Here is a 71,347-nt window from a genome sequence, read left to right as displayed (position 1 = left end):
CACCGGCAAATTTCACTATACCAACAAGAAACGGGTACAATTGTTCTTCTCAAGTTTAAGTCCTCAACTGAGGTATCCACACAATAATAGAGAGAAAAACTAAGAGATAACATATTAGAAATAAATATCCCTTTCAAACTTCCAATTTCATTCAAACCCGAGCAAACCCTAGATTTGAGAAAACGAGAAATTCCCTTCTTACAAACAAGGAGAAAGTTGATCAAGACAGTGAAACCGAAGAGACTAGCCTGCTCTTCGTTTTCTTCTTCTTCTCCACCTCTTTCTCTCTCCTTCTTCTTCTCTCTCTCTTTTCTTCTTTCCGCCTCTTCTCTGTCTATTTCTCCCTTTCTTTCTTTCTCTCTGTGTCTCACGCGAAGCAGCCAACTGCACAGCCACCTTTCTTTTTCTTTTTTGTTTCTTACATTTGCCTATTGGGCTGGACCCAACAACGGCCCAACAACAAGTTGATACAGTCATGTTAGCTATAATTTCAAACTAGACAAAATATTTGAATTTATGCTCTTAGCTATTATCCTACACATCTCCTTTTCTTACTCCCGAAATATTATCTATTAATTTGAACTTCTCAGTTTTTGCTCTAGTTAGAATCACTGCAACATAATTTTTCGCATTTACCAACTAAGTGGTGTCAGTACCAGGCTTTTCTTCAGTTCTATAACCATGACTGCAGCTCCCACAAAAATGTCGCTATCATGAGTTTCTCGATGTCTCCCGACATACTCTCCCAAATCGTCTTGTGACCTCTATTGTTTTTTTTTTTTTTTTTTGAGAAACCCTGATAGAGATTATCAGATTGCTTGTGACCTTTGTTAGCGCCTCCATTGATGGGTCCCTGTTAACATGACATTATATGCACAGCTAATCAAGTCAATACCTTATACCTCATGCTTTGATACCATGTTAACGAAGAAATACTCTATGCTTGGTCAACTTGATAAAGGGCTGATTCTTTTATAACTAGTTGCTCTTAAGATCAAATTTCACCTATCAATCTCCTTTCTTAAGGTACCTCTTCAAGAGCAGAAATTGTAATGGGTGAGTAGTTAAGCTGGTGTGCCCCGTGAATGGATACCACAATGTCAGAAGTCTCTATTTCTACTGCTTTTATTGATTTGGAGAACATGTATTAGAATTTTAGAAAACAATCTATGAAAATAATAACTTGAGATATATAGAATAATAGCTAAGAGCATAAATCCTCAAGTAACCCTCGTCTGTTACATGTAACATCTAATCTCACAAAAAGAGATGCGCAGGAGTATCGTAATACATAACTGTATCGACTTGTGTCTCTGTTACTTCCTCCTTTAATGGCTGCTAGTGGATTAACAAATCATAATATTGGGCGCCTCCTCCATTGACAAAACCGGCTTGGGCTATATCTAGAGATTAGAGACTTTTCATTTTGAAGAGAGGGTATAATTGTCAATTTGATTTTTAAAATAATTAAAGAAGAGGTTAAATAAATAAATGGGGATAGAAGAAAAATTGTAAATTTTGATGGGATATTGAATATTATGATATTCTCATGAGTATATTAGCTATTTTAGAAATTTGTATGAGCACACTGGAAATTTTCCCTTTAAATTATGCAGAAATGAATTCTGGATGTAAAACTTGATAGCTCCTATCAAGATTAAAAAAAAAAACCAAAAAACAAAAATCATCAATATTTTTATCTTGTACAAGAAAAGATAGCTCCTATCAAGGTCTCGTTATATGAAGCAACAATATATAAAGTATAAAGATTATCCAAAACACAGAAAACTAGAAGCAACCATATTGGAGTTTTGATACAAACCAAATTTTCTATTTTCAAATGAACAAGTCTAATTTGTTCAATGCAAAAATAGAAATAAGTTCCGCCTAAAAGATAGTACAAAAAAGTACCAAACAAATTCAAATAAAATCCAGTTCTCAAAAGTAATTTAAAATGTCCTATAGCTTCAACTTCTGCCTTGCTTTCATCGTCTACATAGATGTATCTTTCACCATTACTTGATTTTCAATAACTTCGACAATTCTGCATAAACACATAAATATAAGTAGTTGCACTTGAATCTATTCACTATGTGTCTATTAAAACTGAAACTAAACTAAAACTGCATTAACTTCTAGACAAATAAAAAAAAATTAGTACCTTTCTTAACACGCCATACGTGATAATTGACACAATCATTCTTTGCATGCCCTTCAGATAATAAATCGAAATCAAAATTATATCAAATAACTTTCTTCTCTCTTTAAATTCTCGGCTCTCATTCTTTGTAGTTTTTTCTTCATTTTATTGTTCTTTTCCCGAGTCGGTAACAAGATGAGAGAAATAAAAATGGGTGAAGGTAATCAGTGCATGGGGACCACGTGGCAAGTCAGCCACGTTGGTTTTCATCAATATATATATATTTTTTCATTTTTACTATTTGAACCTTCAACTTTCTAATATTATAAATAGGTCCAAAATAATTAAAATGTAACTTTCTAATACCGGAGTGTTACATAAACTTTAGTTTCTTTTTTTCGTGTGTTTGTGTGTGTGTGTGTGTGTGTGTGTGTGTGTGTGTGGAGGGCGGTGGTTCTGATGTCGTTTGCAAAGGACCCGAGAAATGTAAGTTGGTGATGGACAATGTATTGCTCAGGATTTAAATGTAGTTATTTTCGTGTTTATCTTGGAAAGTTGTCTATTCAAATTAAATCACATATCAAATCCAATCTGCATGGAATATAACATTTGATTCCCTTGCTTCAAGCCAACGTTTTCATAGGTTTGAGTTAATATCATTTTGAAATGACAAGTGAGGAACATGTGTTCAAACTTGGAAATGGACTGCATTATTATAAAAAAAAAATTCATTATATGATGCATATGCTCCCCCTTATAAATAGCCTTGATTCTTGCCATCTTTCATCTCATCAAAATACACCTCCCTTTTCTCTTAACCTTTAAACCTCCTCCTCTGACAATGGCCTCTCTTACTAAAACATTTGCCTCTTTAGCTCTCTTCTCTCTTCTCCTAGTATGTACTAATGCACAACTCTCCACTGGTTATTACTCCTACACATGTCCCAATTTGTTTAAGACGGTAAAAGGTGTCGTGGCGTCGGCAATATCGAAAGAGTCGCGAATGGGTGCCTCCCTGTTACGACTCTTCTTTCACGACTGTTTTGTTAATGTACATATAATCTCTATTAAATACTTCATCTGATATTACATATACATTAATACATACACACTTTTTTTTTTTCATTTTTAAAAGAAGTGGTATATACTGATACTGCCTGTTTCATTAAAAGAGATGAATGTATACATGTTGTATATAGGTTTTGCCTTTCATTATTTAACCTTCTGACAGAAACAGTAATATATTTAGTGTGCACATTTTCAGGGTTGTGACGGGTCAATACTGTTGGATGACACACCGACTTTTACTGGCGAGAAGACTGCCATGCCAAACAACAACTCAGTAAGAGGATTTGAAGTAATTGATCAGATAAAATCTGCAGTCGAGAAGGCGTGCCCTGGTGTCGTTTCATGTGCTGATATTCTGGCAATTACCGCAAGAGATAGTGTGGTTACTGTAAGTTTAATCTACTAATTAAGCTCCTTCAACAATTCCAAAATTAATTTTATGATTATCTGAGAAAAATGACGGGTTATCATTGCTATGTGAAATGAAGTAATAATATAAATTGAAATTTTGATTTAATTTCTTTCATTTGATAGCTGGGAGGACCAAATTGGGATGTAAAACTAGGAAGGAGAGACGCGAAAACCGCAAGCCTTACGAAGGCAAACAATGACATTCCTCCTCCAACATCTAGCCTCAGCAATATCATCTCTAAATTTGCTGCTCATGGTCTCTCTTCCAAAGAAATGGTTGCTCTTTCTGGTAATTACTGATTTACTTCAATATCTGTTGTGATATTTCTTTATTGAATGTTGCCCTTGTCAACTTTCCTTGTCAACTTTTTGTATGCATGGTAAATACATGAAGTTGAACTTTGATTTCATATGAACAGTTTAATTTTAATAGCATGGCTAAAAATGCAGCTTAATTTATGCTGACTAATGCACCAATTAGGTCTGAAATATATAACAAAAAGACAACTGAATTCGGATCAGGTAAGGTACCCGATATGATCAAATTAGATCCGGACCATTTAATTTAAATTTGCACGAATCTACAGCACCTTATATTTCAAATAGGTCTGAAATATTTTTGGCTCGACTTTGACTATTCTGATCCGATTAGGTACAGCAGGGGATATGGACTCTAGATAACTAATTCAAGTTGAGTTTCAAAAAAATATTGTAGTCTTTTAATGATATACACATACAGGTGCTCACACCATCGGTCAGGCGAGATGCACAAACTTCCGGGCCCACATATACAACGACACAAACATAGACGCCAGCTTCGCCAGGACGGCTCTGCAGCCCGTTTGCCCCAAACAGAATGGCTCAGGTGACAACAATCTCACCCCGCTTGATTTGCACACTCCGAACACCTTCGACAATTGCTATTACAAGAACCTTATCAGCAAGAAAGGCCTTCTTCACTCTGACCAGGAGCTGTTCAATGGCGGGTCCACCGATTCGCAAGTTAAATCGTACAGCAGCAGCATGACGATTTTCTTCTCGGATTTCACGGCAGCGATGATTAAGATGGGGGATATCAGTCCCTTGACCGGATCCAATGGGGAGATCAGGAAGAACTGCAGGAGTGTTAATTAGTTAAATAAATAGTTGAATAATTAATTAATAATTAGTATGTAACCTGATTTTATCAGGTCACATATATGTGTGCTTTTTATATACCTTTAGTTGTTGTGAAGAGAGGAAGAATATCTTTTGCGGTACTGATCACATCAAATAAAGTTAAGCTCGCGTCAAATTTTTTTCTGACTTATTTGAAATAGTATAAGTCTTCTTTAAAATTCGTGCTAATTTAAATTAAATGGTTCGGATTTAAAATTCTTATTCGGACTGCTTTAGAGCAGCGCTGCTGCTACCAAAAGGAGAAACATAATTTTGTTTACAAACCACTCCATAATTTATGCGTTTCAAAAGTTCATACAACGATTCTGTATCTGCGTTCCTCTGATGAAGGGGACAAGGAGAGATCAGAGATCCCCAAAACGAATAAGAAGAAAACGGGGTCAATTTGGACTCGGTCAAAGGGGTAGAGGAGGGAGACGAGTCTAGGAGGGCAGGTCGGTCAGGCACCGGTCAGGAAAAGTTTAAAGAATATAACGCTGTCGCTGGGTCGGAAAGTATCCTCTGCGGAGTTTTTCCATGCAGAGCTGTGCGACGTTTTTAATCTGATCCGTTCGTTTCGAATCGGACGGACCAGATCAGATCTTGTTCGAATTTTAAAAAACTCAAAATTTGATGAACTCTTAATCCAATCCGTCCGATCCGAAACAAACAGACCAGATTAAAAGCATTGCACAGCTCCGCACGGAAAAACTCCGCAGATGATAGCGTTTCGTCGCTGGGTCCGTTACTTGAACACTACCCGCGACTGTTAATAATAGTGTCGCTGCGTAATGGACCGGCTCATGAGTAATGGAGAGCGCAACCAGAAAAACTGGAGAGCAACGAGGAGAATGCTGAATCAACGAAGGACATCTCAGATTTATTTCACTGAGTTGACGCTGAGGTGTCGTATCGTCATTGAATAGTAAGATTTAGTAAACCATTTTAAGTAATTCCTGTTTTGTTAGGATCGCCTATACAAGACAATAAGATTTTGTGTGTTTTCACTTTCACCTCTCAAATTAGCTCTTACGCCATTGTACCATTTTTAGGTCCTTACTTGAAATCAACTCAAACTTTTGAGTTGTTTGTTCAATTCTTGTGTTTCTGAGCTTCGTCAGGTCTTGTAAATTATTAACAGTATCAATACATATTGAAACAAAATTAGAAGGGAAGAAGCACAGAAACAAAAACGAAGAGGCATTCTCCCTGTTGGCCAGTTTAATTATCATATGGGCTTTTAAATGGCCCAATTTATTTATGGGCCTGGTACATAATTTATCGGCCTTTTCAGAAAAAGGAAAAAAAAGTCCCTCTCTCTCTCTCTCTCTCTCTCTCTTTCTCTTCTTTGCGTCTCTCTCTCTGAGATGGAAGGAACAAGGAGAGAGGCTGGGGGCAGTTTAGAAGCTTCCCTTCTCCAAATAATCCATGAACACCAAAACAGAGCGCTGCTAATCCGAGATCAGACGGGTATCTTAATTCTGACTTACTCTCCAATCATTCAATTTAATTTCACTTCTATCTATTCTGTCTAGTTGTCTATACCTAAATTAATTACAACTGCCATGTTAATCCTAGATGTTTTTTTGAGCTAATTTACTACGCAATATGTTGCAAATTCAGTTAGTTTGAGATTCATTTTAGTTTAAAGAGAGAATATGTGATAATTGAATTGATAGGTTGAATTATAATTTTCCAAGGGACCCCATCTCAGGCTATGCCAGTGATATATGATTTGGTAAGTGAGCAGTCTGGCAGTGTTACGGATTAGATTGATCTTATTTGGTTTTGCATTTAGTTATAATAATTTAACCATCTTTTTTTTAGTACCAAGCATTGATGCCATTCTGATACCGAACCGGTCTCTTATGTTATTTCTAAGGTACTAGTGTGCTGTATAATTGCGGTAATACCAGTATACCTTAATTATGTTTTTTGCAGTACTATGGTAATGGTTAAGTACTGGTATAAATATGTACTCGGTACCGGTACTGGACTATATAGTGATATGCAATTGTTATATTTCTCTACTAACAGATAGAGCAAAGAAGAACGCAATAAAATCTTCGCAAAATTTGTCAAATCTGTTGGTAGATACAGTGAATGGAGGGGTTGAAGAGGCATTTTTAAATGAGAAAAGGATTGAAATTGAGATACGAGCCTTGCTTGGTACCATATCACGGTACAAGAAGCATACCGATCAATGGCTGGCAACCACTCATGAATTAAATACAGTGCTAAAGGTTTTATTCTTATTTTGTTTGTGGAAGAATTTCATTTATTAAAAAGAAATTATGATTTAGTTCATAAGAAATCCAATTTTTTGTGGTTTTACTTGTGGAATCATACACAAATACACAAGAAAGCCTGTTTTTTTTGTGACTATAAAAGTTATCAACAAAGCATTAGCATCCATAAAGGTATATTGAATAAGAGAAATCATCAGTAATTTTATTTTGTACGAGATAAATTGGTTCAAAACAGATATATTTTTAAGCACAATTTGGTGCTGCTTAGCATTATCAGTAAAGAGGATTTAATTGAAAAAAAATAAATTTAAATATGCATGTCTTTGAATATTCTGGTGGATTTATGGAAGTTCAGTGTAGGACAAATATTTTTTGTTTGATGAGTCGAGGAAAGATCTGCAAAGCATTTTAATTTGTGTATTATTTTTACTAGGAAATTGGTGATTTTGAGAATTGGATGAAGGTCATGGATTTTGATTGCAAGAGCGTCAATGCTGCTATACGAAACATTCATCAAGTTTGAGAAATAGTATGATTCTGTTATGTATGATTTATTTTCTCATGAAATGCAAGTATGTTCTGGGTAGGGACAAATTCTATTAGCTATGCTTTTTAAGCTAAAATTCAAGGCTAATTACTCGAAGTTTAGTAATGTAGTATTTTACTTTTTTCCATACATGGCCAAATTGCCCTCAGTCATGGTGATATAAAAAAAATATGGAGGTAACTTGGTCATTTTGACAGACTCAATAGATCGCATAAAACTCATGCTGTATCAGTGCCATGCCACCAATTTGTTTTGCGCTTAACAGTTATAAATTTGATTCCAAATAACAAGTTTAAATATATATATTACGTTATAAGGAATGCAATCCATGTTGAAAATTACAGTAGTTGGTTGCTTGGTAAATGTTCAAGGGGGTAAAAATTGAAAAATCAATACACCAAATCAACTACAAATTTTAGGAGTTGATTTTGGGCTTCCTATTTTGTAGTAAATGAATTCCAATTATTATGAAATTTGGATAATTTCAATTTTATCATTGGGAATACCTTACTAGACTTAAAAAAGCACCTTATTGGTGCAGATGTATTTCTCTTTGTTTGGTAAATTTGTTGTTATACATGACCTTCCATGTCATATTTGGCACACGAGTGGAGCTAGACTTTCAAACAATGAGAGTCGAAGACATATATGGTCATTTATATAAAAAAATTCGAACTATGAGAATCAATTATATAAAAAATTTATACGAAGAATAAGGGTCAATGTTAACGTTCTATGATATTTTGTGCTAAATTATATAGAAAAAATAAATATAAATTTAAAAATTTAAAAATTAAATGAGGTCAATTGACCCCTATTGGATCACCTTTGGCAGCTACAGAAGAGAGATGCACATGCTTGATAATGCCTTTTAAAGAAGAGAGAATTATGCATTATATAAATTTGATGATACCTGTTAAATGAGCCTCTGGATTCGTTTGGCATAAAGAAGATCGAGATTAATGTTGACAGAATTTTATATTAAGTCGTGTGATCAACATTCTCAATATTTATTACAGATAAAATTATATCCTTTATGCAAGCAAAATGTGCTAACACCTTCAAGTAAATCTTCACAAGTGTCAAACTTAAAATTGAGCAACCAAAGTTTTCGGTTTTTTTTTTTTTTTTTTTTTACGAGAGAGAAAGAAAGATGGAGGTCTAAGCCCTTTCAAATTAGATATGAACATTGTTTCTCGTTTTTCGTTTCCTTCTTCCAATTTAAACAAAAAAAAATTGATGTTCTCCATGGAAGTTCAGCAGTGATATAAAAATTTACAGCAACGCAAAAGTTGTAATTAAACAACAACACATTAAGGACCTGTTCGGATGTAATCCCGAAAATACTGTTCACGTGGGAAAAAAAAAAATTCACTCAGATTGAATTTTTTTTTTTCCCACGTGAACAGTAAATTTCAGTTCAAACTTTTTCTATTCCCGTTCCTATTCTCATTCCCACTGTGCAGCCGAATAGGGCCTAAAGTCATAATTTTCTTCAAATATAAAAGGGGGAATTTCACGTATACCCTTCAAAAACTGCTAAATTACTTTTTTTCCTTCCAAATTCAATAATAAACGTATCTATTAATATAAAATTGTGATTAAATTTCATGAATATCCTATAAATTATAATTAATCAAATACTCCCTTCCCCTTCTTATCGATCCCGCCTTTCTTTGGTGCCAAAACGGTATCCTAACCCGTCCCTTCCACTTCTCTGCGTCAAAAGCTTTTCTTCATCTCTCTCGACTTCTTTCGTGCCAAAAACTGTTCACTCATTTTCTTCATCTCTCTTCATAGCTCCCAGGTTCCAATTACTCGTTGGCTTGTTGGAGATGGCGTCCGAAAAGGAAGATGGGAACTCGAATCGAAGGAGGAAGAACACTTCAGACCACAATCGAGTAAGCTCCTTGGTCTTATTTTTTTTGTGATGCTTTCAACTGATTTTCTCCCCTTCCAGATTTTCAGAAACAATTACAACAATAAGTTTGTAAAATTAACAAATTAAGACACCGTATTATAAACTAAGAACTAGAATAGGACTACTTTATCTTCAATCAAGCTTTCTTGGTATTGTACCAGTACCTGGTACAGGTACACGCTGATATATTCCAACGAGATGACAATGTTGCTCTATTAATTTTGCAATTTTTTCTTTTATCTAATTCATTTTGTTGTCCGTTGTCATCTATTACAAGGTTGAATTTTCTTTATAATATATAAGAAAGAATTTGGAAATTGGAAAAAAAAAATGAAAAAAACAACAACGAACAATAGTATCAGTACACTTCTACCAGCATCTAACTTCATTTCGAAATTCAATTTCTCAGAATTCAGCACTGGTTTTTGTGGTTTGTGGTTAATTTACGAGCCAGCCCTCTAATTCTTCTATAATTCCCTTGCAATCAGTTTTGCTTGAACATGCAATCAGCTTTGCTTTAACGTGCATAACTATCCAGCATACTTAGTATTGTAGCTAATGTTCTTTTGTTGTACCAGTTAAACAATTATAATTTGTATGAAATATCATGTTCTTTTGTCCAGCATACTTCTATAATGTCCCTTGCAATCCGTACTTCATAATCAAGAAATTCAAAGCCGCTTACGCTATGGATGTTGCTCCAATGGGTGCATGTAGGAACAAAGGAGATGATATATCCACCTACCATCAGGTGTCCATTTGAACATCCTAAAAAGAACATAATAGTGCCTTCAGACAAGCCAAAGAGAAGACACAAGTGGCAATGCTGTGGTATGTACAGGCACCATAAAAAAAACTTGTAAGAATCTGGCACTTGTAGTGAATACATCTCAATTCTCTAATCCATCTGAAGTCGACACTTCTCAAAATGCATTTCAAGCATCCACTAGTGAAAGGTAATTGATCAGCTTATTTGTAGATGCCCTTAAAAAATTTATCATCTTTAAAAAAAATGTGAAGGAAAGAATATACTAACATATCAAATGTTGACAATCTTGTATCTTTTAAATTAGGGGATGAGGAAAGAATCAAAATACATATCGGGGTAAGAAGTCGAAGTCGTGCAATACCATGCATACCAAGCTCTAATGTAAGATAATGTTTGATTTATCTTATAGCTGTGATATGATATTATTTTTGTCAATGGTTGGTCTGTTTTATTTGGTGAAAGTATTCATGATAACTATTTTTTGTTATACGACAATGAAATAATGTTTAATTTGACAAATGATTGTATGCATAATTCTTAATTATTTGAAGCGAAATGACATGAATGTTAGCAAAAACAAAGACTCAGTGTATTCTCCATTTTCTTCAAATGCTCGTATAGTAGATCCATTCTTTTTTTTATAAAACAAAACAGTACTAGTACATGAAGTTATAGGGGAAAAAAACGTAATAGGTACTGGTACCACTGGTACAGTAAATCTAAGAGGAAAAGAAAATGAAACAGTGTAGTGCCCAAAGTGAAATTACATTGTTAATGCTAGAAGAGAACGGAAAAGAAAAAAGAGGAAAAAAAGCTTATAGTTTATGTGATTTTATGATACTATTTGGGGGCCAAAATAATATGAAACGGAAGTTAAAAGTTGATTTACGTGGTTAATTTTATCCTTTAAAATATTAAACATGATTAATTTGAGGTTTTTGGTCAGTTTTTTTGTTAGTACTGATTTTTTTTTTTTGTCAGTTTTTTTGTTAGCACTGATTTTTTTTTATTTTTTTATTTCAAGCATCTTCAGAAAAGCCGCTACATATGTATTTGATTGTCTAAAATTAGTATAATTTATATATATCGTTTTTAAGTGTGTGGATATATGAAAGATCTGAAGTAGAGAAAAAAATCTAAAATGAAAAAAAAAAAATTACATGATCAAATTTACACTCTCGTTTTTAAAAGAACAAAAATAGTTGTGTGAAACGTATAATATTGGCGTGTAGAGAGTAGATTTACGTCCTGCGTATATAATCAAATTATGCTCTTTTTCATTCCAGAAAAATCTCAGCAAAAGTGCGAGTCTTAATTCTAATAATTTTAGAGATTGATATATACCTAAAAAAGATTGGTTATGTCAGTATATCTCTCATTTCATGTTATTGCAAGAAATTTTGAAGGTCTATTAATAAGATGCTAGAGATGTGTTGTCATTTCTTACTTGTAACTCTAATTAGCGTTCTATTAATTTGATAATGGTAGACATACATAACACCAATTATGTGCAGTAATGATCCAATTCATTTCAAATTCTATTTTTCTTGCTTTTTGTCATTTTATTTCTAGTGACAAAGGCAAATGCTGAGTAGTCACAGATTTGATGTAGAAATTAAAAGTTTTGTTTAATATTAAATAATTAAATAGTTTAATATCTGACTTTTACATAAAAAAAATATCTAATACCTTAGACTCTTAAAGTCTTGGCTGGGTCTTGTTCTCATCCCAGTCAGGGAACCAGTGCTCACCAAACAGTCTAAAAAAGAAGCCCAATCAATCTACAACACTAGATATTAGAAAACTGATTAATCCCAAAACAAGTTGGGCCTGATGGGCCTTAATTGGAACTGCGAAGAAATAAGTTGGTCAACTAAACAGCTGTTTTATAGCAATACCTGGCAGATGCAAAAAAAAAAAAAAAAAAAATAGAAACTTGTATCAATTATGGGAATGATTAATAAATTAACCCTAATAAATAATAATAATTTTTTTCCTTCCCTCCTAAATTCATTTCTATTTTTGTCTTTATATGAAAAAGGAAAACCATCATTTTGACCTCTAATTTGGTCGTTCCTTCCTTTTTGTCTAAAATGGGGACTGAGGTTAAATAGGATAAAATATTGGGTAGATTACAACACATCCAACATCTAGTTTCAAAGGAACAAAAAGAAAAAAAAAATTGCATAAGCAATAACAGAAATCATTTTTTTTAAAGTATAAGCATAATTAAACAGAAATCATGATACTGGCAAATTTATTGTCCTAAATCAAGACAATACAAACAATTGAACTTACATTACTGATGTTACCATTCAGATATATCATGTTGTAGAAAAATACTATCAAGAGATCAAACAAATCTACACAGCTCAATGACTAGCTAGAACACAAATTTGAAGCATAGCACACACATATAACTATATAGGCAGATATGATATCTTTGACGATCGTGCACCGGTCTTTCTAAGCCCGAGGGGGCGGAGGCACGAAGCGATGAAATTAAATATCCCTCTCTTCTTCTTTCCATCCTTCCTTCTTGCCTTGCTATGACCGGCTAGGTACGATGGGGGAGGTGTTATAGGTGGAATCGACATCCCAAAGTCGGCAACCTTAGGTGTACCAGGTTCTGACTCCCAAACAAACGGTACCGAAGTCGGCGCAGCTCCATAAATCCTGAAGGAAGGTGTGGATAGAGATATCTCCTTAGAGAGTAGCCTTGCAAAGAACTTGTTTTCTTTTTTGATGTGTAGAGGGCTTCTGGTTGGATCTTGAGTGTTGTTGTCTTGCATCTTCATGTGTGTGTGTGTGTGTGTGTGTGTGTGTGTGAGAGAGAGAGAGAGAGAGAGAGAGGGGTGGGTAAGTTGGTCTAAGAGGACGGATGGATCTCCTTTAAGAGTGGCATGATGCACATGCATGTTGCATGGTGAGTTGACATTGGGATTGATGCAGCTTTAATTCTTTTTTCTGAAAGGAAGTGGAATGTGGGGTATGGAATTTATAAGAGGGGGTTTAGATGTTTCGTGGTGATTATTTTATATAATTATACTATTTATGGATGTTAACTTATTATATAGTGTGGCGTTTCGTGCAGTGTATATTAGGTTTGGAATTAAAGGACTTCCTATATAGGAGGTAATTAATTATAGATTTAAATCAATATAATCATATCGCAGCGCGCTAGATGGATATTATAGTATCGTGACCATGTGTTGCAACGGAACATACTATAAGATAAAAAAAATTCTTGGTGATATTTCTACTTTTGTTTTTTTTTTCTTTCTTTCTATTTTGTTGATTTGTGCTTCCAAAATTTTCAATTGATTTCCATTGTGATATGTATAGATCTGTATAAAAACAAAATTGATAATAATTTTTAGATTTCTCACGATAATAGCTATAGAAAGATAGAAGGGAAATAAGGAACAAAATAAGAAATGAAAGAAATAAGGAAACATAATTATATCGCTAAATTGAATGTGGAAAAATAAGGAATGAATGAAATAAGGAAACATATTATATCGCTAATTAAATTTCAGATTTTATTTAATTTTAATTGTAATGTATTGTGTGGCGGTACGTGTGGCGAGTATGTTTCTAGTTAAATTTAGACTTCTACACATTATTCAGATGCATTTAATAAAAAAAAAAACATATTATGTAATTGGAGGGCTGAGATTAAATTCAAAATTTCATCTTTCAATTGTGACTGTTGGAAGATCGGACGCCCAACATGCTTAATAATAGAATGGAGATACAAGATAAATGACCCACAAATTATATTGGGATTAAAAGTTGTCAAAATTAAATAAAATTTGAAATCTATTATTTAAGAGAGATTAAATCCTCACGAGTTGCTATAATTTTTTTGCACGTTATCTAAGAAATAGATCTCACTACTTCATTTCATATAGTAAAATATTTTTTCAACGAGTGAGGTTAATTATGGTAATATGCATATATATAAGATCGATTTTTACTACAAATTTATATCTTTATTTTTAAAATTCAAACGGTCGACCCGAACCATTAGATATGATTTTCATATTAAAAATATATTTGGAGATAAAATGTTACATTTTTAAAAAATAAAAATACTATTTTTTAGATAAGTACAAATTCAATGTTTTCAACCTATCAAAGAAAATTCTAAAAAAAGTAAAATTTGGTTACTAAATACATATTTATATGGAGATTTATATTTAACAGTTTGAATCAATTGTTTGAATTTTAAAAATGAAGATATTAATTGATCCATCCATAGCACTAGCTAATCCGTAATCTGCATATTATAAGCATAGCCTCACTCTTTTTCAACATAATTATTTATATTTTGGATTCGAAATATTACTGTTGTTTTAATTTGTAAAAAAAAAAATTTATGTCAATGTAATTAGCTATGTAGTATAAAATATTTAGAGTAAGGCTTGGGTGCTATGGATAACATAGAGGGTTACGGTGGTACGGTTCAATATTTGAGTTTTCAAAATTCTAACAGTCAATCCGAACTGTTCATCTTGTTCTCCATATTAATATGTGTTTGGAGACCAAATTTTACATTTTTTTTTTAATTTTACTATTTTTTTAGATAGGTAGAAAATCAAATATCTGAATGTTACATCTCTAAAAAATATATATATATATATATATATATATATATATAGATCATGCTAAGGAAAGCATAAAGGAACTAAGATACTCGAATAAGCATATCGATTGTCGAATAAAGGTTAAATCAAGTATATATGTTAATATAGGTGTAGGCTCGGTTGAGCAAGATTTTGCGAGACATTTTGAGATGTCTGAATAATAACTAAGCGATACGCTCGTCTTAAACAGGTGCGGGATTCTTGGACTTGTTTGATACTTTATTTTCATGAATTAAACTGTGTATTCGTTTGTCATGTTGAATATCTGATTGATTGCATCATTGAATTGTGTAAAGCATTTGCATAGCCCAATCAAATTAAACTCGAATTGATGTGACTTGAGTGATTTGCATGCTGGTATGGTTGTAGGTTGTGTCGATCTATTATGATCTGATTTTTGATTGAAAGTCACCACAATTTGATATGTATGTGAATGGATTTACGAAGTTAAGCACTTGGATCCAATGAATTTGCAAAGTTGGGCTGTATGCTGGCTTTGATTCCCAAGATCCTAATGGCATTAGGTGAACGGCCCTCAATGTTTCCCAGTACCGATTGGGACGAGGGAGGGTGATTATGTTATGATGTGTGAATTGGAATCGTGGGTGACTAGTGTGTAACGTCTGTGGCTCGGTGGCATTCTCCTACGTGTTAATACATTTGGACGGTCAATTGAATATTACGAATATTGGAAACGATTCTAAAGAGAATTTTCTTTATGTGACTTGAACCAGACCTTAATAACTGTTAAACCAAGCAATTGCATATGGGTGTCAGATAAAGGGTCCAGCTCGGTGGTATGTCTGTAGGTGTCAGTAACCCTACAGACGAGGGTTTGATAAAGGGTCCAGCTCGAAAGAACATCTGTAGTTGCTACAAGCCCTAATGAGTCGAGTTAAGCCAAAATATGTGTTGTTTTTGAAATTCATCTTGAAAATTCCGTTAACTGTGATTCATCTGATTAATTGTTGTCGAGCATATGCATTCCTTTTTATTATGAATATGAATTGATTTGAATTGTTGTTGTATGGTTTCATTTTTTAATATGGAGTCTGATTGCAAGTCCAATAATCTAACTGTGGCAAATTTCGCACTGAGAGTTTATTCTCACCCCCTCCCTTTGGGTCATTTTCAGGTTTATTACACGAATACAGAGAGACGGTTCTGAATTGCATCTGACAGCATAACCACATGAAATTGGAGATTTGGGTGGTTGAAACTGACAGGATGCGGGAGACAATTCTAAATTATAGTTTGTCGTATTCTGTCAGATAAATCTTGTAAGGAATAAAGGGATGTGGTTATTATGTAATGGTGTTATTGGTAATGCATATAAAAGATCCACTGCCTTGCGTATATATATGTCTTAATAAATATATGCGGCAGGCTGTCATACCCTGGATTTGGGGTGTGGCATTGAATGGTGCATAATTTTTTAAATCAAGTGATTTTCTACCTAGCTAAAAAAATAGTACAAATTTTTCAAAAAATTTAAAATTTGGTCTCCAAACACATATTAATATGGAGAACAAGATGAATGGTTCGGATCGACCGTTAGGATTTTGAAAACTCAAATATTGAGCCGTAGCACCGTAACCCTCTATGCTATTCATAGTACCCAAGCCTTACTCAAATATTTAATCTCTTAATTTATTACTTCTTTGTCTTATAACAGATTACTAGCATGGTCACTATATTTAATTAGTAACCACTGATTTAAACATGCATGTGTCATGTGATTCTTCATAATATAGTAACCTTCCATTAATGTTGACCACAAATATACATACATAATAATATTATCAATCTTCAAAGCCAGCTGACAGGTACATGCTTATCTGTTATGTTTATATTAAGTTTATCTATTATACTTATTATGGTCTCACAGAGAGAAAGAACCAAATTATTTTTTTTTTACTTTAATTTATAAGAAATCATTTCACAAACCGGTATGATGAACTTTTCTTGAGAAGCTGATATTGAATCTCACATTTATGATAGCAATATATAATGAGTGCAAATTGATCTTGAACTTTTTTTTTCTTGATCTTTCATTTTAAACTAGTATTGTGTTCGTACATTGTAACGGAAATATATTATAAACAAAAATTAATACAAAATAACATGTTTTCATAAAAAAAAATTAAACTAAATAACAAATAATATTCCTTAAACAACATATTAAATGACATCTACATGTAAATAACGCTCAACATATTAAATGACACACACACACACACACACACACACACACACACACATATATATAGTGTAGCTAAATTGTTGTCGGCAGCATTTCAGCCAAGTGTTGCCGGGGCTATATTTTATTATGTGATATTCAAATAACAAATCCAAACCATTAGATGTTCAATCTATATTAAAATCTACTTGGAGACCAAATTTTATATTTTTTGAAATTTTTTTACTATTTATTAAGCTGGTTTGAAAACTGCTGTTTTCAATACTACAGAAATTTACTGAAAACAGCGGTTTTCAAACTAGCTTAATAAATAGTAAAAAAATTCCAAAAAATATAAAATTTGGTCTCCAAATAGATTTTAATATAGATTGAACATCTAACGGCTTGAATTTTTTTTTGAACATCACATAATAAAATATAGCCCCGACAACACTTGGCTGAAATGTTGCCGGCAGCAATTTAGCCACTCTATATATATATATATATAGAGAGAGAGAGAGAGAGGGGGGGCGGGGTTGGCTATTCTACTTCCATAAGCATATGTGGGCATATGCTTATAACTCTTTTTGCATTTTCAATGTCCAAATGGTCGATCTAAAGCGCTTAATATATTCTCCATGTTAATATGTGCTAGGAGACCAAATTTTATATTTTTTGAAATTTTTTTACTATTTTTTCAGAATTTTTCAAAACAGCCATAAAAACATTAAAAAATAATATAAAAAAAAAAAATGAAAAACCCTGTTTTGAAAAATTCTGAAAAAATAGTACAAAAATTCAAAAAAATATATAATTTGGTCTCCAAACACATATTAACATGGAGAACATGTTTAGCGCTTCAGATCAACCATTTGGACATTGAAAATGCAAAAACGAGTTATAAGCATATGCTAATATATGTTTATGGAAGTAGAGTAGCCAACCTTTATATATATATAGAATTATAAGTTAAAGCATCAGAAATTACAAGTCAGGGCATTGAAAAGTATAAGTCAAAGGTTTTTTTTTTTATTGAGTACCCAATTAGTTAATGAGTTTAAAGCCGATTCGATATTTTTTTGGCTCCCCTGACAAAAATCCTGAATCCGTTCCTGAAATTGACAAGGACATATACAAAGAAAAGTTTTGTAGGCTTTCCTATACAAGTTTTGTTTAATAGTTGATTTTATAAAATATTTCCAAGTCAAGCATGTCACATAGAATGCCTCATATAATTATATAAGATAGAGAGCCACAGAAAAATGGCTCCATAGTGTCAAATTCAATCCTATTGTTGCCTTCTAATTAAACTGGAGGTCTTCAATTAATTAGTACGTACCAACGCCTTTCACATCAGATTTAAGCATACCTAAATATAGGTTTCAGAATGAATAATTTAAGTTGAAGGAGACCATATATTATGGGTTGCCAACTGGACCAATGATGGTTTGAGCTTAGAGATAAACTAATGTTAGAATTAAGTGATAATTATGACAACCATAATAACTGATAACAGGTTCTTAGAAGAGAAAACAAAATGAAATTATTAATATATTAATTCTTTATAGTTTAGATATGTCAATATTATTAAAAAAAATAAAAGGTTCTCATTAGTTTAACTAATGTCAGAACTAAGTGACACCTTAACTGTTCAGTTTATAACAAATATGGTTAGATTTAACTTTAAATTACAAAATTGACACCTTAACTGTTTCCTACCCTCTAAGAAATCCACCACGTCTATATATATATATATATTTTTTTTAAAAAAAAAATCAGATCTGAACTGTTCTTCGTGCAAAGATTAGATCCAGTCAAAATATATATGTGCTGGCGTGCATGCTCTCCTACTCTAATTGTTTTTCAAGTAAGTATGCTAGTGCAATATCTTAAAATAAATTATCAGTTAGGTAGACCATGATTGGAGCCTAACATTAATTACATCTTTATTTGCAAATTAAGTGACCTTGATTTCTTCAACTGTGAGCTACTTAATTAGGACATGCATGCTTCAGTGCAGAGGCCGAACCAGAATTAAACATGATGGGTACAACTTTAAAAATAGAGTATAATTGTATAATTGTTTTAAATATAAATATTTTTTTGTAATTTATTTTAAAAAACGTGAAAAAAGAAGAATAGTTTGGGAAAAAAAATTAGGTCAAGGATAGGCAAGTGCCTCCTTCTGGCCTCATGCGGCTCTGCGACTGCTTTAGACATTGTTAGAAGCAAGGTTCTAAATAGTGATTATCACATCATTGTGGAAAGGCTAAAAAAAGAAAAGCTATCGCGAATAGCATAGCTATAGCGAAAGCTATCCTACATAGCATTTTTTGTTTAAAAAAATTATGTTTTATATTTCTACTAATTATCAACATTATTAAAGTCTCATAGAGCGATAAGTAACAAAAAGTTGATTAAGGAATTAAAATATTCATATTGAACCAGTACAAATTTTAAATTGCTATTTAAATATCTCTAATAATATCATAAACTATATTTTCCATTTAAAATAACATAAATATCATGGCATAGACTATATATATTTTTTCTATTAAAAAAACATAAGCATCATGATATAAACTATCTATCATTTTCTATTTAAAAGCAAAAACAATTTGGATCTTGAAAAAAAATTATCCTTAAAATATATTTCAGTTTAAACCTTTAAATAAAAGCCAAGGTAGCATAGCGTGCACTATAGTACGTAGCGTGTAGCGCAAATAGCGGACCGCTATTACCGCTATAGTGGTCATAGCTGAAATAACACACTTATATCCCATAACTTAGCGTTTAACGTTCAAAAACGCTATAGCACCGCTATTTAGAACACTGGTTAGAAGAGAAAATTGAGTGGAGAAAAAGCATGGCAGCATCTGACTAGACCTGGTTACTTGCTTTAGAACTGTAAGTTTTGAAGAAGATTGAGGAAAAAGAAGAAAGAGAACATGAGTTTTGCATACCAATTTAGCAATTTTTGTGACTCATCATTTGGATTCAGATAAGATGACTCATTGCCTTGCCTGTTCTCCACCCTTTTCTTTCATTTGATTTCTGTAATGAAGTAGTTATGGAGCACACTCTTAAATTTCTGAGTAAAATTTAATTAGAAAATAACAAATAAATTTTAATATTAATTACCAATTTGAATATTAATCATTCATATTGTAATTACAAAATTGTACTCCAACTACTGATGAAATAACAGAGATATAAGTTCCAAAGTACAGTTTATTTAATTATTTAATTATGTATAGACATGCATTGTCATGTCACATTCATGAACCATATAATTTAATTAAGTAGTCTTCCATTTGGGTAGGAGATATCAGATATGCCATGTCCTGACAATTATCACATCTTCGTTTCTCACAATTAATTTACATCGCTGTCATCGTTATAATGGCAAGATTGTGACATTTATTGCATAAAATGCATTATCATTTAGAAAAATTAGATAAATCATGAGATACTTAATTGTATGTAATAATAGCAATACATGCCAATATCACAATAAATGTTGCAAATATATTATCCTGCTCGTAAAAAATAAAATAAAATGAAATGAAAAATACATAAATCCAGCCCTATATATATATATGAATTTACGAAGAATACATTATCCTGCTCGTAAAAAATAAAATAAAATAAAATGAAAAATACATAAATCCAGCCCTATAAATACATAAATCCAGCCATACATAGAAATTTATATAATAATATCTTCATCACTATCATCATCATTAACATATATATAATTCAGTTTAGTAATATTATATTTTTTTTTATTTGAATAGGTCTTGACTAAATTTGGGGTAATGATTTTAACAGATCAGTATTGGCTTCATGCAGCGCACGGACTATAGTAACAAAACATCGCTGTATATAGTTAATGCGCTGCATGAAGCCAAAATCACTCTGTTAAAATATTTACCCCTAAATTTGCTGGACCCGAAATATTAACAACGAAAGGATAACAGAACAGAAAATTTAATGCAAAAGATAGCTTTTTAACCAGTTCAGACCGAATTAAGCAATAAATGTACTTTATAATTTAACTTAACAATGTTATGATTCAATTTAATAATTTTAAAATTGAATTTATTTAAATATTTATCACGGAATAGTTCGCTTCAATGATAATGACGATATATTAATAACAACAAAAATAACACCTCAACCTTTCCAATATTATTGCCCCAAATTCAAATTAATGTTATGCTTGTTCCGATGGGTCTAATTATGTCCTTTGAACCATATATATTCATCACTCTATTTTCTGAAACTTAAATATACCTCAAGAAACAATAATAGCAAAAATTAAATTGAATATATATGTCATTTTTATTTTAATGACAAAAGATAATATTTTTCGTATATAAGATCATGAGTTTGAAATTTGAATAAAGAATTTTTTATAAATATTATATAATTAGATGACTTGATTTCCATCCTCTTTCTCGAGAAATAAAAAGAAATAATTATCTGCTTGTGCTAACAATATATATAGTGCAGCGCTCAAAATATTTTGCTGGATATATATCCCCTACTATTTAATTCCCTAATTCTTTCCCTCTTTTATTTCATTTATAAATCTATAATGGTTTTGATTATTTTACCTATCAAGATTAGAAGAAAATAATACTAATTAATGAAATCATGCTCATGTGCATCTTCTTCTTCTTCTCTCTCTTTTTTTTTTTTTTTTCTTTTAAAAAAGGTAGGCATATTGACACCACACACATTTATATTAACACAACATCTTTATAAAAATTTAATATATGAATAATTTTAACTCTCATTAAATGTCTTCCTAACTACTATATTTTTTCATAATGTAATTAATATAGTGATCATTAAGTTATTTGGTTTTTATAATTGCTAGTTTCTTTCCTTTTTTTTTTTTTTTTTTTTATATTTTGCATTTCATGACTTCATGTAAAATCAAAAGCTACAAAATTTCGTTGATCTTACTTATTTTAATGGAAATATAGTTGTATAATTTACACAAGGGAACATTCAATTTTATTAAGGTTTTAAGTAGTCAAGTCCAAGTACATATTTAACTCTCTCTTTTTGTAATTTTTTTTTATATTAAGATACACCCGATTTTTTTATTTATATCCAAAATAAAATATAAATTTAAAAAACTAACCAACTAGCTAATGAAATTGCAAAACTATCCAAACCGGTTAACCATTAACCGGACTCAAATCAAATTTCCGGTTATTGGTTTCCCGGATCCATTGAAATAGTCCGGTTAACCATTAACCGGAAATTTGATTTGAGTCCGGTTAATGGTTAACCGGATTTGTGAATTTACCTCTCTTTTTTTTTCTTTTTTTTTTTTTTTTGAAAACAGAAATTTTTTATTTTATTTTATTTTTGTATTAAAATATTAGAAATGTTGAATATATTTCTTTGAAAATAAATGGAATACAATATAATTTGATTTATTAGAAAGACTGCAACTAATAACCCGGATCAATATTTTTCAGGCCGGATTTTTCGCGGCTGTACGAAAAATTAATATATTTCTTTATGTGCTATTGGAAAAAAATAAAAATACTTAGATTCTGAGTTATTGATCCCGGTTCAAAAGTCACTTCTATGCAATCTAGAAAATATTGTGATCCTTCTAGGACATTTAATTTATAAAAAGTTGTATCTATTTTGAGAATTCTTTTTAAAAACAATTATTAAATAAATTAAAGTTTTTGTTTTTTTTTCAAAAATAGAAACAACTTTTCATAAATTAAATGTCCTAGAAGGATCACAATATTTTCTAGATTGCATAGAAGTGACTTTTGAACCGGGATCAATAACTCAGAATCTAAGCATTTTTATTTTTTTCCAATAGCACATAAAGAAATATATTAATTTTTCGTACAGCCGCGAAAAATCCGGCCTGAAAAATATTGATCCGGGTTATTAGTTGCAGTCTTTCTAATAAATCAAATTATATTGTATTCCATTTATTTTCAAAGAAATATATTCAACATTTCTAATATTTTAATACAAAAATAAAATAAAATAAAAAATTTCTGTTTTCAAAAAAAAAGAAAAAAAAAAGAAAAAAAAAAAAGGTAAATTCACAAATCCGGTTAACCAATAACCGGACTCAAATCAAATTTCCGGTTAATGGTTAACCGGACTATTTCAATAGATCCGGGAAACCAATAACCGGAAATTTGATTTGAGTCCGGTTAATGGTTAACCGGTTTGGATAGTTTTGCAATTTTATTAGCTAGTTGGTTAGTTTTTTAAATTTATATTTTATTTTGGATATAAATAAAAAAATCGGAAGATACACTCGCTTTAATACGTGATTTTTTTTTACTTTTATATATTTTTTTCTCTGAGTTTTGATACTTATAATCTATTAGTCTATTTTAATTAAAATTGTTAGGAATTTTTTATTGATGTTTTGTAATTAATTATTTTTATATAAGTAATCATGTCATTTTATTAGTGTTATTGCGTAAAAAAAGAAGATAAAATGTTAATAGACAAAATAATTTTTTTATAGTAGATTGTTAAAAAATTTTTTGTAAAGTTGTATATAATAAATCGATATATACAATGCTGATAGATTTTAATAATATAATAAAATCAATTCACTGTTGTAATTCCCTTAAAAAATCTTAAAGATTTGATGAAAATAAATAATGAATACTTATTTTACGATAACATAAAGTTTATAAACATGTTTTATAGTAACTTTTAAAGAACATATTTTAAAATAATATATGACGGAAAAACATATTTTAAACAAAATAACATACTTTATAAAACATAACTTTAAGGAAATACAATTATGTGCTAATATATGAGAGAGAATTAGTTTTTAAAGGAAACACTTAATGAAGGGTAAAATTGTCTATATAGTAAAATATTTTGATAATGTTGTGTTAATATAAAATTGAGTTATTTTAATATCATCACCCGAATTTCAGGAGCATGCTTATGACAACCCTGAAATTAATAACAAGGGTTTTCTGGTGTACAATCATTTTCTTTCAGCTATGTTGTATTTTAATTTTATTTGATCAGCACTCCCCAACAGTCACACAATTAACAATGAATTGTTTTTCTATTAAATAAGATACAAGTATATATTACTAGATCATAATTTTTTAATGTGATGTGTATCTTTAATTCTTTAATTAATTTGTATGTGATCTTCTTCATAAATTCTTTATGTAATATACTGATAGTCAACTGAATAATGACTGAACATCTTACCTAACTATAGTCATAGATCTAGCTGTACCATTTTTTTAATTAGAAATAATTACAACCTAACAACAGCACTTATGTTTTCTTCTAATCACTTTTATCTGGCTGGCGTACGTAGTAATAATTAATTAATAAAGGTGATTTAACATACTTGGTGAAATGATTAAAAGCAATTGATACTTGATAGGCTTAATCGATCTATGCATGCATCACTTGCGTAACAATGTTACTAATACATGTGTTAAAGATACTACAGAATCTGTGTAACGTGGCAAAAAAAAATATGATTAATTTCATGTGACAAGTTAAAATCAAGCTGAAAGGCATAATCACAGTAAACAACAAAGTACACAAGGCAACACCAGAAATCCAGAACCCAAATATTAAATATCAAGCTTGTTTTTCCAATTCAATTCAACAACACAATCAAATTAGAAATTCAGTTTACAATTCAGGTTTACAATTCAGGTTTACAATTCAACAACACCTGAATCAATAATATCAATCAAATTCAAGTTTACAATTCAGGTATCAATTCAGTTCCTATCATGATCTGACAATAAAGAGGAGCAAAGCTGAAAAGCTTCACTTAAAAGTAGAAATTGAATGAGAACACAATCAATTCCTTTCCTACAAGTCTAGAACAATGTATCAAATGTGGTTGGTATGAATTGAATGAACACAACAACAAAATAGAATGAAAAGAGGAGACTTAATCAGTGAGACAAAGCCAAAATAACCACTATAATGCTGGTACAAACATGTTTCAGGGTTTAGAGGTGATTTGCAACTCAAATTAATATAATTGTTCAAACATCAACAATATCAGCTTAATTAAGAAGATCGATGTCAGTATCAGTAAGAGAATAAACCCTATATATTTGCATTTCACAGAAGTGATAATAAGGCAAAAGGGTTTCTCAACAACAAGCAATGAAAATAGCAATCCAAGAAATCAACAACATCAAGTCTCTATCAGCCAACGACTACTTCAATTCACAGAAAGAAATCTCCCGAGGAATAATCAATACCCGAAATTTTATATTTTCCTGTGTTTTAGATTTTTCTTAATTATTTTTAGAAGAAAATAATTTATTTTTGAAAATATTTGATAACATTCTTACTTTAGAAAATATTTATAATATTCATTAGCCATGTCCATATGAATGTCATGCCTTCTTTTAATGAAAATGTGCTTCACCGTGTCTGTTTTGTGTAGTATCCGACACTCTGAATCCATTTTTGTGTTACAAAAATCACAGGGGGTAAAAGGTGAGCTTTAAAAAAGTCAAGGGCCAATCTTAAAAGGGATAATATATAATGGAATTATTAAATCAACTCCTGTACAAACTCTCTGAATTAGTATAAGAAGCAATCACTAATTCATTAAATGATATCAGTTTTGTGTTGTGTGCCACTGAATAGCGCTAATTAATAAAGTGGATAGAAAAATTAGGAGTTATCAAGAAATGTAAACAATTTATTGGATTCTAATTATGATCTAGATTGAAATGTAAGTTTTTCAACATCCTCATTCATGTCAGAATGAAAGTTCATAAAAAAAAAAAGTTCGTTATGAACTCAATTAAGATCACAATTTGTCATGTCAACTTCAATTAGAAGTTGGAGAAGTTGGTCTTAAATAAATATATAACATTAAGAGTATTATTAAGTTTTAAGTTTATTATAGTGTTACTCATCTTTCTTTTGTTTAAATAAAAACAGTAAGAATATAAAATTGAAAAGAGGAGCTCACATTCGCCGGTAGTAAATCGCCTAACGTTCATTCAGTATGTTTTTTTTACAGGATCCACCATTTTCATGCATTCAAATTTGTGCAACAGATTTCTCTTTTCAGTACTTCTGAATTTGTGCTAGCATCTTGAATGAGCATTCTCATTTTCCAATTGGAAATATATTTTGTCAAAATTAAAAGTTTTGTTTGACCATTAGTGTACCTCAGGGGTGTCACCGTAAAAAATTGACCTTAAAGTATAAATAATAATTATATATTTATAACAATTCACCAAAATTAACATAAAGTCGATATGTCCGAGTGGTTAAGGAGACAGACTTGAAATCTGTTGGGCTTCGCCCGCGCAGGTTCGAACCCTGCTGTCGACGATATTTTTTTTCCTTGTTGATACCAGATTGATGTATGATAATTCATATGCGAATTCACTTTTTTCAAAAAAAAAAAAAAGTAGACTATTAAACTGTGTACAACTTAGGAACGTATATCATTTTATATTATCTTTTTTTTTCAAAAGATGAGAAACTTTATATGTTTCTCTCATACTCTCTCTTCATCCAACACTTTCCAACTCCCAGTCTCTCACAGAATATTGCCCCCAAAATCAAAATGTCCAAATTCAATTATCTTGCTTTAATGAATTTTTTTAAGAAGCAAACTCTCATCTCAGAAGAGCACCGAAAGAGAGGTATTTTATTCATTCTCCATCTTGAACTTTCTTTAGAGTGGTTAAGATTCTAATTGAAATTTCACATCACAGTAAGAATTTCTAAGAATCATATTACTCCTACACATTGTATCAAATCAAAAAGTACTAGTTCAAAACTGAAATTTTAAATTTTATTTTTAACGTGCAATGAAATTTGACACTTATGTCCCCAAATTGGTCCCAATTTTTCAACAACACCTGCAACTAAAGTATTGTTGTCGTTTGTATATAGATTATTTTCCACAATGAAATTCATTAAAAATAATTTGCGGAATAAAATGTGTGATCAATGGATGAATGATTGCTTAATAGCATATGTTGAGAAAGAATTGTTTGAGGAGGTCAGTGATAGTATCATCTTAATTTGTTTTTAGAAAATGAGAACTCGAATAATACGATTGAGTGATAATAAATGTGAAATTTGCGGTGATGAAAAGTGTTAGGTCAATTTTTGTTGTTTATCAATAGTTAATGTTTTATTTTTTTCTGTTGGAGATGAGACATTTTTGGATTATCAAAACTTTTATACTTCAAGGATGTAAATGTTGAAATTATTACTTTACTAAAAAAATATGTTGTTGATGTTTTTGATCCCCATTATCTAAAATTCTGCCTCCACCCCTGTATGATATGGTACTATGCATAGGGTGGATTGATCTGTACTACATATCATTTTTGTTTTCAAAATTCTAACCGTCGATCTGGACAATTCAATATGTTTTTATATGAATATGTACTTGTAAACTAAATTTTAGATTTTTTTGCACTATTTTTTTAGATGGGTAGAAAATCACATTTTTTTGGATGGTTCAAAAATTTCAGATCAAGTGATTTCCTACCCATCTCAAAAAATAGTTAAAAAGTTCTAAAAAAATAGTAAAATTTAGTTTACAAGCATATATTCATATAGAGATTATGTTAAACGGTTTGAATTAATCGTTAGAACTTTAAAATTAAAAATTTGAGTCTACAACGCGAACCAATATGCGCTATGCATAATACCATAGCCTCTATATGTATTGTACTTGTCTTTTTATGAAGTGACTAATAACAAACAAAAGAACCAACCAGTACTAAACTTTATTTTAAAAAGAGGAGGGTTCAAATGCCTCCATTTTTTGTGCCTCCACCATGCCTCTATTTTTTAAAACTTTAATAACTCAAAATTTAAAACTTAAAAGTCAAAATAAAAGCATTGGATATGATCTACATCATTTTATTTATGCACGTGTAAAAAATTATGATATTTCAATTTTATTTTAATTGTCATCAAGAGCTTGTAAAAAATGCATTAATATGGATGATTTCTAGACGTTAATTTTTGAACTTATTAATTCACATAAAAGCAAAATTAAAATGTGATAATTTTTTATGAGCACATAGAGAAAATAACATAGATCACATCTAACGGTTTTATTTTGACTTTTAAGTTTTAATTTTTGAGTTATTAAAGTTTTAAAAAATAGAGACATGGTGGAGACACAAAAAATGGAGGCATTTGAACCCTCCTCTTTTAAAAAAAAAAAGAACTTATTTCACAATCGAATTGTGTTGATGTTTTGCCCATGCTAAACCTTTCATGTCAAAAAAGGTTATCGATTTAGTCAATTCTATTGTTTGATAAGCCACAATACAATAATCATATCAATTTGAAACAGTTTTTATATTTGCATGTTGTTGTTTACTTTAGCGTGATTTAGAAAATGAAAGAGCCGCAAATAATTGTGTTGATGTTGTGTCAATCAGTCAATGCTAACCTTTCATGTCATGAATGGTTATCAATTTAGTCAATTCTATTGTTTGATAACTCACATTAATCAAATTAATTTATAATTTTATTACTTTTGTTGTCTAGCGTGATTTAGGAAAAGAAAGAGTCACAAATGTGTGGTAAACATTGACAATATTGTTTTAGTTTCATGCAAAGCAGAAGTTATATGCATTTCTTCTTTTATTTTGACTTTATTAATCATAGATTGCACAAAATTAAAGCAGTGTTGTTAATGTCTTTACCTACATGTGTTTTTAAATAAAAAAATAAACATGCTTTTAAGCAAGAAATTAATTGCTTCCTCTGTATATGGGCCTTTTTTGTCACAAGTATTTGTCGAATTTTAAATCTGAATTTATAAGGGAACCGAATCCTCTGCTCACAAGGGGGCAGGGAAATCCTTCCCATAATTGAGTATAGCCAATCTATAATTGATACATGACATCCACCTTTCAACTCATTGATGAGGATCTTTTAATTTACTTAATTGATTATGGAAGATATTATTTCCTCTTTTTTCTGTCTTCTCACCTTATATTCCAGATTTAGTTAAAAAAAAAAAAAAAAAAGCTCCGTTCCCTTGTCTAATCTCTTGACTGTTTTCAAAGCTTAAACAATTTCTTGCCACAAGGATTTCTTGATTCATAAGAATTTATTTGAATTAAATCAAGTTGCAAAATATTTTAACATTTATATGATAATAGTTGAATATGAAATTGACATAGTCACATTGGAAATGAAATAACTTGTTGTCTGCACACACCTCTGGAGAAGTAAACAAGCCTATTACAAAACATATAACAACTAAATGTGTCTTTTCTGACTACAAAAACCTCACACAGCTTAAGTATTATGAAGTCAGACCATATGTCTAATCAATTACAAACTATGAAGACTTTTGTATTCTTGTCAATTTTAGTTTCATTAAATATATAAATTTTGACAATTCGTTGGGTAGGTATAGAGAAGGAAAAATAGAAATGATTTTATTTAAGAAGAATAAGGACTAAAAGATACTGATGACTCAATACATTTGTGGCCTTATTAAATTTCAAAATGAAATAGTAAGAGAAGAAAAAAAAAGTTATATAAAGAAGAAAAAAAAAGTGAAAAAATCAGAAAGATGAAATTATAACCGAACTCAAGGAGAGAGGCCTGATTTGCACATGAGGCCATTGCATGGCTGGACACAAATTATGATGTGTATTGCAGTATTCTATTTTTATTCTACTTATTAAAGCATTTTCCTATCAATGTTTTGTATTTGTGTATTTTTTTGTATGATTTCTGCTTTTGGCCAGTCCACGCATACAATGATACCTAACAGAGCAAGTTTATATATGCTCATTTCACCTACATAATATCAATGGGATTTCATCTAGACCTAGACCTGTATGCATCATCATGGACAAGTCAAACAAAATCTCACGAATCAAGAAATCATTGTGGCAAGAAATTGTTTAAGCTTTGAAATTTTCTTTCCTCACAATTGAGATATTAGAGAAGGGAACGGAGCTTATTTGTTTTTTTTTAGTTAAATCTGAAATAGAAGATGAGAAGACAGAGAAGAGAGGAAAGATTGTCATCTATAATCAATTAAGTAAATTAAAAGATTCTCATCAATGAGTTGAAAGGTGAATGCCATGTGTCAATTAGAGATTGGCTATACTCAATTATGGGTAGCATTTTCCTGCCCCCTTGTGGGCAGAGTATTCGGTTCCATTTATAAGTCTGATGTTTTGCATTATTCAAATTGATAAAATTCTCTCTTTTTTTTCCTGAAAAAAGAAGGCTATGCAGTGTTATAAAATGCGGTTTCTATGCGGTATGCGGAAGGCCACCGCATACCGCATATACGGTATACGGCCGCATATGCGGGTTTTCATGCGGATTTATATATGCGGAAGTTATTAAATAAATTATACTATTACGAGTATTCATTTGCAATTTAGTGATTAAATAATGGGTAAATTATACTATTACAGATATTAAATGTGCACATATAATATAATTGGTAAATAAATGGGTAATTAATAGGTAAGATCAATTAAAAAGATGTAATCAAAGCGTTTACGTGCTGCACTGTTCTTCAACCCATATTTTCTTGATTAAGTTGTGAATATATGATTCAAGCCCAGTGGCCCAGTGGTCCAGTCAGCCCATTTAAAATGCAAATCTGCGGTGAAAGAAAGAAAATGTCCGGATGCTGCGCAGTTATTTCTTTAGTCCCACCACTTCTAATTAAAAAAAAACATCTCTCCAGAGTCTATAAAAGGAAGCAGCTGAGGGCGGGGTAAAGCACACTTGACTGGACTTTGTCCGGATGAGAATAGGATTGTATTGGTTATCGTGTATGTGATCCTATTAAATTAAATTATTGGGATCCAATTAGAATTGGGTTTGTTAATAAATAATATTCGGATTCGATTTGAAACCGCATATTGGTTTTCTATGCGGATTCGAACCGCATACGCATATACGGCCGCATAGACCGCATTTTATTACACTGAGGCTATGTACAAAGTTCACAAATACATGACTGATTTAAAACGGCCCCACGAGCCAAATTATTTACTAAGAAATTGATATATTATTTTACAGAGTTCATGTTGGCAAGAAAAACACAGACTAAATATAAATAGTAAAATGAAAAAAATTGTCTTCCACTGATTATGCAACGAAATTAAAAAAATAAAAAATCTAATTTGTTCTTCCATAGAAAAAAAAAAAAGCCGGTGCTGATCTGCCATGTCATAGAAAGTTATTTTGTCAATTCTACTGTTCCATATACCATATTAATCAAACTAATTTGAAATTTTTTTTTTTGTTGGTAAGCGTCGTTGAGGAAATGAAAGAGCCACAAATATGTGCCTTTTTTATTTGAAGTAGTGAAATTTTGACTTTAAACGGGAAATTAATGAGCCACAAATATGTGCTTCTCCTATATCGGCTTTTCATGTCATCAGGAGCGGAACTGGAAAATATTGATAGAAAAAAGTTGAAATTTAAAATATATAATATGTTTGTTTTTTGAGAAATTAAAATATGTAATATGCAATAGACAAGATTTGAACTTAAATCTCTACACTCACAAAATAGAACTTTAACTATTGGACTATAATATGCCCACATATGATATTTTATGAGAGATACTGAACTATATAAAAGTCTTTAAATAAAATAATTTTTAATTAAATTTCAATATACATAATTAAAATTTAAGTTATAAGAGGGGTTAGACACTCTTGACTAACCTAAGCTTTAAGTGTCATAAATACTTCTCCAATTTGAAATATTGATTGGTAATTTTGATGTTTTGCATTTATTCAAATTGAATGCTTATTGAGAAAATACTTCTTATTTTTTCCTTGGAAGAAGGCTATGTACAAAGTTCACCAATACATAAAGTATAACTGATTTAAACTGCCAAATGAGGCAAAACTCTTACTAAAGTATGCCACAAGAATTGATATAGTTATTTAGAAAATCCATGTTAGCAAGCAAATATATAAATTAAATTACAAAGAGTGAAATTCAATCTAGAATTAAGAATCAACATTTGATGTAGTAGTCTAAGACAATATTTTATGTGGAAGAAGTTGTAGCTTCAAAATCTAAATGCAATTTTTTTTTTTGTAAATATTAAATAGTTGAGTGATCTGAATTTCCACATTTACTTAAAAAAGAAAAAAAAAAGAATGTGGCCTTTTAACCAAGCAACGAAATTAAAAAAAAAAATTGTGGGTTACATTAGAAACTTTCAAATTTTGTAATTTTTAAAAAAAATGTACGAAATAGTCAACAGTTGTAAGCTCTGACAAATTCAAGTACTTGCTTGGCCCATGAATACAAATTTATTTAATGAAAACTGAGGAAATAGTTAAATAGTTGTCTATGCCTTTATTTATTTATTTATTTGTTGTGTCAAGGGACCATTGGCTTTGGCTCAAACCACAGTACCACACACCAATGGTTGTCTGGTAAAATGTAATTTTTTTTTGAAAATTTACTTTGGTAGCTTAGCACCAAGCCACCAACCTTTGTTCTCTGCAGTGGCTACAGGTTGCAGGGTGTCCCAGCAGATATACATGGGAATTATTGGATTCAAAAATCAATTAAAATTGAGACATTTTGAAATTGCACAAATATAGTCACAACTAATACGGTGGGATTACATGGGTTCATTTTTCAAACATAGTTCAGATCAACATTTCAGTAAATTTACATTAAAAAAAGTATTTCTTTAATATAACCGTTCGTTTTAAACTAGGTTGGATGCGTGTAATGCGTTTGTTTTTGTTTTTTTTTTGTTTGAAATATGGGTTAGAGTTCAAGCTATCTAACACATTTCAATTTTCTGTGTATTAATATAGATAATTTTTCTACTTTGTGAATTTCAAATTCATAACCTTTCACATGAAAACTATGTACATTTACTACTAAATCAAATATAAGTTCTTAAAATCAAGTTACTTTGTGGGTTTATTTCAGTGTTTTAGGTAAATATGAGATTTTGAACAAGTTTTACTCGTATGCTTTTTTATTCATTTTGAATACAAACGTGAGAATTATGTAATATTCATTTCAATTTTTTTGTACCCAACAATAGTTAGGAAAACTATGATGAAACAACAAATAAAGCTAATTTATTTTTCTACCGCTTTACCAATTTGCCCGTAATAAATTACTGGAAAATAATTTTGGACCATCCAATTCGTATTGGCACAACTATTAAAAAAACATTATGTATTACAGATTCTGATCAAACAATCGAGATTCTAAACAAATATTAATGCTGAGGATATGGACTCCTCTGGATTTAAAAAAAAAAAAAAATAGAATCAAACTTAAATATTTCAATGAAACAAGTTGAATTTGGTTTTTATGAAAAATAGCTCCACTAATCCGTAAAGGCAGTTTACTATGTTTATTTTATATGTAGTGGAGCAAATACCTTTTTTGCCTCTACAGTTTTTTATAAAAACAAAATTCAAGATGTTTGTTTCGTTCAAATATTTAAATTTAATTCTATTTTAAAAAAAAAAAAATCGACTCCTCTCCCTTCGAGAGCGACAATTGATTCATCAAATAAAGCTAATTTATTTTTCTTCCGATTAATCAATGTACCCAAATTAAATTCAACAAAAGGACTAATGATAGGAACAATAATGGGGCCAGGGGGCATTTCATGATTATTAGAGCGACTATCTCCAGTTGAAGCGCCATGTAGGCAGGAAACCATTAAAATGCACATGCATAAATAGACAAGAGAGGAAATAAAAAAATAAATAAATAGACAAGAGAGAACAACAATCTAACGCCGTACGGTAGGGACCACCCTTCAGGTTAAGCTGTCTTTTTATTCTTTGAACCGGACTTTAAATAAAAGGGACATTTTCATCATTTCATGTATATAAAAAATTACATATTTAAAACAAATATGTAATATTATATATATATATAGGATTTGGCTAATATGCTATGGGTAGCTAAGAGGCCTCCCGTACTACGGCTCAATATTCGACTTTTCAAAATCCTAACGGTCGATCCGAACCATTCATCTTGTTCTCCATATTAATATGTGCTTGGAGACCAAATTTTATATTTTTTGGAAATTGTTTACTATTTTTTTAGATTTATTGAATATCGCTGTTTTTTATGGTCCAGATTTGTCTGAAAAACAGCGATTTTCAATAAATCTAAAAAAATAGTAAAAAATTTTCAAAAAATGTAAAATTTGGTCTCCAAGCACATATTAATATGGAGAACAAGATGAACGATTCGGATCGACCGTTAGAATTTTGAAAAGTCGAATATTGAGCCGTAGCACGGGAGGCCTCTTAGCTACCCATAGCACCGTAGCCAAGTCCTATATATATATATTCTTTTGAATTTTTTTTAAAAAAATCTATCTAATTTATCGTCTTTTTTATTAAAATTCTTTTTAATTTTACAAAGTTTTATTTTATTCTTTATTAAAAAAATAAAAGTATGATAATTTGTATAAGAAAATACTTAGTCTTCTAATAGATCAGTTTGTAAGGATAAATGATTTATTTTTTTAACTTGTGATGCATAAATGTATCACAAATAGAAAAATGAATAATTTGTTCTCACAAACTGAATAATTAGAAGACTAAATATTAATGATTAAATAAAAAATTTATAAATTTATAAATTTAAAATGAGTTTCAATTGACAAGGTACAATATATGGGTTCTTGTAATTTTTTCCCTTTTATATCGGAAATGCTATTTTAATACAATAATTAGGCTAAACTCTAATTTTATACAGATATCTATTTAGTTTTAATTTGCTTTCAAAAATGCTCATTCCAATATATAGAGGCAGCAGTCCCTAATAATTAGCACTGGAGATCTCCTGTTTACTCAAAACTGCAGAGATGACTTTCGTGTCGGTCTCCTTTTCTTATCCTAATCATAGAATCCTGCTTACAATAGACAACATAGGATTTTTATAGCGACTCGAAAGAACTTTTTTTTTCTCTCTTTCCCCAAAAGAAAGGTAAAAAATTTAAACAATTTTCTTGGGTTTTAAACCCCAATTTTTGTTAGAGACTTCGTAATCAAGCTTGTTGTTGCTTCTTTGTCATCAGAATTATATATATATATATATATATATATTTTTTTTTTCAGTGGTTTTAGGTTATTTTCTTTCTTTGGGGATTAATGAGGAAATTGTGGTTTCGTCTTTGTAAATTAGGTTAATCAAATTGAAAAAAGAGTTTGGTGCTTAGATCCTCTTAAATGGGATTTTATTTGAGAAAAAATGATCAGTAAATGAAGAAATTGGTACCGGCCAAATTCAATAATCTCCTCTTTGCTAGAAGAAGTATGGTTCTTCTGATGTTAAAAAGTTCTCTTAAATATGCTTGTCACATGTCAATTTTCATTACAAGTATGGCGCCTAGTTGTATATACATATATATTTTTTTTATTATTTCTTTGATCTCATATTGATTACATATTACAATGATTTGAGTTAAAAAAATAAGTTTCTTTTCTGTTGTGTGTTTCTCAAGTAGCTTTAAAATGGGATCAAAGGAAGGCTTCTTGGTTCTTCTTCTGGTGTTTTGCTGTACCATTGCCGATGCCAGAAGCTTTATCAGTGCTGATGTCATAGGTATGAGAGATCATTTATGTTAAAACAAGTATTAACAGATACACTAATACCTGGTATCTATACTGTCATGAAACTGTTATTTAGCAAACCTTTTTGTTTCTGTTATGCTAGTTGATTTTTGGTTTAGATGAAACTAGAATAGAAAACATGTATCTCAGGTTGACTTCAAGTCAGTTCATAACAGGTTGTGTTTGGTCTTTCTGCAATGTTGGGCTTGGCTCAACTCAATTCAGGTCCTGGTTAGTTTTGCTTTGGCGCAATTTTTTTTTTTTTTTTGCATTGTGGATCATGTGGGGTTCAGATTTTAGAATTGGGTCACTTTGTTTGTGTTAATAACATGAAAAGTTATTTTGCAATTACATTTTTTGTTCTGTACATCAGCCTAATTTTTTTATTTTATTTTAGGTCAGCTGAGATTGTTAGTTTCTTGTGTGTGTGTGGCGGGGGGTTGGGGGGTTGGTTTCAGATCTCAGGTCATTCAGGTTATTCATTCAGATTTTTGTGGCTCTACAATGAGTTGCAGCAACATGCATTTTTGTTTTTGACATTTGGTTGCACCAACATTCATGACTAATCAGTGCAGTACCAGTTATCTGGTAAAAAAAAATCGTGTAGGAAACATTTCCTATCTCTTATATTTGCTTCAGAAAGGAGTGCCTAATGGTTCTCTCTTCTATTTCTCTTAGTTACTGAGTATGTTGTGGTAAAATCAAAGTTGAAGAACAATGAGCTGTGTGGAGTGTGTGAGAACTTCACAACTCAAGCTGTAGACTACATAGCCACAAACAAAACACAGGAAGAAATCATAGAGACCCTCCACCATGCCTGCTCTCAGATCAAATCCTTTGAAAAACAGGTACTGAATAAATTACTTAGCGAGTGAGGCTATGGTACTATGCATAGCGCATAATGGTCTGTACTTTGGACCAATATCTTCAATTTCAAAGTCCAAACAATCAATCTGAACTGCTCATTATCTCCATTTAAATATGTACTTGTAGATCAAATTTTACTGTTTTTTTAGATAGGTAAAAAATCATTCGATCTAAAAATTCTAGACCATTGATTTTTTATGAAGATCACATTGAAATTCTAAAAAATGTAAAATTTAGTCAAGTACATTTTCCATATGGAGATCACGTTGAACGGACAAATTGACTTTTTGAACTTTGGAAATGGAGTTATTGATCCTGTAATACGGTCCAATCTGCGCTATGCATAGGATCATAGCCTCACTCGTTACTTAGCTTTGTATTATACATTGGTCCCTCTGGTCTCTCTATATTACTGTATCCAAAGCATTGGTGATGCTTGACATCTATTAGTTGTTTCTCTATAGTGATGTTTAGTTTGTGCTAAGATTATATTTATATGTCCTGATGTGCATGCAGTGTATTACTTTGGTAGACTACTATGCTTTGCTCTTCTTCAATGAGATTTCAAAGATAAACCCAGTAGATCTTTGCAAGGAGGTGAATTTGTGTGAGAGTTCCTTGTCTTATTACAAGAATGCTCTTTCGACCAATGGTAATAGCACTTGCGAGTTTTGCCACCATATGATCGAGGAAATTCTCACCAAGCTCCAAGACCCTGATTCCCAGGTGAGTTATTTTACTATTATGTTTGTAGGGGAATTTCAAATGGAATAATCCCATAAATCTACAAAAAGTTTACAAGGAGAAAATGGAGGGTAGTTTGGGAATTATTTTGAAGAACTAAAGTGGTGTGAAGTGGTTTTCGTCATTCTATATGAGGGTATGTATACATGATATGTATTGTTTAGCATGGCGTTATGATATTTCCTGGGACCAGTACTTATCGGAAGTATCCTTTTGTTTCATTTTTTTGCTTTATGGAACTAATGTATTTGGGTTTAATATATATATATTTTTTTAATAATGGCAGTTTGAGATACTTGAGATGCTTCTAAAAGAATGTAGCAAAGTCCAGAGCCATGTTAAGGAGGTAGATATAATTTATTTCTTTGAAAATTATCTGCAGTTGAAATCAAAAATAAATTTGTCTATACCAATGAGGGGTTAATTGCTTTATACCCTGTACCGGCCAAGTAAAACATAGAGAACACAGCAGGTATATATATCCTCTAATGTGATATATTTGTAGTTGTGCCCAATTTTTACCATTTCGAGGTGGGCCTAAAAGAATACTCTTTTGACCGCTTCTCACTTGTCCATGAAGATGAAAATGAGTAATGAAAGTCTTTTTTGGGGTTAATAGCGCATAATAAGAAAGTTATTATGTAAATTTTAAAGTTTTAAAGTTTCTATGCTATCTGGTTCTTTGGTTTTGTATGTTGAACTTTGAGAGGTGAGAATAATTTTTTATTATGTGACAGTGCAAGAAGCTAGTTTTACAATATGCCCCTCTTATTTTGTTGAATGGCGAGAAATTCCTCGAGAAGAACGATATTTGCACTTCTGTCCGTGCATGCCAGGTCAGCAAAGAGCCTTCCATCAAGTCTGTTGTACCGGAGAAGTCCAATGTTGATGCATGAAGCGGTCTTTCATAGCATAAAGGCCTTGTTAGTTGTGATATATATGTAACTAGTAGTTGCCTTGTTTTATGAGTGCTGTATGTTATTTCTTTTGAATCTATGATGGTTGTCATTTGTCGCTAATATTTTATTTTGGTGTCAGTACCTGATACTACTATTTTTTAAGATCATGTTTTTTTATGCATTTAAATCTGATATGCACCATTTTTACGTGGTTTTCTGTAGTATGTACCAGTGTTATAAAAACCGGACCGGACCGGGCGGTCAAACCGAAAAAAACCGGACCCAGAAGATTTTTGGTTTGATCCATTGAAAAGACCGCTTGTGTTGTCAGACCAGTCAAAACCGAGTTATTGTCCGGTTCTTAACAAAAAATCAGTGAACCGTCTAGTAAAATAAACCGGTTCCCAAACATATTTTATTCACTCTCAGAGTTTCCTTCCTTTCTCCCCTCTCCCGATCTCTCATTTCATTAAAGTTCTTTCTCCTTCACCCATAAAAATAGGAATCAACCAAATCACCTAATTAGCGGAGAGAATTAGAGAAATATCATATCACTTGCTCTTTTCTGCACTCCTTTAGTCCTGTCCTTTGATCTCTGCTTAGGGCTTACACCAACCCAACACCTGAAGGTTTAAGCTTCAAATGGCATGAAGAAAAGTTGCTTAATTTCAAATTTCGTCGGTACAAGTTGTAACTAATCTCATTCTCATCTAATCAGTGAATTTGAATTTGTATGTAGCACTTGAATTTAAGTTCGTTTTGATTTGCTCCTACTGTAAAGTTGAATGCTATTAAAGTATTTGCTGAAAAGCTTAAATGATAGAATATTAATCAATAAATTTAGCTTAACACATATTATGAAAATATGAGTATTAATGCGCACAATATTCATATATCTGGTGAATATATAAGATATAAAAAATCAGCGGTTGAACCGGTTGACTCACCGGTCCAACCAGTAAACCATTGACCCAAAGCTTTATCGAGTCGACTTCCGGTCCGGTTCTGATAACATTGGTATGTACAATTGGTAATCTCAACTAAAAAAAAAAGTTAAACAAAACAATATTTAAAACCAGAGTAGAACTAGGGTGTTCGTAAGTTCACTGTTTTTTTTGTGAATTCAACTCTAAAACCTATCGTATTGACTTCAAACGTTAAATCTAAACCGTTGAGAGCTCAAAATGCAATATTGAGGGTTTTGAAATATATATTTTTTCTTTATATCAGTTTTGCCCTTGATTAAGACTGCATATATGCTAAGATCTGTGGATAATTAATATATTGCAAATTAAGAAATTTAAAATCCAAATTTTTCTCATAAATGAGATACGATGTTCATTATCTATCTTTACAAATTTAGAATTTTAACAAGTTACATTTGTATCTAAGAATTTATGTTGATATAAAAATTATTCTAATTAATACATTTAAGTCATTAGTTACTCAGAAAAAATAAACAAAATGTTTGCATCATAAAATCGTGGGAAAAAAGAGTTAGCTATTTCATAGTAGCTATTTGTTAAAAAATATATATATTTGTTGTTTATTTCTTTTAGTTCGAAGAGAAGGATTAATAATTCTAGATCTATTGAACTTGTGGGTATCTCACATCAGTTTTTTCTTTTGACTAATAAATTTTGGAGTTCATATTATTATTTGAAGTTGTTGATTAACATAATAAATTTTATTAAAACTTTAATAGTTTATATGCACTCGCTTTATTAGTTCTATAATTTTTTTTTATTAAGGTGAATAGATATTTTTCATTTTTCAATTAACTTATGTTAATACAAGTATTATTGATATATATAATTTTCAGGATTCTTATTATCTAACAGTCTAAGGTTAAAGTTTTGGTCAAAAATCTAATCCAACAAACCTTGTATATACATACAATATGCGATACGCATTTGTTAGTATTTTTTAAAAAACTTATTTTCATTACTTTTGTTCATATTTAAAGAGATGAATGATAATTGAAAATTTACATGTAACTTTCGACAGCGCATAATATATTTTGTAATAGTATTTCCTTTTGTCCAATGATAATATGACAACTTTACATTAAAAAAATATTATATCATACAAGATTATAATATTTAAGTTCATTTAAAGTTGAAGGATGAAATATTGATTTAAATAAGTTACTTTATGTATCATAATTAATAATTGGCAAACTACGGAATAAGTAATGGTATTAGTTTGTGAGATCATACGAGTAAAAGTAACAAAATATCATTCCCAAGAGAAGGCACACAATATGATTTTATAAAAGTAAATAATGTTGTTGTTCTAAATTAAAACATTAAATTATTTCCTTAATTTTAATGCATACTTTTAATTAATGATTCAAACTTTTATCTAAATATTTTTGCACGGTATTTTTACGAGCTTAATAATAACTAACTTTCACATCCTGAATAAATTTCATCGTGTTTTAATGAGATCTTAAATAATCCTTTTTTCATGGATTTCACATGTAATTTGAATGAATATCTCACGTATATTTCGTTGAAGGAACTAAAATATGTGCATGGCGTTGCTTTAGAAAAAGTGAGTTTAAGTCTTGGGATATTCTTAATTAATTGAGCAAGTGGTGTTTTTTGTTTTATTAAAGAATTTTATTAAACTAATAGTATCAAAATTATCATGTTCATCAAAATATATAAATGTTGAAATCATGGATTTCATTTTATATTAAGGCCGTAGATAAATAAGGTGAATTATTTACTGTATCAATCAGTGGCATATCCGAAATATTATCAATTAAGGTCAATAATATGCTAATTAAAAAAATTATAGTTATTAAATTAATAATAATTATTATTTTATAAGTATGAAAGCTAAAATGAAAAATTCAATTACAAATGGGGGTCCAAATTTTTCTGAAAAAATCAATGAAAATTTAATATATACCAATTGAAATTTTTTGAAAAAAAAAAAATGAAAGTCAGCTGACTCGCATTCTCTTTTTCTACATTATTTGTCTTTCTTGTAAACTTTGCTTACATATTGACGATATAATTTCTCTCTCATTTGCCTCTTAACTTCTTCCGTTTTTCATTAACTCTATTTGGCTGCAAAAAAAATTATTGCAAATGCACTCTGGTAAGCGTTCCAATGGGAAATTTTACATTTTTCACTTCTATTTTAAAACATAGAACAAAATACTCTTTTTTCAAAATTCATAACAATGTTCTTGTGGGCCCCACTTTTTGCCTCTCATCCCCTCTCACTCCTCCATTTTTACTCTATATTTTTTTCTTTAGTAAATATACAAATGTGATATGAAAAATAACATTCCATTTAGTTGACGTTGTGTATAAATATAAAAAGTTTGAAAAATCAAAAGATTACATTTTAAATGTACTGTTGGATATTCTCTTTAAAAAAATGTATTGTTAGATATAGAAATAACATACTTTGAAAAATCATACATGATTATTGTTTATATTTGAAATTAAGTCAATGATAGTTTAATTCATAATTTTAAGGAAATCAAATCATTCGATTATCAAAAACAGAATTGTTAGTTTTGCCCTGAGTAGTGTAAGAAAAAAAAAACAGAAACAAAAAGCTTTTGTATGCCTTTTATATTTTTTTAAATTTGGCTAACGAATTTTTAAAGATTTATTTTCAAATTTAATTAAGATAATCTTCGAATACAAACCTATGATCACCTTTTTTAAACAATTATAACAATGACTTTTTATATTATTTTTTTTCACTTTAAACTAAACACTAGCTCGATATAAAAATCGATATATATCAGCACCAAATACCAATCCAAAGTTCTTAACGACTTAACCTAACCAGCTTTTTTTTTTATTTTTTATGTTGAAACACGTAGACATATATTATAGCATTTAGGTTCAGCCTTACACATTCTTTAGGGAAAATTAAGAACTGCTACCTAATTTAAAAGATAATTATAAACACCAGAAATTAAAAATGCATAAAAGACAGAAAATTAATGATAGAAACTAGAACGATAAGGCCTTAATTCCCACATAACCTCAATGTTTAGTTTGAAGTGAAATAATAATAATAATAATAAGTCGTTGTTATAATTGTTTAAAAAAATTAATGTATTCGTATCCGGAGATTTTCTTAATTAGTTTGAAAATAAATCTCTAGAACTTCGTTTGCCATGTTTTATAAATACAAAAGGCATATCAAAATTTTACTAAAACAAATACTATAGATTAAAAATGGAGTGGGAGGGAGGGGAAGAGGGAAAAAGTGAAGTCCACAAAGACATTTTGTTAAGAATTTCGAGATGTGAGTATTTTGTTCTATCTTATGAAATAGAAGGTAAATATGTAAATTTTTCCCCTGTATGTACTTAAATTCAAAATTCGTCCTGTACAACTCAAAATAACTGGATATTGCGCAAGTGATTCATAAACCACCAAAATTAAAAAAAAAAATTGCAGTAAGAAAAAAAAACCTAAGAATGACAATTAGTTTTGTAATTGAAAGCTAAATAAAATCCATAGGAAGAAAAAGGAAAACAACAGGCACAAACTTATACCATAATTGTGACAACATGACAGTTACATTGGACCGAACACAGCCACGAGATCTCAAAATACAGTTATTCTTCTGATTTATATATAATTAAATCCCAAACAAATGCTAAGGTTGTAATGTATCTAATTCAGCACACCACATCAAACAAACCTTCCTGATGATAAAATCAAGTTTGACAAACTTAGGTGATGATATTAACAAATTCAGATAATATTAATATTTCCTATAAGCTTTACATGTCTACCCAACATATTGACTAGTGTGCTGGCCAATTCATCATTACTCCAACAATCGATGTTGAGTGTCTCAAGGTACTCAAGCTGGAACAAAGAATCTGCATCTTGTCTGGGCTCTTCTTGTTTATAACCGAAGCTCTATGTACGTTAATGGTAACAAACTTAGAATAACAAAAATGTGAAAACAAAAACCTCTCAGCATAGGTAGCTTAGACTAATAGATAATAGTGAGCTCAAACTGTTACCATACTTGTGCAATATAATTTGGTTTATTAATCCCATTTAACTTGAGTATTAAAGTAACAGCAGAACCAATTCTTTACAGACAACAATTCATAAATAAGCTTGATTAGTGCACACAATTTGAAAACAATGTAGTAAAATCAGACAAAATATCAAAGTATTACATTAAATTTCCTGTTGTTGACATTTATTTAAATTATAAAAATGGTAAAAGTTAGAGAATGTTAACCATTACAGAGAGAGAGAGAGAGAGAATACATACCCTGAGCCTCAACGTAAGCTGTTGTAGCACAGGAGAATGCTCCAGAAAAAAAGCTACCAGATCAAAATCAGTCATGTTCCAACATCCAACATCCAAGCTCCTCAAGTTGTTGAAGGTTCTGCACTGAGGAATATCCTTCTTCAATTGCCCCTTCATGTTAAAATTGGAAAGGGAAATGGCCATTTTAAATTGTAAATCACATCATATAACATTTCAATACATTCAATCAATCTTGCTCAGGTCAAAATAAAGGACCGCATTAACCTATATAAACCATAGTTTCTGGGTAGTTTTGTGATGACAACTTACATAACATACACAATCAGTATAGAAAAAGACGAGGTAGTCAAATATCTGGATCAAACAAACTACGATTTTTTGTATTGAACATAGCTTATTCTACCAAAAACTGTTACAACAGGCAAATTGCTTCCTTGGTAGCTACTACCAAGTTCTCAAAAAAACAAAAGGGCAAATTGCTTTTGTTATGCATGGTGGTGTTTCTATGTCACAAGTCACAACATTTGTTGTTCCCCCACCAAGTAACAACAAAGAATTGAATTAGAGTTCTGTTTTATAGGACCGAGAAGCACTTTACCTCAAACTCAGGACAATGATGAAATTGAAGCCTCAAATTTGTAGCATTTGAAAGACTACTGAGAATGTTTGAATCTCGCAGATCATCAACATCTACTTCCCTATCAATCCCACACAATCTGATTTCTGCATTTACTAGAGAGGCCATGTTCTCCAGTGAAATAATTCTGTTGCTATTCTTAAAAGATCTGATGGACAAAGAAACAAGACTAGGGCAAGAAATTCTCATATGACGAAAGAACCGACAACAAAAAAAATCCAATTGTCTTAACATGTTGGAAGAAATGTCAGATATAGACAATCCACAATAACGTAATTTGACAGTTTCAAGGGCAGCACAGCGCACGAAAAGCTTTTGCATGAAATCGTCACTAAGCCTCATATAGTGCAACTTCAAAATTTTGAGAGAAGGTAGGACTATATCTTGCGGATTAATTGTAGTTATCACATCGATGCTAACAGATAACTCGAGATGTTCTAGGCTTGCACAAGAGAACACCGAATTAGGAATATTCAACTGATCAACTCCACTTACGAGGATTCTGATCACCCGGGGCATTAGGCGAGCTGCACGGTCAAGCCACTTCATTGGCTCATGAGGGCCAAGCCAAAATTCTGCATAGTATATAACTGTGTCCAAGTGTGATGGCCCCCGATTTTCTAGCACACCATTCACAAACCTGTCAAACTTCACTGCTTCTTTGTCAATGTCATCTTCAGGGTCATCATCAGAGCCATCACTGCAATCAAAGTCCATATAATCAAATTTCAACACAGGCACAGAAGCCCAAGTACTTCTCCATCTTTTGGAAAGGATGCAAGTCTGCACAGCATATTTTGCACTCAAGAAGGAGAGGACATGAGTCAAGACATCATCAGGCAAGCTACTTATCCTGTCAATGCTTTTCATTGTTTGATGTTCAGAAAGCATGTCTTCCAAGAAGTTGCATCAATCCTAAGTCAATATACACGTGAGCAGATGTTTTTTAATGAGCTTCACAGAACTATGAATTTACAGTATATGACAAGTAATAGGAAGATCTGCATGTCAGATTTTAAGAAATAATATAGATTATAGACATGATGTTGCTAAAGACCACATGCTTTCTAGACAGGGAACTTCTGTGTTTATATATGCAGTAACAATTGGTTTGATCATTTCTACAATGTTAGTGATTTGGATATAAAACAACTAACTAGAACCAGGAATAATCACATAAAATATTAAAAATAAAGCTTCAAATGAAATGATGCGACTAACTACAGAAACCCCCAGAATCCCACCAATTCCTATTACACAAGCATTAGTTGACCAATAAGTAATTAAGCTTTAGACCATCAACTAAAAGATCACAAAAAGCGAACAAGTGCCGCATTAAGAAAGGAAAGCTGTAAATCCCAATCAATTAAATTTTCTCAATTAAGGGGCTTGAACAAAAATGGACAGAGATGGACTTATTGAATTAAGAATAGCAGACCAAACTAATTGTCATTCTTCAAGACAAGGATGATAACATAAATTAAATTTAGTGAAGCATAAAAGGATAATAACATAAATTAAGGCACTTAACCTCAGAGTTGTATTTTATGGTCCTACAATTTATAAGATTTCCATGTTCCATCTTATTGAAGAACAAGCTTTACATTATATAATATATAGTGATGCTTTCTATAGTAAACCAATCTACATTTTAATCAAGGGAAGATTCTAATGGTATGCAATAAGAGAATGAGAAGGGGGGATTTCAATTGAAGAACCTCGTACTCAGTGAAAAGTCAGTTTCGAGGATTGTAATTAAAAAAAAGAGAATGAAATCGATTTGGAAACCGTATTCTTCAATTTCGTGATTGATGTATCATTTAGCATGTCGTGCATAGTTAGAACTACAAACAACAAGAGTGGGAGCGATATAATAAAACGAAAAGATTACCCGCTTCAATCGGAGAATCTCTTCTCAAAATTCGTTGATCCGAAGCTTCAACACATCTTCGCAAAGAGGGGAGAGAAATTGGAGAGGATTCGTTCCGCCTAGGCGATGGCGGCAGATTTTAGGGGTCCGGATCTCCTAAAAATAATCCAATTTTTAGGTTTTGGATCGGGACCGCCCAATTCGAATCAGTTGTTCCAGATTGTTTTAGAATTCGAATTTGCTTGTGGACGCTCTACTTTTGAATGAATTGCCGCAGATTTAAATCGGACGGTCCTAATCTAAAATTTAAAAATTAAGTTATTTCATTGGATCTGAATTCCAGATGGGTGCTCAAGTAGTGCCAACTGCCAAGTACTGAGGGGAATTCACATCGTCCCAGCCCCAGCCCAGGTGGCCAGGTAAGGTATTCTTTTATAATTATTGAATTCGGACCGTTCTTTTTAACTTTGCACGAATCTCAAAGCTAAATAATATTGCCTCCCACGTTAGTTCGAATTTCAAAGCTGTTGAAAGTTAATCTCACTTTAAATGAGGAAAATCTTTAATTGTATCTGAGAACAGTAATGGGGGAGTTATGAGACGAATCAGTGGGACCCATATTCAGTGGAGAAAATTTCTGAATGGATCCCTCAGTATCAATAAATTGCAAACAACTCTTCAACATAAAAAAAATGCAAATGAGCAACTCCAAGGATCCAATCCTATTAATCCAGTTAGTCAAACTTATTTTCATGGTAAGCCCTAATTTGGCGCTTGCTGCAAAATTTTCATGCCAAGTCTCCTTCTGCAACAACAATTAAAAACATGATTAACACTTGAATAAAATTCCTTACTGAGGCCAATACAAGTTAGACTAGGGGAGCTATATCCAAATATCCAATATACATAGATCAAAATGACAACTAGTCTATCAACAAGATCTCTTATGCAAACAGAAACAGAGTTGAACCAATTAACACCTTGTATGGATAGAGAGCAGAGAAAGGGAAGGAATGGAAAGAAAAGGAAAAAAAAAATTCTTGAACCGTGTTTGGTTGACAAAATTATGTAAGGGGTGAAAGGTAGAAAAGGAAAAAAGGTTTAACTTTGCATGCTTCTAATTAATAGAATCAATTTCTCTCCCGATTTTAACCTCAAAACAAAATTATTGCATATATTTTCAAAAAAAAAATCAACACTATACCTTACATATATACTTTCTATATAATTTTTATCAAAGTTTATTTGTCACAAACCTAAAGCAACCACATAATTTCTTATTAACCTTATAAATTTTAATTAACCAAACACGAAATAAGATGAAAAAAAAGTTAAATTTATTTTTCCTCGTTAATCATCCAAACACGAAAATTTAATATGTAAATCTTCATTTCTATTCCATTCCCTTCCCTTCCATCCTATTCTTCACTTTCCCTCTCGAAATATTTATTTGTACCATATTAAAAAAAAATCGCTACAATTCTTGAAGAATTTCATAAATGTCACTTTCGCCAAATGGCTGAGCGGACTCAAAGACTGATGTCCACCAAACACCTAAGCGGACTCAGTTCGGGGTCCTCCGAATGAAAGAGCGGACCCCCAATTTCTTTTTGTTTTTTTTTGTTTTTAACATATTGTTTTAATTTTTTGAGTTCCTGGATTCTCCTCATGGAACAGCTCCTCCTCAATCTCCTCAATCTCGAATGTCTGCTAAACCCTCCCTTTCTATACTCTCCATCCAAACAGAATGGAAGTGGGTTATGAAGGAACTTTTTATTGTCTTTTATTGAATTAGTAGGGAGTTTTGGACCGTCCAATTTAGATGTAGTTCATATCTAATTTTCTTGTTTGCGCTGGATCAAAAACATCCTATACATGAATGATGTGATCTCATCCAGACTATTTTATATCAGAACGTTATATTAATTTGAAAAAGATTATTCAAACAAATAAATCCAACTATCCAAATTAAATTCTCATGAGTACCGAAACTTCTCTTATTTTCGAGCACTACTATATGTTTCATAGAATCCTATACATATATATTTTCTTTCAATCTCTTTACAATTTATTTTGAGGTTCCACTGATTCAATGAATCCATTTGTTTCATTTAGGGCTCCTAACGAGCCTAGCCGGCTCATGAGCCAATAAGTCGAATAGCTCAATTTTTTATAATGAATTAGACTAAAAACTGAAAAAAAAAAAAAAAAAAAATCAACTCGACTTGACTCAACTCAAATATTATGACTTAATTCGAACCGAATCTGAGCCAACTTGTGAGCCGGGCCTCCGAGGCTATTTCAAAAACTATTATGTTTATGTCAGTTATAATAAGTATACATTATACTTTCAAGAATTGTTCATTATGAGCCTCTGAGGATATGAATACAATTATTAACAAGAGCAAAGCTAGGGTGTGATGTGCTCACCAAGAGGGTTTGGTGAGCACAACTTTAAAAGTATATCAAATCAACTTCAAACGCTGAATTCAAACTATTGAAATTCATGTACTTCATGAGTTATGCATGTATATGCAAAATTTTGAAAGTTTCAAGTTTATTTGGTACAAAGTTAAGCGGTCAAAAAAATGATAAAAATTGAATATATAAATTACTTATAAATTAACTTATAAAAGATTAATTTCTTTGACCACTTGACCTTATAGCAAATAAATTCGAAACTTTCAAAATTTTGCATGTACATGCATCACCCATGAAGCACATGGATTTTAACGGTTTGGATTCAACGTTTAAAGTCGATCTGATATACTTTTGAAGTTGTGCTCACCAAACTCTTTTGGTGAGCACATCACACCCTAGCTTTTGCTCTATTAATAATTCAAATAATAAATTGATAGTTATCAAAATATATTTTGATTTAATACATAATAGTTATCATATCTTTATTTTGAACTAAAATAAGCAAGTGTTTATTTTATTTTAAAGAGTGTACATTAAACGTTGAAGAATTCATTCAAGGAGAAAGAAAAATGTATATTACATTTTAAATGGTGACAAAATTTTGAGTTTAAAAATGAATGACGTTATTTCAAAAACTATTATGTTTTTAATTTCAGTTATAGTAATTATACATTCTATTTGTAAGAAGTGTTCAATTTGAGTCTTCAAGGGACTTGAATATATTTATTATTACCCCAAATATAGTATGAGCCGACTTGCAAGCTGGACCGGGCCGAGCCGAGTCAAGCCAAGTGTTTACATGAGTCGAGCCGAGCCGAGCCGAACTAGAGCTGAGTCATTTTGCTCCTCTCATTAAACCGAGCCGAGTTTGAGCCAAACCTTAATCATTAGCAGCCCTAGTTTCAGATATCCTATAATCCAAATATTGCATGCTCTTATTCAATCCGCTGCAATCATTCTTTTACTGTAATTAAAGTCATTTAATTTTGAAGTTACACTACATAAATAATTGATATTATATTGTAGCATTGAATTGTGTCATTGGACTCCACCGTATGTCACATGTATATAATTGACAGAAGGCATTGAAGGATGAAAACGAATCGGATACCGATAGGATAGTGGTAAAGTTATATTTATAGAGATGGACTAACATTACTCCTACATCAGTTCCCTCAACGTTTTTTGTGCTAAAAAATAAAATTAGTATGATAAGGGATCACTAACTGATGCACACATGTAGTAACTGCCAGCACTCAACAAAGACTATCGCGACTTTATTCATCGTTGAAATGTTAGGTGTCCATACCTACGAAACTAAGTACCATTATGTATGTTCTATAATATTTTGTAATATAAAAAAAGTAACTGAAGGGGACCATATATAGATGAGAACTATTAATTTTGAGAACCTGTAACAGTCATGGGGGACCACTAACGACATTTGACAGTCTGTATTGGAGACCACAAACCATCTCTTGAAAACGACTTTAGCCTGAATTGGGACTACTACATCGAATCACACTTTCCGCGAATATATTTACTAAGAGTAATGATTTTACTAATTCATACACAAATTATGACGTATTTATACCTACAAACTAAAGTAGGAATATATGTATACCAAATTATTATTAAAAATAATATAAAAAATTCAATTGGAATAATGACTTACAAGAATCTACGTGAAGTATTCATATCTACATCGTCAATGTTTTGTGTTGTTTCTATGCATATGTTTTACGAAAAATAATATTTTGTGTTGTTGCTATGCATATGTTTTACAAAAAAGTTGACTATTAGCAAGTAACAATATTTAAGACATGAACTATTCATACCTAGGTCTTTATGTTATTATCATTTTCACATTAAAAAAATTATTAATATTAAAACACTTAGTATTCATTGAAGCATACATACCAATTTACTGAATTATGAAAATATTCAAACTATTCATATATGAATTTAAGACATGAAACATTCATATTTACTTATTCATACTTCTCCATATAAAGTATTCATATCTAACACCTACAATATACATATATAACTAATGATGTATGAAATGTTAAATTCATACTTATCCATATTAAGTATTCATATCTAACTCCTAAAATATACATATCTAACTAATGAGGTATGAACTGTTAAAAATGCATATAACAACAAATATACCATATTAAGTATTCATATCACTACAACATAATATTTTTTCAACGACCGGGAATTTCGCTGGTCGCTGAAACTGTTTTTTCCGTAAGAAAAAAAAACACAATTTATCCTGCGACCACGATTTTCTGCGACCATATCAGTGGCCGGCCATTTCGCCGATCGTAGAAAGTAATTTTTCTAAAAAAAATTAACACGCGCCCGGCATTTTCTCTCTCTCTCGCGCCAAACCCTAGCCTAACCCACCATTTTCTCTCTCTCGCGCTCATTTCTGTGTCACCATCGCTCGTCGACGAACCCTAGCCTAACCCTAATCCCTCTTCTCTCTTCTCTATTCTCCGACCCGCCCTCTTCCCTCTTCCCTCTTCTTTCTGTTAAGGGCCAGGGGGACAGATAGAGAACTAGAAGGCGGGATGAAATCATTACCCATATTTATATTCATTTTTTTAATATTTATAAATATATAAATAAATATTTTCATGATATATATTAAACTATATAGTATATATTTATTATTCAAATACGGATAATTAAATTGAAAATAATATCCGTACCACTATCTGCATGGATATTCACCCTTAGCTCTAGTGTAAGTGATGTTTTTTTTTTTTTTTAAGTAAAAATTGAATGTCAAATCACTTAACTATTGAGGCTCTGATTGAAATAAAAACTAATGAGAGTAGACTTCAATTCAATAGAAAGGAGATAAAAATAATTAATAATGAATTGAATTTTGTTGATGTTGATAAAATAAAAGAATTCAGTATACATCCACTTCAATAAACCACTTGTATTGTCTAAAATTACTCAAATGCTATCGTATAGAGTTTGAAAATTTTATACAATATAGAAAGAGACACATAAAGAACGAGAAAGGGGAGGAGAAAAAAAAATCACCTCATCATAGTTCCACCGAACGTCCAAATTGTTGGATTTTCTTAATTACACAAGGAGTCTAAACTCCATTTGAGCCGAAATAATACTGACCAAAGGTATAAATAGTGTTTATCGCGTCATAGTGTACTGACTGAAAATACAGCACCATTCTCAAATAGCACCGCTATAGCGCCATAGTTTTTATGGTCCGAAAATGCTATAGCGCGCTATTTAGAACCCTGATACTGACATTGTATTCATCATATTCAATCGAAAAAAAATAAACGATCATAATATTGAAATTATCATATTCAATCGAAATAATACTAACATTGTAAGCCAACTTTATTTTGTTTATAGCATTTAAAAATTTATTTCGTTTACAGCATCGGTTCCTTATATTAAAGACTATTGCAAATTAAAAGAAAATATATTATCAACGAAAAAAAAAAAACTTAACTCAAATTTTGAGACTTCATAAGATTTTTTTAATCCGAAAATGACAATTTCGGACTTTGGATCGATATTCATGTCGAATTGATCTAAACTAATTATATTTTGTGTTAAATTTTTGAACCCACATGAAAGATATTCAAGCCGAGTTAACCTAAATTACGTATAATTAGAGAAGAACTGAACCAATTATTCGATTTAGACATTTAGTCACAAGCAGAGAAACTCGTGTTTATTTATGCGTTTTTTAATCAAAGACCAGCTAGAGAATTCCAGTAGTCTAATTGATCTGACCCGGTTGATAAACCGGGAACGAATGGGAATCACAACCTCACTCAATAGATCTAACGATTTTCAAAATTCAACTAAGCCGGTTCGAAAAACAGGTTCCTGAACCCGGTCTGACTCGACTGATTCAACCATGTCCCTTTCTTTCCGTACTGTGCTCTGTTCGTCGACGAGCACTATTCTCTGAGGCAATAGAATATTTAAATTTAGATCCATACCGTCCGATCAGAATACCTGTCCGAGGTGGAATGCACGAGGCCCTTAATATTCGTGCGAAAGAAGATCGGACGGGCTGGATATATTCTCAAAATTTCTGTAACCTCAGTCCTCAGGTGATAGGAATTCATCGTCGTAGGATTAGAGATCAAAATCCCGGTACTATTTGCTTTGAAAAGTTCCCCTTCTTTTTACCCTCATTTTACAAAGGAATGTTGCTCCGATCTCGCACTGAGGCGATAATCCAAGCGATCGTGACCGTACATCCGCACGAGATACCAACTCTCGTCCACTCCGCGTCCACCTTCTTCTTCGTAAGCTGTTCTATTTGCCTCAGTTCTATCTTATTTTTGAATCAACAACTTTGTTCGCAAATCTGTGATGAACTGTAAGATTATGGATTTGAAGTGAGATTAGAGCAAAGGAGAGTCTGTATTTTCGATATTAATTGGAGTATTAGTGATTTTAGAAGAGAATATCAGTAAAATTAGTAGTAGCCTACCCTATTAATCTTTGTTTGTTGTTTAATTTCTCTTTGAGGCTCCTAACACTGAGCTCGGTTGAGGTTTAGACACTAAAATATAGCTAAAACACGGTAAAGTGTACTGAAAATCAGTATCACATTATGCCAGTACTATGCTCCTATCACATTCCATTAATAAATTGATTGACTCTAAAAATGATTTTTATTTCAGGTTTTAAGTGCATATTTTGTGATTCTACCACTAAGGGATGAAGGCGCTATATCACTTGGGCTCAGTAATCTGCCCAGCTTGTTTGTCGGCTCTCTTGTTCTAACCTTGATAGCTGCCCCAATTTCAACATTGATCTTTTCTCTACCTAATTTGTCAAAATCAAAGGTGTGCTGTGATAAATGGCCCTTAACTTATTTCAATATCTCTACTAAGTATTTTTTTACCATCATTAAATCGAGTATGGATGGAAATTGTTTGCATCAATTATCATAGGATAGCTTTCTTATAGATCTTATACATTAAACAATTGAAGTTACATTTCTACAGTACAATGACCGTAATCTAGTTGTATTGCTGGTGAGTGTTCATTTTCATGTTATCAATTTTGAAATTTCAGGCTTTGGTAATCATACACAGATTTTTTAGCATCTCTCTTCTCGTATTCTTTGTTCTTTGGCATGTCTCCTCCCCTGGACAATTGCCATCTGGAACTAAGGTAAGAAAACCCTAGTGCAACTATGTAATTTTGCACAATACACTTATTATTTATCATTGCTAGCTGTTAATTGAAGGAAGTGTCCCAAACAAAAAGCACCATTTTTAGAAACTAAAAAAAAAATTTCCTTTTAGATTAAAAACTGAGTGCTCCTGCAAGTACTCAATACCAGGCATGCCTCTCTACATAATAATAATACAAAGTTGATATTTTTACCAAAAGAGTGAAGAATTTATAATTATTGTTTTTATTCTCACTTGTCTAAAATGTTCCTTTGAAAGTCTAATCCAGTTGAAGATGATGAAAATGATTCCATGGACTGGAGCAAACATACTTGGTTCTACATCATTGTTCGACTAGGCTTGTTTCTATGGGTATGAACTCTCTAATTTTTTTTTATAAAAAATGTGTAGAGCACCTGTTTCATTAAATATGAAACAAACTCCTACATCAAAAATTAGAAAGAACATTCTAAAGTTGGCTAGCTTTATGTGTCCCGACTTTGTACAGTACCTGATACTATTAAAATATTTTTTGTTGAAGGTTGCTTTGCTAAATCTTGTTACAATCTCATCAACTTGGGCAAGGATAATTGATGTCATGAACAATGAGGTACTTCCTTTGGGCACTGATCAATGTTAAATGAAGTTCCAAGAATTAGCCAATTAGGAGAAAGGAAAAAAGAAGAAGAAGAGGAAGATTATAACCAAATGACCTCCTATTACATAATATCAGAATGTCTGATCTCTCTTCATATTCAGTCAGGTTCAAGACTGTTCGGCTTTGTTGGTGCTGGTGCTACATTTGGACAGCTGTTGGGGTCTTTATTCGCTGCAAGCATGGCATGGCTAGGTCCATGTATGCATGTTATAATAACTTCATGACTCTTTCACCATTTACACAGAGATTTGCTCAAAAGATTCAGCTCTGACTTATCCCAGTATTGCATTGTTTCAGACCTGCTACTGATTTCAGCTGTTTTGATGGAACTTGCTGCACAAGCATCAAAAGGAATTACGCATGACGCACACCATGGCTCTCTGGAGCTCTCCTCTGTCAGGTATTCATACTGGGTGTAGTGTGGTGCTAGCAGTGGCAGTGCCTTATTTAAGAGCCACAACTAAAACAAGTTCTGATGGGTTGATGGGTTTTGGGTCTTGGATCTTCATTAGGATTTATTGTCCTGTAGGTATTTCATTAGGGTTGATTAGTTTTGGGTCTTGGGGTTTCGTTACAATCTAATGTGCCTCCTTACCTTGTTTTTCCAATTTCTTATGGGAACTTTAGAAGGCTGTGGTCCCAATTTGTATGCGAGGAATATGTCAATGTATGTTTGACCAAAGTGAAAACCATCTTAACCAATAGATTAACCAATGCTCCGGGTCAATATGTCTTGAATAATTGAATTTGCCTTTAAATGGTAAAACCCATAAAGAATGTTGACCTGGACTTACCTTGCCATTCCTACCCATAATGGTACATTAATATGATATGGTTTTCACATCAAAGTTGTTAAACATGCAGTTGTTAAAGACTGGAAGAAATTAAAACATGCAACCATATATTTATTACTTGGTCAGAGAATCTCCAAAATGTAAATATGATGAGTTGACATTCTATTTTTGGCGTTTGTTTATATTTGTAGAGAAACAGAGAAGGGAGACGAGGCTTCTTCTCTTATATCATCTCCTACTAGATCACCTACAAATAAAGCAAAACCTGATCCGTGGGTTCTGTTAGAAGGGTTTTGGCTAATTGTCTCCTCTCCTTACCTCCTTGCCGTCTCCTTATTTCTCTGGCTAAGTGCTGTTGTGTCATCCTTCTTTTATTTCCAGGTAGTAATTTATTTTTATTCTGTTTCTCCTTTCCTTATTTTTGTCAACACTGCATTAGATGTCCACAGAATAGGTAACATGCGTGCTTATTAAATGTAGAAAGTTACTATAATAGCCATGACAGTGGCAAGTGCTCTGGATAGAAGGAGATCGTTTGCTCTTATAAATAGTTTTATTGCTGTTTTTATCCTTGCTGGCCAACTTACTCTTACGGTAAATTTTTTCCTTCCCTTTTATTCTGATCAGTTTACTTTTCTCTTATCAATTTATGTAATTCAAGTAATGAAATAAAACAGGGTCGCATTCTTACACTTGCTGGTGTGACTGTTGCTATTAGTTCGGCATCTATTGTTGCAATTGTAAATCTTGTGGCTCTTGCAGTGTGGCCTACATGGGTTGCTGTAGCTGCATCTGAAACTACTCGCAAGGTACTTTTCCATATTATAGTACCAGTTAGTAAGCTATGCTTTATACCAGAATTGAGATTTGTTTTGATAATTTTTTTTTGTTGATGCCAGGTAACAACATACGTTTTAGCTAGGCCAGGAAGAGAACTATTATTTACTGTTGTCTCACAAGACGAGAAATACAAAGCCAAGGTAATTATCATTGTTTGATGGCCTTTCTTATTAAGAATACTTCACCTGGGACTAAAGAAACTTTGTTAAAACAATCTGAGTATTGTTTTAGGTTTGTATAGATGTAATTGTTCAAAGGCTTGGAGATGCAACAGCAGCCGGCATGTACAAATTACTTTTTGGTAATCAAAATGGAAAATCATCGAAGGTCTCCCTTTATGCACTACCGGTATGGGCCATCTTTGTGTCTGTCTTGTGTAATTCAGATTCTAATTGAGCTTATATATTATATGGGTACTTAATTAATTATTTTTCCCTTGGTTTTTGTGTTTTTTTAAACTAGTTATGCTTCATATGGCTTATAACGGCATTTTATTTGGGCCGGCACCAATCAAATCTTGCAAAGCTTCAGCTTCTCTCCCCATCATCATAGCATTTGCTACATTGGCAATGGCTGATTGCCTTTTATTGACCTCATCTTTTATCCTAGTCATTTTCAACTTAGTATTTACACATCTCATTTCCAGATATCTTTTTTGTTGTCTTGGATGTATTTTTGGCTTCTCTATGAGATAGATACTCTCCTTTTCTCTTTTTTTATATCAAGACTTCATGTACAGTTAAGTGATTCTATAATCTGTTGGCCTTTAAATGGTAGAATGTGAATAATGTAAAAGTCCTTCACATTTTTCTTTTATTTATTCTTTGTATTGTCTTGCCAACTAAAATTTGAGTCGTTCATTCATATGGAAGACTTTTGGTTAATTTGTCACATTTTTACTAATTTATAGTGCTCTTTATTTTTCTTCTAGAGAGCAGACGAGTTGCCAAGCCTGTGGATATACGTACTCATAATTTCAATAATCACAAAAAAAAATGATTAGTACATAGTATATTAAAAGCCGGCTTTATACTTGCTAATAGTAACCTGTAAGCTATGTAGTACTCTTACGAACTGTCTGTTTGCTTAGTAGAAATTTGATTAAATGAGATTATTTTCGTGAATTTTAATAATGCCCACTATATGTAAATATGTAGGCAATCTGATGAAATAAAGTAGCTTAATAATTGTGAAAAAGTCCAACCTCAGAGAAGGCAAAATATAATAATATATTGTATTTTAAATTGATAGCACACAGTATCTATAAAATCATCAAACAAATAATATTTACGTATTATAATCATATTTGGAATACATGGAATACTCTAATCAACTTTGGGAAAAATTCCTGCTTAGACAATTTGCTCTCAGATGCATATAATTTGTTGGATTTATTGCCTTCTATAGAATGAAGAGATACTAAAGTGCTTAAAAATGAATTTGAAGAGAGGGAAATAAATAAGGAATATTCCAAAAAAAAAAAAATTGGCTCCAAATTGCAAAATCTTGCTGATTTTTCCACAACAAATCATGTATGGAACCAACCAAACAAAAGGCATTCCCCATGGAGGCACATGACAGCACTAACTGGCTCAACTGCCTTCCTGTTTTTAACAAAATTTTAACAAATTTCTATAATTAGTCTTACCAATATAAACTCCTGCACCTTCAATTCACACCACCAAGAAAAAAGAAAAAAAAAAGGAATTGTCTCAACTCTACCACAGCCGGCTCCATGCCGGACCTATTCTCCAAGGCCAATGGTGTGGCACTCACAAGGGAACAAACTTTAAGCAGCACCAATGGCCCGGCCAAACTCCTCTTCGGCAAATACGAGCTTGGAAAGATGGTCGGCTGCGGCGCCTTCGCAAAAGTTTACCATGCACGTCAAGTTCCCACGGGCCAGAGTGTGGCACTAAAAGTCCTTAGCAAACCGCGAATCGTGAAATCAGGCATGTATATCAATGTAAGAAGGGAGATAGTTTCCATGAGGAGAATACGACATCCTCACGTGGTCAAGTTGATTGACGTGATGGCATCACAGTCGAAGATTTATTTGGTGCTGGAGTATATCAAAGGAGGGGAGATGTTTCGAGGAATCAGCACCAAAGGGAAATTGAACGAGGATTCAGCCAGAGATTTATTCAGGCAGCTGCTATCTGCAGTTGCATTTTGCCATTCTCGCGGTGTTTTTCATCGGGACCTCAAGCTGGAGAATTTGTTGCTGGATGAATTTGGAAAGCTCAAGGTATTCATTTTCATTTTCATTACACTGGTTTCATATTTTGATCAAGTTTGTAATTTATCATGCATTTCTGAGTTGACCCATCTAAAATTCTCAGGAAGGAAAAAAGTTGTGGGAAGCATTTTCTTGTAACCTAGTTCTCTACCTTTCAATTTTTCTAGAATTTCTTTTTGTTAATATCAATGCTTGAATTGATAACATTCTTACACTGCAGGTCTCCGATTTTGGTCTCTCGGCTTTATCTCCCACTTCATTCTCGAACCAGCCGATTCTCTTCAAAACACTATGCGGGACACCAGCTTATGTTGCACCGGAAGTTATCAGTCGGCGTCCATACGATGCCGCAAAAGTCGATCTATGGGCATGTGGGGTGATTCTTTTTGTTTTATCATCAGGCTATCTTCCTTTTAATGATATAAACCTAATGATGCTATACCGGAAAATTTACAAGGCAGAATACCGCTTTCCAAAATGGATCTCACCTGATCTTCGAACACTCATATCCCGCATGTTAGATTCCAATCCAGAGACACGTATCACAGTTGATGGGATCATAAATGACCCGTGGTTTCGCTATGGTCTAAATCAGAATCAAATTGATGAGCTAATGCAACATCGACCTGAAATAGAAGATCGGATATTGAAAATTGACCGAGAAGAAGAAAAAAGGGATTTGAATGCTTTCGACTTGATCTCTCTGTCATTGGGTTTTGATCTATCAGGCTTGTTTGTATCACAGAAAGCAAAAAAGGAGCGGCTCACATCATCAGGCACTGTAGAAGAAATATTAGACAAAGTAGAAGAGGTTGGAAGGAGAGAAGGGTTTTATACATTAAAACGAAAAGGAAATGAAGGTAGGGGCGTGGCAGTGGTACACAGCTCGACCGGCGGTTCACTCGCCTGGGTTGACATTTACAGGCTAAATAAAGATATAGTTCTAATTGAAATCGAGAAGGGAGAGGTGGAAGAGGTTGAAGAGGAAAATGGGTGCTATTTCTGGAAAAATAAATTGTTGCCAGCACTTCATGGGCTCCGGACAGAAACTGAGCCGAAGTCACCGATTTCACCTAATTCACCTGTCTCTGTTCTTGATGGTACTTGTTCTGGTTCTGGTGCACCAGACATGGATGAACATGAATCAGATTCGGATCCAATTTAATGAGTGAAATCACACGTCTCTGTTCTTGATGGTACTTGTTCTGGTTCTGGATGAACATGAATCAGATTCGGATCCAATTTAATGATATCTTTTCGGAGGTAAAATATCTGCTGTACATTTTGAATACTTTGTGAAATTCTTTTTTGCTTTTTTGTTGTTGTCATGTTTTATTGAAAATAAAAATTAGCTGTATTAGGTGGGAACTTTCTTTTGTTCCGTTGACACAGGCATTACATAAAAAAGTTTAGTTTTCGGGCTTGTATTATTAATTTAAGAATGTGGTTTTGTAATGTGCTTCATGTAAGCTAATTTGCTTATGTTGGGAGAGTAATCTTAGTTCTCTAAATCAATCAGTCATGTATTCTTTGAAAAAATTATGGATTTGAATATAATGACATGTCTGTCTACTAATATTTCATTAGATAAAACTATGCACTCAACATTGTCTATTCATAGTTCAATTTATAAGAAATGTGGAGATCTAGTCACCACATTCCGTCTATTCATAGTTCATAAACGGTATTATTTATGCTCGAGAATCATAAGCCAAACATAATCACTAAACTTGGGATCTTTTAATTTCATCTAATAAATCTCCAGAATTAACTATTTAATGTTTCATCTTAACTAAACTTTTCTTAGTTGTATTGTAGTATCTGGCTTAATTTTCTTAAGAGTCGTCATAAATAAATATCAGAATTCAGCACCATAAGCTGACTACTGGCATATTTAATGCTCACTTCTGCAAGATGTCGCAGTTGTTATTTGTGAAATAGGTAATCGAACTAGTATGACAAATTTTATTGACCTAACTATAGGTGCAGTATTTTTGTTGGCAAACTTTAACATCACTATATTACAACTTAATGATAAGACATTAGATCTTTCAACACAACATTGGTAGATTCAACATCATATGACCTCATTCAACATATTACTGAGCAAAACTGTACTTGCTAGAGAATAGTCTGAAAATTTCTGCATTAGGTTTAGCTCTGATACAAGTACTAAATTAACACTTAAGGTTTTGATCAACTCTAACAGCTACTTACATATATGTTGTTGATTATTTTCTACCTACTACATATGCCATATAAAAAGCTGCTCATACATATAAAAGAAGGTATAATTTAACAAAACAACCAATGCAATTACCGTTCATGCCTCATGTCGATCGGAGAGCCCGCACCTTGTCTTGAATTAATTGGCGCTCCCAATCGGCAACACCCTCAAAAGCATGCTCTGGAAGGCTCTCAAAGGGTTCTTTCCAAGGGTCATTTTTCGCAAGGTCATAAGTGGCACCTCTGATGGCTTTCTTGCTGGGCCCACACGGCCTTTTTGATGTTAGTTCCTTGTATGCATCATTAAGCTAGAATGACATACATCAACAAATAAATAAACAAATGAATTAACTATATAAATTATAACATTACCATAGATAGATTGGGATTTCACAGGGCTTACCTTCAAGCCGCAAAACCAGAACATATATGAAATTGCAACAGCTGGTGCTCTGCCTAGGCCAGCGGTACAGTGTACATAAACTCGACCTTTGTTTTGAGATATGGCCCACTCTAGCATTGATACCGCCTTTGGTAACTGACTTCGCAACGAGTCTGGATCAAAGTCCCTTGCCTGTGTTACAGTAGAAAAATAAATTTCAGAGGTTTATAATTTAAATTAAGAAATATTTTAGTAATTTGACCTTGACTATAGCCTCCATATACTTAGTTAAAGTATGTGAGGTTAAATTAAAAATGATAATCGATGGACTTCATGTTGCTTGGTATCATTATATAGAATCCTAAAATATATGGCCCCCACCAGCAAGCACTGAGTTCCCAAAATCAATCAATTGGAAGCCTCAATTTAACCCAATTACCATACAATTAATGGAACAAAAACCCAAATTAAATCTCCATGTGAAACTGAGCTGCATTTGTTCCAATTTTTCCCTTAATTAACCTATTCTAATAAATAAATTGAAAACATAGTCGATGGTGGGCAAGAAGTAATGACAGCACTTACAGGTGATCTCATGTGGTGTACCCCGAGCTCTTTGCACCGACTCAGAATAGAATCAAAATCAATGCCCCAAAATTCAATATCACTATCTTGTTGTAAGCAAAGTATATATGAGACATTTTCTTCCTCTTTCAAATGGTCTATATCCTCCGGCTTCTGAGGTTGTGATCCCACAATTAAATTATCTCTTATAATTGTATAATTCATACCTACATGCACCCGAGAAGAAGAAAAAAGAATTCAACTTTGATTCTGATAAACTCAATTTCAGGAATAAAAAAGCAACAACATATTAACACATCCAAATGAGATTAAAGAACAAACCAAGGTCGTGATGGTACTCATAAGGATTTCGCATCATGCTCTTCATGGCGGTGTTATAATCTTCCATTCTATTACTTGAGCTTCTTTCCATAACTAATTCCCTCTCTGAACTAGTGCAATTAATCGAGATATGGCGAGAAAGATTTCCAATGGGGCGAGGGAACAGTCGAGTAGGTTTTCTGAGTGCGAAAGATAGGTTCAAGTTGGGAGAAGAGGGAAGAGAAGAAATGGGGCTTTTGGTTAACGCTTTCATTCTTGAGATAAAATTTCTCGCTTATCTTTTTTCCTTAGATCGAATTGGCACCCTGAATTTTAAGGTTTATTTCTCTCTCTGTTTTTTCTTTTCTTTTTCTATTTAAGTGACGCTGCAGAGAAAGGTTTAGATTTTAGAAGGTGCAAGAAGATCCGAATTTACGGGAAGATCCGTAAATTCTTTATAGGATTCTCTGTGGTCACCTGTGATGTAATGTATTCAGAATTCTTCCTTGTCCAGTTGAACACAGAGAATCTCAATCAGGAATGTAAACGAGTCGAGCCAATCTCGAGTCAAGCCGGGCCTGTTGCCTGTTGGTTCATGTTGTGAACCACATAGACTAAATATTTTTGTCAATTTAGTATTGTGAGTTGCGCATAAATTAAGAGTTGAAAAAGAATTGAATCTTTTTTTTTTTTTTATTTACAATGAGTTGCATTCCTTTCATGATGGACATGAAGAAGAGGGGACGGTGAAAGATTCAGAAAAGAAAAAAAAAAAATCATTTTTTGTTGAAACAAAGTAACACAAACCGAGCTTAATCAAACTTGAAAAAACTCATGATGAATCGGACTGTTAAAATCTTTACTCCATTAATTATGTTTAATTGTTATTTAGATATGTCATTTATTTTGAAAATATCGTTTGTTTGTTGGATTAAAATTCTAAGTCTATTGTTTATTTTGAAAATATCGTTCGTTTAAGATGTCGTTTGTGTATGAAGAAGTAATGATATAATGAACAAAATAAATAAAGAAATAACAAAGCAACAAAATAACTCACAGTATCTAACAAATAAGTCACTATATATGATAAAACATCTAACAAAGTACAAATCAAAACCTACGGTCTGAACTAAATACCATCCTCACGTTCTTCTTCCTGAAACCCCTCCCTGCCTGGAGAGTGGCGTGTGGTCTAACTCGTCTGAGTCGTCATGAACCTCCTCAATCTCGGATGTATGGACTCCAGAACCAAAAATCATAGTCTGTCCAGACTCACCTTGCGTGAATAAAAATGCATGTCTCGCTATCGGGTCATCGAGCAAAGAGTACGCCACCGGAGGATACAATACCTGTTGTGTGGAGGATCCATGAAACTCTGGAATGGGCTTTGTTTGAACATAGCCCGGCTGATAGGCATGAGGTACTGTTTGAGTCGAACTATAATCCTGAGAATATAATCCATCTCCCTCTGTGTCAAACTCTGCCGAGATATTGAAATATGGTACGTCATCCTGCTCCTCACCCTATAGTAACTTAGAAATTAGTTAATCAAGAATTTTGAAATAAAAATCACAATTAGGTATTTTAAATAATACTGTGCCTCAGTATCCTGAGTAGGCATGAACAGGTCTGCGGCTCGATGCAATGCCTTTGCACCTCGGTCGAACGCCTGATCGACAATCTCAGCATTTTGGACACCATGGAACAACGCCTCATCACCAGCATACCAGATGTAGATATCGGGCTCGTCAGATATGTCATCAATCTGATCACACCCGCCCACTCCAGTGCATCTGAGTATAACGTCAAGGCACGACCTGTACCCACAGGCGCACAAGGCACATCACAGGTACATTGTGCTTGAGGATAGTTTTTCCCAACCTATTCCAGTCTGTCATTGTGGCCTTCGTTGCCGCTATGATACAACTCTTCACCAGATATAAGGCTTGCCAAAAACATTATAAAAATGTTGCACAAATGTAAATATTGTAAGTTTTTATTTAGAAATTTAAAATTAAACATACTACGGATGCGAACGGTGCACCGGTGGGGTGCTGAGATAATATCATAGATCCATCCTCTCCGATTAAATTTGATACTGATATAATCTAATTTTAATACTATTCTAAATCCTAAATTTTGGTACCAAACAATTTAATTTTGGTACAATAATACTAATTACATTTTGGTATTGGTCTAATTTAATTTTGATACTAATCTAGTTAATTTTGCTACTATTATAATTACATTTTGGTACTATTCTAATTAAATTTTGATACTAAATCTTAAACCGTTAAAATTAGACCTTAACCCTAAATCCTAAATCTAAATTAAAAATTGAAACAAAAAAAAGAAAAAACTTAGTCGAGCTCAAAGAAATTGAAAGCGACATAAAATAAACAATGAAAAATAAAACTAGCGGCTCCTATATATAGCACAGGGGCCGCGGGGCCAATGGACGACCCAGGAGACCGCAGCGCAATGGACGGCCTCAATACTGGAGCCGCAGTGACATGTGGTGGCCCCTAATCTATGGAGTCGCTCATTGGACTTGCGGCAGGTATTTTTCAAATTCTAAAAAAAATGTATTTTTTTATTTATTTAATTTTTTAATATGATATAATAAGAATTTCGGCAAAATCGCACTGTTATAATCTTTACCCAATTTTATTTGTTTTCCAGCATCAGACGAACTATCACATTTCGTTCGTGTTCGTCTTCATACATCGCATTTTTTTTTTTTTCCATTTGAGCTTCGAACTGTTTTCAACTCACGTGAAGTGAGAGAGAAAGCAGCCTAGAAAATTGGAATGGTTCTTGGTTCTTTCTCATTAACTTTTATCCTTAAGAAAGAGAGAGAACCTTGTTTAATTTGAATTTTTTTATTACATCAATAATTTAAAAATTGTATTCACATTGATATCACAATATTTTTATCTTTATAATTTCAATTTTACTTCGTGACAGAGATACTAATTTTTAGAATTAATAAATATAGTAATTTATGAGAATTGCATAATTATAACAAATATATTGTAAAAACTAATGTGATATTATAGACAAATGATTATTTTAACGAGTGAGGCTATGGTACTATACAGGGGTGGATCCAGAATTTCTATGAGGATAGGGTACTAATCGGATTCAAATAGTTAACTGGGTTCAAATCCATTAACTTATCGGGTTCATAATTACAACTCAATTCCTATAACTATGTTTTATTATAAAATTTGTTATAATTATAAAATCGATTGACACAGTATTGAAATATTATTAGTAAGCTAATTAAAAATTCTTTTGGCACAATTCAAAGTGGGACTGTTTTTAGCCAATTAGCAAATTGAAGTCAAAGTTTAGATAAAAATTTAATATAAGTATTGAATAATAAAAGACACAAAAAGTTCGTCCAACTCATTTCTTAGAATTGTAATAATAGGTCTCACCGTCAGTTCTTTCTTGTTCTCTTATTTTCTTTCATTCTATTTACGAAATAGAGTATCGCATATCTAAAAAAAAGGAAATACACAAAATCGATCAAAACTCAGAAGGAATCGGTTCAAGAATCGGACTAATTCGAATCAAGGGTAGGCACTACTGTTAGTTTGTAATAATCTAGAAGTCAATAATACGATAAGTTAATCATAAAGCTTTGTTCATGAATTGAATGTTTATTTATATATCATTTTGTTGCCTTGAGTATTATTGAAATTATGGATCATTTCGAGTTCATGACTGAAATTGTGAAACTTCATAATATAGATAATATATATACTCTTAAAAGTCACTGACCAAGGTAATTAGCAGGAACACTAATTACCGCGATAAGGTTAGCATGTGGATTAAAAGATGGTTAAGTTTTACAAACCACCTGACACGAGATGTCATTTTAATCACATGGATACATGTTCTAGGAACATGGTATTTGACGGACCCCGAATGAAACATTAAATAGAATTGTGTTCATGTCATTTATGTTTTCATTCAGTGTCAAAGTTCTACAGTATGAGGTATTTATCGTTCCCACTAAGAAATATATATGAGTAAGTGTTATCTAACGCTGTCCGTAAAAAGCAGCCATAACGGTAGCATTTCCATATGTATAACTTAGCTGAGGAAGTGATAGTCTACCAAGAATACTACTTGTCCCTCGTATCTCTATACGAGCTATAGCATCACTGGGCCCCTTGGTAGAGTTAGATTATCTGCATGCAGTATAATTACAAGAGTAATTATATTTGATAATCTACTCAAGATCAAGAAAAGATACAGTTAACAAGGATGACACATATCTACCTTAAAACTGATCTGATAGCTATGAGACAGAAGAACTGACACAAGTAAATTGTTTACTGGATCGTGATATTGTACAGTACATCATCATCTGTGTAATTGGATGGTCATGATGTGTTGCCAGATGCCACCCATGACTAACAGAAGTTAAAACAGTTTTAACTCTGTTTACCAACATAACACAGATCCTATTGGGTCACACCATATAGGAGCTACTCGGAGAATCTTACTGATTAATTATAAATTGATTATAATTAATATTAAGATGGTTATAATTAATTATACGTGATATAATTAAATTATAAATGTCATTTAGAATGACAAGCAGAAACAACGGTTAATTTATAAACGTACACGTTACGTTGTATAAAAGTTACCGAACAATAACCGAAAAGAAATATAATTGTACATGACAATTATATATATATGATTTGGAATTTTAATTGTTAATTATGGGTTTGAATTATGGATTTAAAAGCCCAAAATAATCAAAGCCTTAATTAAAATTAAAGGCCCAAAGTCAAAGCCCAAAATCAAAGCCCAACACTATTCATGCCTTAATGGGCCAAGGGCAAAATGGTCTTTTTCACTTGGTGCCAACTTCCCATGTGTTGACATGTGTCATGTGAGGTGGCAAGGGTATTTTGGTCATTTCACATGATAAAAGGATGAGGTGTCAATGACTTTTGGTAAATAGATTTGTTTTGAGGGGTATTTTGGTCTTTTGCAAACCTCCTCAAAAGTCTATAAATAGAGGGGTAGGGGTAGAGAGAAAGACTCACTAATTCACGTGTTAATCTGATTACTTCGTTAATCGGTTTTTCTCTCTTCCTTGATTTCGGTTATTTCGAGATTAGGAAATAATATATTTTGTGTAATCCTGCGGTTTAGCTTTTAAGCAAAACCGAGTTACTTCGGGACACAAATATATTTATTTCATCATTTTCTCGGTGAATAGTGTTTCTGCAGAATTCCGCGGTTTACGGTATTTCTGGCAGAATAAGTAAATCGCTCTCCGGTTAGTCCTGGTGGATAACCAATAGAGGTATCACACGTGTGATACTGCGAGTCGATTCCATCCCTGGTGAGGCTCTACTCGCTCGGTCTGCATTCCAACTGAGATTTGGAATCAAGGTATAAATTGTTATATTAATCTATTTAATTTGTAAATAGATTTAATGCTTTAGGAAATCAATTATGGAGTAGATCTGTAAATAGGATTAAACGAATCTTCTTGATTCATTTAATCCGTAGCTTAAGTTAGATGTAAAAAAATTTTGTTTTACTCTTTCCGCAGCTTAAGCTAATTAAATGGGTTTGAACCGTTCCACAAAACCCAACAACTACATCATATCAGGGGTAGACACACTGAACAATTAGTACTGGATCGAAATAAAAAATTCAAATCCAGGGGTAGGCAAGTGCCTACCCAATTTACATGTATATCCGCCAATGGTACTATACATAGACATAGTGCACATCAGTATGTATTATGGATTAATATTTTTTTTTTACAAAATTCAAATAATCGATGTAAACCATTTAATATAATCACCATATGAAAATATATACTTGGATATCAAATTTTTTATTATTTTTTTAGATAGATAAAATATCACTTGATATAAAAATTTGAAGTTATTAAAAAGTAATAATTTTCTGTCTATCTAAATAATAGTAAAAGAAAAAAATTATCTGTAAGTACATTTTCTTTGAAGATAATATTGAACAATTCATTGCAATTTGAACCCTTAAAAATGTAGATATTGATTTGAAGTATAAAATACATACCAACGTGCGTTATGCACAGTACCAAAGCTTCACTCTTTCTTTAACCGGACAAGATACCATGCGGTTATTGGGCTTAGATCCGAGCTCACACGTTTCTTTCTCTTGTCCGGATCCACTTCACCTCTCAAAATCTATGTGGGGCCCAAATTCTTCCGAGACTTGCACTTACTGGCCTGCTAATTGTAAAATTATGAAATTTACAAACGCATATCAGAAAATTTTAATTGATTTATAAGTCTGAACATAAACTTTTAACGCTTTTGATTTTTTTTAAATGTCTGACTGATTGATCAAAACGTCAAAATTATTTAATTGATTGAATTTATAAAATATGCACAATAAAAATAAATTTAGAAATTCTGAACTATTTTGGAAATCCCAAAACCTGAGATTGTAAATTTAGAATGCCAAATAAGAATTGGATAAACTAAAATAAAAAAAAGATATTCATAATATAGTTAATTATATTATAAAGCATGGTCAAATGATCTATCATCTTAGATATTTATGCTTTTTTAAATGATATATCATCTTAGATATTTATGCTTTTTTTTTCTTGCTATACGTGGAAGATTTTCCTCCCTCCAGCACCATGCTGAGTATGGTACTTGCTTTATTTCTCTATACCGTGTTACTCTCATATATCAGGCACGGTACATTAGAAGTATTATTTTCATCTCTGTGGTCTACTATATATTTCCATCTGATCTATACCACGGTACGCTAAAAGAATTGGATTATTTTGGTAGATTTTAAAGAAAATTGCGAATTTAGACTTAAAACGGAGCAAAAATGTCATATTTAGATCAATTCTGAAGGAAATATCAAAATAGGGCATCACATGGAGCATGCAAACACATCACACGAAGTGCACAACATGCAGCATAGCGAAATTCACTGAAATCCGGCTAAGTACAGTGCTGTACGGTATAAGCTATATCGCATGCAGTATAAATCCAGTACCGCACGGGCACAGGGATCCAATCCATGGACTGTCTAGTTTGGATGAAATCTCGGCCATTGAGCAGCAACCTTCTAGAATGACAAATCTCTAAATGCGGCAGGCCTTGTTATGATTGGAAGTCTATATTTAGCGCTCTAAAATATGACATGAGAGGCTATAATTGGCCCCCATGTTCTCCATGACTACATACTTTAGGAAGACTATATAAATCCCTCATGTAATAGAAATTGGTGTGCATGTTTTAGTTGTGTATGTCCATAGTTTAGAGCATAATATTGCGTGTAATTTCTGGAGTTGGAGAAGAAGAGGCGCTCAAAGTCCAAGGCGGAAGAAGAAGACGTCATCTAAGGAAGAGGTGTTATAGGTTTTAGGTTATGTCTTTCTTTTATTACTTCTTTTATTTTGTCATGGCTTTGAGTAGCTAAACTCCTCCTTTCTAGGGTTTGGATGTAATGAATTCTATATTATCTCTTTACTATTATATTTATTTATCTTTTATGTCTATTTGAGATTTCGTTATACTTTGAATGTTATTGAAATATGTCATTGCATACATAGTTATGTCTATTATATGTCAATGTTCTCCACATATCTATATGTGTTAAGTCATTGTACCTCGGTGTGAGAGGGGATACAAATAAGTACTATAAACACTTCGGCTAACGAGACTTGGAAGCAGTTCAAAGACTAGGGTTAGAACCCAGTGGGTTCCCTTGGCATGATATAGATTAGATATCATCTTGAAGTTTAATTAGGAATTTATTTACTACTTGTAATGAATAGGTTTAGGGTTATTATTTAGCGAGTAATAAGGAAATGTGATTAATTAGATTAGTATGAGTGATTAATTATATTACATCATGTAATAATTTGAATTGTCCCCTACAAGCCCACCTTAGAGTCGGAGAACCTTTTCAATACGCATAGAACTGAACCCTGGCATCCGTAGGGAATAATACTATCGGTATGCGGTTCTGTCTGCGGGGTGGTCTATACTGTATGCGGTAGTGACAGTATACGGGGTCGTATGCGGGTAGACATGAGTACCATAAATATGTATCGAGATAATTAGAAGGATTTCATCTAAAACCCTAGAGGCTCCCTAAACTTGGTTTAAAGCAATTAGCATCTCCACCTATACCATCTCCAGAGTAAACTGTAAAAAATCACCCTGTACCTTTATTTTATTGTTTAATTTTATTAAGTACACACGCTACCCAATTAACCCGAAAAACCTATACTAGTGCTAAATTGTAAAACTATTTAAGATCTATCCCTGTGGATCGACACCCGACACTACTACACGGTAGGATTATGCGCTTGTAATCCGACAGAGTAGCATTATGGTAACTAAGTATATATTTATATATACTAAAAGTTAGTAGTCTCATTTAGAGTCATCACATCATATGCATAACACAATACAAATAAAACTGAATTATTAGTAAGTTTGATGACTTGTCATTTTGGTATGGTTTATCACTTGTTTGTTTCTTGTTTTAAATAACTGAGTGATACCACAGTTATCGAATTTGATTGATTTTACTGATTATTGCAAAGTCTATGTCATGACTAGACTTTGACCCAGGACCCTTATGCGCATATGGAGAATGGCCTCAACTGAACCCAGTACCGGTTGGGTAAAGGATATTGTAAATTGTGACTGTAAGGATAGAAAAACTGTGGTAAATGTCTATTGCTAGTCACAACCTATGAGGGGTGACAATATTGCTTATATTATTGAATTACACATCATTGAATCGAATTGTTGAATTTAATTAAATGTTTGACTGTAAACCAGACTGAATAGAATAGTATAAGACAAACACAATAGATACAAGTATGTGTAAAGGCAGATGTGGTTTGATGGTGGGCATCTATATAGGTAAGAAGGATGGTATCTGTTTGTGTTACTCCACCTAATATTTGCATAAATTTAGAACCCAAATATTCTTATTATAGTTATTTGATTTTCATTGATTATTCTTGTTAATTATTGTTTAACTGTCAATAACTAGCATAGCATTCATTGTTATAGAAATTGAATTGATATCATATTACGGATATTAAATTCAGGATATGGATTCTTACGAATCCAGTAGCCATAATCAAATTATGCACTAAGAAATATTGTTGTTATTTCTCACCCTCTCCTCTTTGTGGGTTTTACATGTTCATTAAACGAAGAGATGCGTTTATGGGTTATAATTGACAGCATGACCAAACAAAAGGTATGGTATTTTGGGTTATAATATCTGCTAGGATGTAGAGAGTATTTATCTAGCATCTTCCACCACCAAATGTTAGATACATCTTGTAAACATTTTGATTTGGGATTAATGTAATGGGTTATATTGGTAATGCATAAAAAGATCTATGCCTTGTGTGTACTAAATTGGAAATATCATGGTAGGCTGTTGCACTCTTGAATTTAGGGTGTGACACTAATGCTTGGGTTTTCAGGATACCACTTTTGGGGTTTCGCAGTAACCAAAACCCGTTTAGGCTTAAGCTGCGGAAAGAACGTAAAACAAAAATTTTTACTTCTAACTCAAGCCGTGAATTAAAAGGGATATGCCGGAAAGACCAAAGCAGAGTTCCTTCTGAAGTCTGTCATTGCGAGGACCCTTTTAATATTTACAGATCTACTCCAT

General features: G+C 32.1%; 7 protein-coding genes and 1 non-coding gene across 10 annotated transcripts; 6 read left to right on the top strand and 2 right to left on the bottom strand.

The window, feature by feature from the left end:
• Nucleotides 1–2,934: 2,934 nt before the first annotated feature.
• LOC144574666 (peroxidase 4-like) lies at nt 2,935–4,815 on the top strand. Its single transcript, XM_078324675.1, has 4 exons — nt 2,935–3,191; nt 3,405–3,596; nt 3,743–3,908; nt 4,359–4,815. The coding sequence occupies exons 1-4, from the start codon at nt 2,982–2,984 to the stop codon at nt 4,751–4,753; spliced, it is 963 nt and encodes a 320-aa protein (XP_078180801.1). The 5' UTR covers nt 2,935–2,981; the 3' UTR covers nt 4,754–4,815.
• A 1,289-nt stretch (nt 4,816–6,104) lies between these two features.
• Nucleotides 6,105–7,674, top strand: BLOS1 (GCN5L1 family protein). The gene is made up of 3 exons (XM_078324676.1): nt 6,105–6,247; nt 6,815–7,020; nt 7,460–7,674. The coding sequence occupies exons 1-3, from the start codon at nt 6,145–6,147 to the stop codon at nt 7,547–7,549; spliced, it is 399 nt and encodes a 132-aa protein (XP_078180802.1). The 5' UTR covers nt 6,105–6,144; the 3' UTR covers nt 7,550–7,674.
• An 18,698-nt stretch (nt 7,675–26,372) lies between these two features.
• On the top strand, nt 26,373–26,454 carry TRNAS-UGA (transfer RNA serine (anticodon UGA)). Its single transcript has one exon. It is a non-coding gene; the product is annotated as a tRNA-Ser (tRNA).
• Nucleotides 26,455–34,964: 8,510 nt separating this feature from the next.
• LOC144574670 (uncharacterized) lies at nt 34,965–38,405 on the top strand. 2 transcript variants are annotated; one of them, XM_078324679.1, is made up of 6 exons: nt 34,965–35,088; nt 35,609–35,706; nt 36,393–36,562; nt 37,098–37,307; nt 37,612–37,671; nt 38,063–38,405. In XM_078324679.1, the coding sequence occupies exons 2-6, from the start codon at nt 35,616–35,618 to the stop codon at nt 38,219–38,221; spliced, it is 690 nt and encodes a 229-aa protein (XP_078180805.1). In that variant the 5' UTR covers nt 34,965–35,088; nt 35,609–35,615; the 3' UTR covers nt 38,222–38,405. The 2 variants fall into 2 exon arrangements, with proteins under 2 accessions (XP_078180805.1, XP_078180806.1); XM_078324680.1 differs by having other exon boundaries at nt 34,995–35,088; nt 35,606–35,706.
• Nucleotides 38,406–42,859: 4,454 nt separating this feature from the next.
• On the bottom strand, nt 42,860–46,086 carry LOC144575062 (F-box/LRR-repeat protein At3g59200-like). The gene is made up of 4 exons (XM_078325185.1): nt 46,030–46,086; nt 44,100–45,053; nt 43,502–43,651; nt 42,860–43,134 (listed from the first exon to the last, which is right to left on the bottom strand). The coding sequence occupies exons 2-4, from the start codon at nt 45,027–45,029 to the stop codon at nt 42,964–42,966; spliced, it is 1,251 nt and encodes a 416-aa protein (XP_078181311.1). The 5' UTR covers nt 45,030–45,053; nt 46,030–46,086; the 3' UTR covers nt 42,860–42,963.
• A 6,191-nt stretch (nt 46,087–52,277) lies between these two features.
• LOC144574697 (TLC ATP/ADP transporter) lies at nt 52,278–56,701 on the top strand. Of its 2 annotated transcripts, XM_078324724.1 has the most exons (13): nt 52,278–52,745; nt 53,127–53,291; nt 53,524–53,622; nt 53,904–53,996; nt 54,166–54,234; nt 54,384–54,480; nt 54,580–54,682; nt 55,268–55,457; nt 55,557–55,670; nt 55,754–55,885; nt 55,976–56,056; nt 56,148–56,264; nt 56,379–56,701. In XM_078324724.1, exons 1-13 carry the CDS (start codon nt 52,464–52,466, stop codon nt 56,466–56,468), a joined length of 1,632 nt encoding a protein of 543 aa, XP_078180850.1. In that variant the 5' UTR covers nt 52,278–52,463; the 3' UTR covers nt 56,469–56,701. The 2 variants fall into 2 exon arrangements, with proteins under 2 accessions (XP_078180850.1, XP_078180851.1); XM_078324725.1 differs by lacking the exons at nt 52,278–52,745; nt 53,127–53,291 and having other exon boundaries at nt 53,534–53,622; nt 53,914–53,996.
• Nucleotides 56,702–57,508: 807 nt separating this feature from the next.
• On the top strand, nt 57,509–59,362 carry LOC144574698 (CBL-interacting serine/threonine-protein kinase 14-like). The gene is made up of 2 exons (XM_078324726.1): nt 57,509–58,164; nt 58,376–59,362. Exons 1-2 carry the CDS (start codon nt 57,652–57,654, stop codon nt 59,318–59,320), a joined length of 1,458 nt encoding a protein of 485 aa, XP_078180852.1. The 5' UTR covers nt 57,509–57,651; the 3' UTR covers nt 59,321–59,362.
• A 922-nt stretch (nt 59,363–60,284) lies between these two features.
• LSF2 (dual specificity protein phosphatase (DsPTP1) family protein) lies at nt 60,285–62,035 on the bottom strand. The gene is made up of 4 exons (XM_078325216.1): nt 61,670–62,035; nt 61,349–61,554; nt 60,785–60,955; nt 60,285–60,689 (listed from the first exon to the last, which is right to left on the bottom strand). The coding sequence occupies exons 1-4, from the start codon at nt 61,920–61,922 to the stop codon at nt 60,486–60,488; spliced, it is 834 nt and encodes a 277-aa protein (XP_078181342.1). The 5' UTR covers nt 61,923–62,035; the 3' UTR covers nt 60,285–60,485.
• Between the last annotated feature and the right edge of the window lie 9,312 nt (nt 62,036–71,347).

The sequence above is a fragment of the Carex rostrata genome, chromosome 23, assembly GCF_964058835.1.
Source record: "Carex rostrata chromosome 23, lpCarRost1.2, whole genome shotgun sequence".
Classification (NCBI taxonomy): domain Eukaryota; kingdom Viridiplantae; phylum Streptophyta; class Magnoliopsida; order Poales; family Cyperaceae; genus Carex; species Carex rostrata.
Note: the sequence above shows the minus strand (reverse complement) of the source record. Positions and strands in the feature narration are given on the sequence as shown.

Bases quoted from the DNA above. Each gene is read 5' to 3' on its own strand.
- LOC144574698 (XM_078324726.1), top strand. From the start codon at position 57,652: ATGCCGGACCTATTCTCCAAGGCCAATGGTGTGGCACTCACAAGGGAA. The intron at 58,165-58,375 runs GTATTCATTTTC...CTTACACTGCAG, and splicing joins ATGAATTTGGAAAGCTCAAG to GTCTCCGATTTTGGTCTCTC.
- LOC144574697 (XM_078324724.1), top strand. From the start codon at position 52,464: ATGCACGAGGCCCTTAATATTCGTGCGAAAGAAGATCGGACGGGCTGG. The intron at 54,235-54,383 runs GTACTTCCTTTG...CTTCATATTCAG, and splicing joins TTGATGTCATGAACAATGAG to TCAGGTTCAAGACTGTTCGG. The intron at 55,458-55,556 runs GTAGTAATTTAT...TATTAAATGTAG, and splicing joins CATCCTTCTTTTATTTCCAG to AAAGTTACTATAATAGCCAT.
- LOC144574666 (XM_078324675.1), top strand. From the start codon at position 2,982: ATGGCCTCTCTTACTAAAACATTTGCCTCTTTAGCTCTCTTCTCTCTT. The intron at 3,192-3,404 runs GTACATATAATC...GCACATTTTCAG, and splicing joins TTCACGACTGTTTTGTTAAT to GGTTGTGACGGGTCAATACT. The intron at 3,909-4,358 runs GTAATTACTGAT...ATACACATACAG, and splicing joins AGAAATGGTTGCTCTTTCTG to GTGCTCACACCATCGGTCAG.
- LOC144574670 (XM_078324679.1), top strand. From the start codon at position 35,616: ATGGGATCAAAGGAAGGCTTCTTGGTTCTTCTTCTGGTGTTTTGCTGT. The intron at 36,563-37,097 runs GTACTGAATAAA...ATGTGCATGCAG, and splicing joins TCAAATCCTTTGAAAAACAG to TGTATTACTTTGGTAGACTA. The intron at 37,672-38,062 runs GTAGATATAATT...ATTATGTGACAG, and splicing joins TCCAGAGCCATGTTAAGGAG to TGCAAGAAGCTAGTTTTACA.
- LOC144575062 (XM_078325185.1), bottom strand. From the start codon at position 45,029: ATGCTTTCTGAACATCAAACAATGAAAAGCATTGACAGGATAAGTAGC. The intron at 43,652-44,099 runs GTAAAGTGCTTC...TTTAACATGAAG, and splicing joins ATCATTGTCCTGAGTTTGAG to GGGCAATTGAAGAAGGATAT. The intron at 43,135-43,501 runs GTATGTATTCTC...TAACGTACATAG, and splicing joins AGCTTACGTTGAGGCTCAGG to AGCTTCGGTTATAAACAAGA.
- LSF2 (XM_078325216.1), bottom strand. From the start codon at position 61,922: ATGAAAGCGTTAACCAAAAGCCCCATTTCTTCTCTTCCCTCTTCTCCC. The intron at 61,555-61,669 runs GTTTGTTCTTTA...GGGTGCATGTAG, and splicing joins TGAGTACCATCACGACCTTG to GTATGAATTATACAATTATA. The intron at 60,690-60,784 runs GTAAGCCCTGTG...ATGTCATTCTAG, and splicing joins TCTGGTTTTGCGGCTTGAAG to CTTAATGATGCATACAAGGA.
- BLOS1 (XM_078324676.1), top strand. From the start codon at position 6,145: ATGGAAGGAACAAGGAGAGAGGCTGGGGGCAGTTTAGAAGCTTCCCTT. The intron at 6,248-6,814 runs GTATCTTAATTC...CTCTACTAACAG, and splicing joins GCTAATCCGAGATCAGACGG to ATAGAGCAAAGAAGAACGCA. The intron at 7,021-7,459 runs GTTTTATTCTTA...TATTTTTACTAG, and splicing joins AATTAAATACAGTGCTAAAG to GAAATTGGTGATTTTGAGAA.